This window comes from Neovison vison, chromosome 9 (genome assembly GCF_020171115.1).
Source record: "Neovison vison isolate M4711 chromosome 9, ASM_NN_V1, whole genome shotgun sequence".
NCBI lineage: Eukaryota > Metazoa > Chordata > Mammalia > Carnivora > Mustelidae > Neogale > Neogale vison.
The window spans coordinates 71757339-71822281 of record NC_058099.1 but is presented as its reverse complement, the minus strand read 5'-3'; the positions used below and the strand labels follow the sequence as shown (position 1 = coordinate 71822281).

The window sequence follows — 64943 nt, the reverse complement described above, 5'->3', positions numbered from 1 at the left end:
GCATTCATCTGTGGATCTTGCCTGATTCAGTTATTACTCTGGTATTCTAACGGTGATTTTTAATTTCCCTCATTAGTTTGAGAAAGCATAAAGCAGCCTGTGATGTGTGGGAGCTGGCCTGACACTTAGAGAGAGCTTGGCTGTGAGTAAAAGCTGTCCTAGTGCTCATAGCTAAACAGTGGTGTTTTCTTGCTGCAGGTAAATGATCTCACTGAACACAAGCGGACAAGGTCATTTTGTGACCATTATGATGTAACACAAACAAGATCATTATTTTGCATGAGTAATGACAAAAGCTCTGCGACTCTCAAAATACCAAACATGCCCCTCTCAGCTGATACAAGTGACTGTTGCTTTTTTTTTTTTTTTTTTAAACAATACCCAATCCTGAACAAATTCAGCAGCTTTGGAACCAAGGCAAAATGAACTAACTAAAGCTCAAATCCTATAATTTCTTTCTAACATTCTTTTACTGAAACCCTTTATCATTTCCATGTAATCTGTGCTCTATCTCTTAAAATGACTATTAAAATCTTAATTGTTCAATTTACATGTGTGTTCTTTTTTTTTTTTTAAAAAAGATTTTATTTATTTATTTGTCAGACAGACACAGCGAGAGACGGAACACAAGCAGGGGGTGTTGGGAGGACAGAAACAGAGTTCCCGCCAAGCAGGGAGCCTGATGCAGGGCTGGATCCCAGGACCCTGGAATCAGGACCTGAGCTGAAGGCAGATGCTTAATGACTGAGCCACCCAGGTGTCCCTGCATGTGTGTTCCGATAGTATTTGGCTGAATTACAATGACATCTTCTATAGTTATTGTTTGGAATTCTGCAAGGAAGATTTGTCCCTTCTCTGCTATGTACTTTTTAATTCAATCATTTGTTTTTATCTATATGGACAAGTGGAGATTTATTTCACTCTTTGCACTACAATCCATTACTGTATTTTTTATTTTGCTGATTATGTGCCATCTTTGGCCATTGGGAGCTCGTTCAGACTGGTTCTGTATTCTATTTTTTTTTCTTTAAATAGGCTTTATCTTGTAAAACAGGTTCACAGCAAAATTCTGTGGAAAATATAGAGTTCTTATATACTTCCTGCCTCCAAACATGTATAGCCTTCCCCACTAGAAATATCCTGCACCAGAGTGTGGTACATTTATTACACTTGATGAACCTGTGCTGATAAATCACTATCATCCCAAATCCATTGGTTACATTAGAATTCACTCTTGATATTATATATTCTATAGGTTTTGACAAATGTATCCACCATGAAAGCATCATACAGAATAGTTTCATTGCCTTAGAAATCCTCTGTGCTCCTTCTGGTCATCCTTGCCTCCCTTCCAAGTCGTGGTAACCACTGATTTTTTTCTGTCTCTGTAGTTTTGCCTTTCTCAGAATGTCATTGTATTTGAAATCTTATAGTATGAAGCTTTTTCAGATGGGCTTCTTGACTTAGTAAGGTCCATTTAAAGTTCCTCCATGTCTTTCCGTGGTTTGACAGCTCATTTCTTTTTACCACTGAACAAATCTATTGTTTAACATAGCACAGTTTATTTATTCATTCACCTACTGAAGGACATCATGCTTATTTCCAAGTATGAAAATTGTGAATAAAGCAGTTATAAACAACCATGTGCAAGCTTCTGCATGAAATTAAGTTTTTAACTCATTTGGGTGAATACCAAGGAGCATGATTGCTGGATCAAATGGTATGATTGTGTATGGTTTGTAAGAAATTGCCAAATTGTCTCCCAAAGTGGTTGAACCATTTGGCATTTCACCAACAATCAATTAGAGTTCCTGTTGCTATACATCCTCACCAGAGTTTGGTGTTGTCAGTGTTTTGGATTAGGCCATTCTAATAGTTATGTGGGTGGTGTTTATTGTTGTTTTAATTTGCAACTCCCTAATAACATAAGATGTTGAGCATCTTTGTTTCTTTAAGATTTATTTATTTATTTATTTGAGAGAAAGAGAGAGAGAGAGAGAGCATGAGCCTGTGAGCAGGGGGAGGGGGGGAGGGGCAGAGGGATAGGGAGGGAGAATTTCAAGTAGACTCCCTGCTGATTGTTGAGACCCACATGGGGCTCAACCCCAGGACCCTGAGGTTGTGACCTGAGCTAAAATGAAGTGTTGGCTGCTTACCTGACTGAGCCATCCAGGTATCTCTTGAGTATCTTTTCTTATACTTGTCATCTCTATATTTTCTTTGGTGAGGTGTCTATTCAGATATTTTGCCCATTGTTTCATCAAGTTGTTGGTTTTCTTACTGTTAAATTTTAACAGTTGTTTGTATATTTAATTTTTTACATATTTATTTATTTTATTTTATTATTATGTTCAATTAGCCAACATTTAGTAAGTACATTGTTAGAATTTGATGTAGTGTCCAATGATTTATTAGTTGCATATAACACCCACTGCTCATCACCACACATACCCCACTTAATACCCACCACCCCGTTACCCTTTCCCCCAAACCCTCCTTTCTATAACACTCAGTTTTGTTCCTGGAGCCCAGAGTCTCTCATAGTTGGTCTTCCTCTCTGATTTTTTTCCCCACTCTGTTTCCCCTCTTTTCCTCTGTGGTCCTCTATGCTATTCCTTATGTTCTGCATATGAGGGAAACATATGATAATTGTCTTTCTCTGCCTGACTTTTTTCACTTAGCGTAATCCCCCCAGTTCCATCTATGTTGATGCAAATGGTGGGTATCCATCCTTTCTGATGGCTAGTATTCCACTGTATATATGAACCACAGATAAACGATCAGTGTCTTTCATGTGTTGAAGGACAGCTTGTCTCCTTCCACCATTTGGTTATTATGGACACGGCTGCTATGAACATTGGGGTGCTGGTGCCCCTCTTTTCAGTACATCTGTATCTTCAGGGTAAGTACCTACTAGTGCAATTGCTGGGTCATAGGGCAGCTCTATTTTTAATGTCTTGAGGAACATCCATACTGTTTTCCAGAATGTCTTTACCAGCTTGCATTTCCACCAACAGTGTAAGAGGGTTCCCCTTTCTCCACATCCCCACCAACACTTGTTGTTCCCTGTCTTGTTAATTTTTGCCATTCTAACTGGTGCAAGGTGGTATCTCATTGTGGTTTTGATTTGTATTTCCCTAATGGTTGGTAATGTTGAACATTTATTCATGTGTCTGTTAGCCATTTCTATGTCTTCTTTGGAGAAATGTCTGTTTATGTCTTCTGCCCATTTCTTGACTGGATTCTTTGTTTTTTGGGTGTTGCATTTGAGAAGTTTTGTTTTGTTTTTGTTTTTGTTTTGTTATTTAGTTGACAGAGAGAAACACAGGTACGGAGGGAACATAAGCAGGGAGAGTGGGAGAGGGAGAAGCAAGCTTCCTGCTGAGCAAGGAGCCTGATGGGGGGCTCGATCTCAGGACCCCAGGATAATGACCTGAACTGAAAGCAAACACTTCTTAACGACTGAGCCACCCAGGCACCCGAGAAGTTCTTTATAGATCTTGGACACCAGCCCTTTATCTGTAAGTCATTTGCAAATATCTTCTCCCATTTCGTGGGTTTCCTCTTCATTTTGTTAACTATTTTCTTTCCTGTGCAGAACCTTTTTATCTTGATGCAGTCCCTAAAGTTCATTTTTGCTTTGTTTCCCCTTATCTTTAGAGACATGTCTTGAAAGAAGTTGCTATAGTCAATGTCAAAGAGGTTATGACCTATGTTCTCCTCAGGATTTTGGTGGATTCCTGTCTCACATTTAGGTCTTTCATCCATTTTGAGTTTATCTTTGTGTCTGGTATAAGAGAATGGTCCAGTCTTATTCTTCTGTATGTGGCTGTCCACTTTTCCCAGCATCATTTATTGAAAAGGCCGTCTTTTTTCCATTGGATATTCTTTTCTGCTTTGTTGAAGATAAGTTAACCATACAGTTGAGGGTCCACTTCTGGGGTCTCTATTCTGTTCCATTGATCTATATGTCTATTTTACATACCATGCTGCCTCGATGATCACATCTTTGTCATATAGCTTCAAGTCAGGCATTGTGATGCTCCCAGCATTAGTTTTCTTTTTCAACAATCCCCTGGAAATTCAGGGTCTTTTCTGGTTCCATACAAATTTTAGGATTGTTTGTTTCAGCTCTGTGAAAAATGTTTATGATATTTTGATAAGGATTGAATTGAATGTGTAGATTGCTCTGGGAAGCATGAACATTTTCACAATGTTTATTCTTCCAGTCCAAGGACATGAAATGTTTTTCCATCTCTCTGGGTCTTCCTCAGTTTCTTTCATAAGTGTTCTGTAGTTTCTAGAGTACAGATCCTTTACGTCTTCGGCTAGGTTTATTCCTAGGTATCTTAGGGTTTTTGGTGCTATTGTCAATGGAATTGATTCCTTAATTTCTCTCTTCAGTTACATCGTTAGTGTATGGGAATGAAACTGATTACTGTTCATTGATTTTGGGTCCTGTCACATTCCTGAATTGCTGTGAGTCCTAGCAATTTGGTGGTGCTTTGTATATTTTAGATAGCAGTCCTTTATCAGTTATGTCTCTTGTAAATTTTTTCTCCTAGTATGACTTGTTGTCTCATCCTTTTGACAGTGTCTTTTGCAAAGCAGGAAGTTTTTTTTTTTAAGATTTTATTTATTTATTTGAGAGACAGTGAGAGAAAGCACGAGAGGCAAGAAGGTCAGAGGGAGAAGCAGACTTCCCATGGAGCTGGGAGCCTGATGCAGGACTCGATCTTGGGACTCCAGGACCGTGACCAGAGCTGAAGGCAGTCGCTTAGTCAACTGAGCCACCCAGGCGTCCGCAAAGCAGGAAGTTTTAATTTTAATGAAGTCCAGTTTATTGATTATTTCTTGAATCATGATGTCTTTGGTATTATACCTAAAAAGTCATTGCCAAACCCAAGATCATCTAGATTTTCTCTTATGTTATCTTTGCACGTTACATTTAGGTTGATGATCCATTTCAAGTTAATATTTGTAAAGGCTGATACTTCTTTTTTGCATGTGGATATCCAATTGTTTCAACACCATTTATTGAAAAATCTGTCATTTTCCATTGTGTTACTTTTGTTTTTTTTTTTCAAAGATCTCTTGACTATTTTGTGTGGATCTATTTCTGGGCTTTCTATTCTGTTCCACTGATCTGTTATCCTTCTCTTTCACCATTCTTTCTGTCATATTATCTTGATTACTGTAGCTTTATAGTAAGTCTTGAAGTTGGTAGTGTCAGTCCTCTGACTTTGTTTTTCTCTTTCAATATTATGTTGGCTAGTCTGGGTCTTTTTCCTCTCTATATTGAAGTTTAGAGTCAGTTTGCTTGTATCCATAAAATATTTCTGGTATTTTGATTGGGATTACATTTAATCCATTGAATTTATACATCAAATTGGGAAGAGCTGACATCCTGGCAATACTGAGTCTTCCTATTCATAAACATGAAATACCTCTCCATTTGTCTAGTTATTCTTTTATTTCTTTCATCTGAGTTTTGTAGTTTTCCTAATATAGATCTTGTACATTTTTTTTTTGTTAGAATATTTAAAGTTTTTCATTTTGGGGCAGTGCTGATGTAAATAGTGTTATGTTTTTAATTTCAAACTCCATTTGTTTTTTGCTGGCATATAGGAAAATGATTGACATTTGTATATATCCTTGTAACCTGCAACGTTGTTGTAAATTGCTTATTAGTTCCAGGAGTTTTGTTGTTCATTCTTTCATATTTTCTACATAGGCAATCACATTATTTGTGAACAAAGATGGCTTTCTTCTTTTTTTTCTCCAGTCAGTAAGTTTTATTTCCTTTTCTTGTCTTATTGTATTAGTAAGACTTCTAGTATTATGTTGATTTAATTTCTTTATTGAATTTCTTTAATAGACACAGCTGTATTCAGATCTTTTCTTTTTTAAAAATTTTTATTTTTTTTAAAAGATTTTATTTATTTGACAGGAAGAGAGAGATCACAAGTAGGCAGAGAGGCAGGCAGAGAGAAAGGAGGAAGCAGGCTCCCTGCTGAGCAGAGAGCCCGATGTGGGCCTTGATCCCAGGACCCTGGGATCATGATCCAAGCTGAAAACAGAGGCTTAACCCACTGAGCCACCCAGGAGCCCTTCTTTTCTTTTTAAAAAAAGATTTTATTTGTTTGAAAAAGAAATAATGTGCAGGGAAGAGGGGCAGAGAAAGAGAGAGATGCGCACTCCCTGCTGAGCAGGAAGCCCAATGTGGGACTTGATCCCCAGACTTTGAGATCATAACCTGAGCTGAGACAGATGCTTAACTGACTGAGTCATGCAGGTGCCTCATATTGTCTATTTTCTCTTGTGTGAGTTTTGGTACATTCCGTCTTTTGAGGAATTAGTTCATTTCACCTAGGTTATCACATCTGTGGCCACAGAGTTGTTTATAGTATTCCTTTATTATCTTTTTTTTTTTTTAAAGATTTTATTTATTTATTTGACAGAGATCACAAGTAGGCAGACAGGCTGGCAGAGAGAGAGAGAGGGGGAAGCAGGCTCCCTGCTGAGCAGAGAACCCGATGTGGGGCTTGATCACAGGACCCTGGGATCATAACCCGAGCCGAAGGCAGAGGCTTTAACCCACTGAGCCACCCCGGTGCCCCTCCTTTATTATCTTTTTAATGTCCACAGATCTGTAGTGATGTCCTTTCATTTCTGATATTAGTAGCTTGTTTTCTGTTTTTTCCTTTGGATGGAGTGGAGGTTAATCAGTTTTATCTTTTAAAAGAATCAGCTTTTGGTTTCATTGTTTTTCTCTATTGGCTTCTGTTTTCAGTTCCATTGATTTCTGCCCTAGTTAATACTTTTCTTTTGTTTACTTTGGATTTGTTCTTTCTTTTCTGGTTTTCTAGCATGGAATCTTAGATGATTGATTTTGGAACTTTCTTCTACAAGGCTACAAAGTTCCTTCTAAACAGTGTTTTCACTGCATCCCCCAAAATGGATAAGTTGTACTTTTTTAGTTCAAAATATTTTAAAATTTCTTTTGAGAGTTCTTTGATTCACATGTTATTTAGAAATGTATTGCTTAATCTCCAAGTATTTGGGAATTTCCCAGCTATCTTTCTATATTTATTTCTAGTTTAATTCCATTGTGGTTTCAGAGCATATATTGTGTACTTTTTATTCTTTTAAATTTTTTAAAAAAATTTTATTTATTTGACAGAGAGAGAGATCACAAGTAAGCAGAGAGGTAGGTGGGTGGGGGGGGATACATGGTGGGGGGAGCAGGTACCTGCTGAGTAGGGAGCCCAATCTCAGGACTGAGACCATGACCTGAGCTGAAGGCAGAGTCTTAACCCACTGAGCCACCTAGGGGGCCCTATTCTTTTAAATTTGTTAATATGTGTTTTAGATATAGAATGTGGTCTATCTTACTGAATGTTCTATATGAGCTTGAGAAGAATGTGTATTCTGCTATTGTTAGATGAAAGAGTCTCTAGTTGTTAATTATATCAGTTAATTTATGGTGCTGTTGTGTTCAACTATTTCTACACTTGTTTTTTGCCTGCTGGATCTATCCATTTCTGATAGAGGGCTCCAACTATAACTATCAGTTTTGCCTCACGTATTTTAATTCCCTGTTGTTAGGCACATACACATTAAAGATTGTTGTGTCTTCTTGGAGCTAAGATCCCTCCTGTGCTTGCTGACCATAACCAGTTTTCCTGCTCCACTACTTGGGCACTCTATTAGTTCAGGCACTCCCATTTGTTCTGTCTCCTGGGATTCTAAGACTGCAATGACCCACCTAGAATTCTGCCCTTTTCATCCCCTGAGCCCCTTTCAGAAAGAGATATCTCTCACTGGAGCACATTTCTAAGGGTTTCCATTTTTGCACGCCAGTGTTATATTACTTTCCAGTAGCTAGTTTATGGAGGCTCCCTCCCCCCTCTGTTTATCTTCTGTTACTTCCCCTCAGATTCACTTTTCCACACATCTTACCTTGCAAAAAGCAGTCACTTTTCTGCTTGTAGAGTTCCAGATATATTTTCTAACATCTTCAGCTGATTTTGTGGGTGTTCAGAATGGTTTGATAGATATCCAGCTAAATTCAAGGACCAGATGAAACAAGGTCCCCTACTCTTCTACCATGAGACTTACTTTTAGATCCAAAGACAAACTGGTTGATATTGAAAGGATAGATAAAATATTCTATGCAAACAGTAACCAAAAGAGTGTAGGGGTACTTGTATTATCAGACAGTATAGTCTTTGAATAAAAACAGTTATTATGCTAAGTGAAATAAGTCAATCAGAGAAAGAAAATTATCCTATGATTTCACTCATGTGGAATTAAAAAAAAAACAGAGGATGATAGGGGGAGGGAGGGAAAAGTAAAATAAGATGAAATCAGAGATGGAGACAGACAAACCATAAAAGACCCTGAACTATAGGAAAAAAAGTGGAGGGGAGGCACGTGGGGGGATGGGGTAATTGGGTGATGGGGATTAAGGAGGGCACAAGATGCACTGGGTGTTATATGCAACTGATGAAAAACTGAACTCTACCTCTAAGACTAATGATACACCATATGTTAATTAATTGAATTTAAATAAAAATTTAAAAAGTTATTAAAAATTTACATATTAATAAAAGGTTTAATACCGTAAGAAGCCTTAACAATTATAAACAATTGCACATATAATAAGATCAAAATAAGAAGCAAAAATAGGCAGAATCAAGGGAGAAACAGATATTACTATAATAACAAGGAGATTTCAATCTCACTATTGATAGTGATTGTACAACCAGACAGAAGATATGTACAACAAAATAAACCAACTAGATCTAACAAACATTTATAGAACACTGCACTAAAGAACAGAATACACATTTGTGTCAAGTGCATATGGGGCATTCTTTGGGAGAGACCAAACATTTGGGCACAAATTAAGTCTCAATAGATTGAAAAAGAAAGGTATTACACAAAGTCTCTTCTGTGACCACAGCAGGATGAAGTTAAACATCAGTAACAGAAGGAAAACTGGAAAATTCGTTTGTGGAAATTAAGCAACACTCTTTAACAATAGGTCAAAGAAGAAATCACAAGGGAAATTAGAAAATACTTAGAGAAAATGAAAATGAAAAGACAATATATCAAAATCACTGGATTAAAAAAATAACAGTGCTGGGGGGGTAATACATAGCTAAATAATATAAAAAACATTGGAAAAAATGCCAAGGAGCAGGCTAAGCCACACTTAATTAAAAAAATTATATTCTTTCCATAACAATATAGCATAATATGAAAACAAATTACTTGTGTGTTCGATTGTTAGAAGCACTATTCAAGCACTCTTTTCTTTGGTAAACCTGTAAGGAGGGTTCTGATGAGAATAAGTTTCTCTTAGGAATATGGAAGGGCCGCTGAAAATTGAGCTCAAGGTTTCAAGTCCTTGTCAAAATTTTCTATCAACACAGAAGATGGGTTCTCAAACTGTGACCCGAGTCATGCCCCCATGAACTCTGCACACGGGTAGAGGATCCTCTACTACTTGAAATGGTGTTTTTTTTTTTAAGTTTTGACACACCTGTGACAAATAATGTGAAACCTCATGGCTTTTGCCCATGATTAGAGCCAAGTTGGCTGCAGAGCTGAGTCTTCTTTTTTTTATGGCAGGCACCATGTGATTCAATTATGCAAAAGAACTCAGGATATAGTTCTTGTATTAAAAGGCATTATTAGTCACACATGAAATCACTTTCAATACAACAGGGAAACAACTTAGGGCAGCTGTGGTATCATATGCTGAAAGCATTTAGAGAATGTGTATGTGTGTTTGTGTTATTAGTACTATGCTCAAGTATGACTTCATTCTAGAATGTTCATACATCTTGTGTGTATGCCTACTAATCTGGACTGTAGCAGAGAACCCAAGTGACAATACTTCAGCTTAGTTTTGGCTTCTAAAAGCTTCTATCAGAGAGAATCTTAGGGAGATGGTGGGGGGGGGGATGTAGGGCCATTGAGGGAGAGGCTTTTTATGTCTCTGTTCAGAAGCAATTGCCTGGGGAACTAGACACTTAATGTTTTGGATGAAGTCATGTCAGCAACTTAGCAGACCCCAAGGTTTCAAGCACTTCAGGAATGGTGTCATCAGATAGGGTTAGAAAAATTGATGCCATAATAATGTGAGGAACTCCCATCCAATCAAGGTTAAGCCTCCTTTAGGTCTAAATTATCCCACTGTTTTATTATGAATTATAATTAAATCTTTTTTAAAGAACACATTCATTTTGATTTTTAGCATTAGTAAAATAATGGTAGTTATTATTTATTGCCCATTTGCTCTGTGCCAGGTTGGTTTAAGTGATTGACATAGATTCAGAAAATGCTCCTCAAATGGATTGTAGGTAATTACTATCATTGTGCACCTTCCACGAATGAGGAAACCGAGGAACATAAAGAACTGACTTGCTCCAGGTCACAAAGCCAAACAGGAGGGGGAGGGGAGTAAATAACCAATTAGTAAAGTCAATAAGCCACTTGGCACATGCTGGGTCTCCTAATATACATAATAAAGTTCAATTTTATGATTTTTAAAGTCAACTGTACTGACATGTAATTTATGTAATATAAAGTGTATGCATTTTTGTACATTTTGATGAGTTGCAAACATTTATTCAGCTTTGTAAACACTATCACAATCTAAATATAGAAACTTCAATCACACTAAAACATTCCGTTGTTCCTCTATCTAGTGAATTCCAAACCCCACCCTAGGCAACCAATGATGTGTTTCCTATCCATCTATATTAGAGGTCTTTTCTAGAATTTCATAGAAAAGAGATGATACAGATTTTTTTTTTTAAAAGATTTATTTATCTGACAGAGAGATCACAAGTAGGCAGAGAGAGAGGAGGAAGCAGGCTCCCTGCTGAGCAGAGAGCCTGATGCGGGGCTCGATCCCAGGACCCTGAGATCATGACCTGAGCTGAAGGCAGAGGCTTAACCCACTGAGCCACTCGAGCGCCCCAATACAGATTCTTTTGGTTGGCTTCTTTTCCCAGCCTAATCTTATTGAGATTTATCAATGTTGATACATCCATTAGCAGTTTTTTCTATTACTGAGTGCTAGTCCATTCTAATATCACTGTTTATACAATTTATCTGTTGATGGACATTTTGGTTCTTTCTAATTTGGAGCTACTGTGAATAAAAGTTCCTTGAACATCTTAATAAAATTCTTAAGAAAAACTTAAAAAATTTTCTGGGTACAGTGTTTCCTTGGAGGCAAATATCTAGAACTCAAATTGTTAGTTGTAGTTATGATGTTGTTAACTTTATAAGGAACTATCAAAGGGATTTGCAATACTACCACATTATAATTTTAGTTTGCATTTCCTTGATGACTAAAGCTTGGGACATCTCTTTTAGTATTTATTGGGATCTATATATCTTCTTTTCTAAAATGCCTGTTTTAATCTTCTCCTGTTTTGCCCATTTTAACTAGGTTGTTTGTATTATTATTATTGCATTATAATTTTTCCCATTATTAATATTCTTTATATATTGTGGATGCAAGTACTTTTTTTTTCCAATTTATTTATTTTCAGAGAAACAGTATTCATTATTTTTTCACCACACCCAGTGCTCCATGCAAGCCGTGCCATCTATAATACCCACCACCTGGTACCCCAACCTCCCACCCCCCCGCCACTTCAAACCCCTCAGACTGTTTTTCAGAGTCCATAGTCTCTCATGGTTCACCTCCCCTTCCAATTTACCCAAATTCCCTACTCCTCTCTAACGCCCCTTGTCCTCCATGCTATTTGTTATGCTCCACAAATAAGTGAAACCATATGATAATTGACTCTCTCTGCTTGACTTATTACACTCAGCATAATCTCTTCCAGTCCCGTCCATGTTGCTACAAAAGTTGGGTATTCATCCTTTCTTTTTTTTTTTTTTTCCAATTTATTTATTTTCAGAAAAACAGTATTCATTATTTTTTCACCACACCCAGTGCTCCATGCAAGCTGTGCCCTCTATAATACCCACCACCTGGTACCCCAACCTCCCACCCCCCCGCCACTTCAAACCCCTCAGATTGTTTTTCAGAGTCCATAGTCTCTCATGGTTCATCTCCCCTTCCAATTTACCCAAAAGCACATACCCTCCCCAATGTCCATAACCCTACCCCCCTTCTCCCAACCCCCCTCCCCCCAGCAACCCACAGTTTGTTTCGTGAGATTAAGAGTCACTTATGGTTTGTCTCCCTCCCTATCCCATCTTGTTTCATGGATTCTTCTCCTACCCACTTAAGCCCCCATGTTGCATCACCACTTCCTCATATCAGGGAGATCATATGATATTTGTCTTTCTCCGCTTGACTTATTTCGCTAAGCAGGGTATTCATCCTTTCTGATGGAGGCATAGTACTCCATAGTGTATATGGACCACATCTTCCTTATCCATTCATCCGTTGAAGGGCATCTTGGTTCTTTCCATAGTTTGGCGACTGTGGCCATTGCTGCTATAAACATTGGGGTACAGATGGCCCTTCTTTTCACGACATCTGTATCTTTGGGGTAAATAATCAGGAGTGCAATTGCAGGGTCATAGGGAAGCTCTATTTTTAATTTCTTGAGGAATCTCCACACTGTTCTCCAAAGAGGCTGCACCAACTTGCATTCCCACCAACAGTGGAAGAGGTTTCCCCTTTCTCCACATCCTCTCCAACACATGTTGTTTCCTGTTTTGTTAATTTTGGCCATTCTAACTGGTGTAAGGTGATATCTCAATGTGGTTTTAATTTGAATCTCCCTGAGGGCTAATGATGATGAGCATTTTTTCATGTGTCTGATAGCCATTTGTATGTCTTGATTGGAGAAGTGTCTGTTCATATCTTCTGCCCATTTTTTGATGTGTTTGTCTGTTTCGTGTGGGTTGAGTTTGAGGAGTTCATTATAGATCCTGGATATCAACCTTTTGTCTGTACTGTCATTTGCAAATATCTTCTCCCATTCCGTGGGTTGCCTCTTTGTTTTGTTGACTGTTTCCTTTGCTGTGCAGAAGCTTTTGATTTTGATGAAGTCCCAGAAGTTTATTTTTGCTTTTGTTTCCTTTGCCTTTGGAGACGTATCTTGAAAGAAGTTGCTGTGGCTGATATCAAAGAGATTACTGCCTATGTTCTCCTCTAAGATTCTGATGGATTCCTGTCTCACGTTGAGGTCTTTTATCCATTTTGAGTTGATCTTTGTGTACGGTGTAAGAGAATGGTCGAGTTTCATTCTTCTACATATAGCTGTCCAGTTTTCCCAGCACCATTTATTGAAGAGACTGTCTTTTTTCCACTGTATATTTTTTCCTGTTTTGTCAAAGATTAATTGACCATAGAGTTGAGGGTCCATATCAGGGCTCTCTACTCTGTTCCACTGGTCTATGTGTCTGTTTTTATGCCAGTACCATGCTGTCTTGGTGATCACAGCTTTGTAATAAAGCTTGAAATCAGGTAAGATGATGCCGCCAGCTTTATTTTTGTTTTTCAACATTTCCTTAGCGATTCGGGGTCTCTTCTGATTCCATACAAATTTTAGGATTATTTGCTCCAGCTCTTTGAAGAATGCCGGTGGAATTTTGATCGGAATGGCATTAAAAGTATAGATTGCTCTAGGCAGTATAGACATTTTAACAATGTTTATTCTTCCGATCCAAGAGCATGGAATGGTCTTCCATCTTTTTGTGTCTTCTTCAATTTCTTTCATGAGTGTTCTATAGTTCCTCAAGTACAGATCCTTTACCTCTTTAGTTAGGTTTATTCCCAGGTATCTTATGGTTCTTGGTGCTATAGTAAATGGAATCGATTCTCTAATTTCCCTTTCTGTATTTTCATTGTTAGTGTATAAGAAAGCCACTGATTTCTGCACATTGACTTTGTATCCTGCCACGTTGCTGAATTGCTGTATGAGTTCTAGTAGTTTGGGGGTGGAGTCTTTTGGGTTTTCCATATAAAGAATCATGTCATCTGCGAAGAGAGAGAGTTTGACTTCTTCATTACCAATTTGGATACCTTTTATTTCTCTCTGTTGTCTGATTGCTGTTGCTAGGACTTCTAATACTATGTTGAACAAGAGTGGTGAAAGTGGGCATCCTTGTCTTGTTCCTGATCTCAACGGGAAGGCTGCAAGCTTTTTCCCATTGAGGATGATATTTGCTGTGGGTCTTTCATAGATAGATTTGATGAGGTTCAGGAATGTTCCCTCTATCCCTATACTTTGAAGCGTTTTAATCAGGAACGGATGTTGGATTTTGTCAAATGCTTTTTCTGCATCGAGAGGACCATGTGGTTCTTCTCTCTTCTCATATTAATTTGTTGTATCACATTGATTGATTTGCGAATGTTGAACCATCCTTGTAGCCCAGGGATGAATCCCACCTGATCATGGTGGATAATCTTTTTAATGTGCTGTTGGATCCTGTTGGCTAGGATCTTGTTGAGAATCTTAGCATCCATATTCATCAGTGATATTGGTCTGAAATTCTCCTTTTTGGTAGGGTCCTTGCCTGGTTTGGGGATCAGGGTAATGCTGGCTTCATAGAAAGAGTCTGGAAGTTTTCCTTCTGCTTCAATTATTGGAAACAGCTTCAGGAGAATAGGTGTTATTTCTTCTTGGAAGGTTTGGTAGAATTCCCCAGGGAATCCGTCAGGTCCTGGGCTCTTGTTTTTTGGAAGGTTTTTGATCACTGATTCAATCTCGTTATTAGATATCGGTCTATTCAGGTTGTCGATTTCTTCCTGGTTCAATTTTGGTAGTTTATATTTTTCCAGGAATGCATCCATTTCATCTAGGTTGCTAAGCTTATTGGCATATAACTGTTCGTAATAACTTCTGATGATTGTTTCTACTTCCTTGGCGTTAGTTGTGATCTCTCCCTTTTCATTCATAATTTTATGAATTTGGGATTTCTCTCTTTTCTTTCGGATTAGTGTAGCCAGTGGCTTATCGATCTTATTGATTCTTTCAAAAAACCAGCTTCTAGTTTCATTGATACGTTCTACTGTATCTCTGGTTTCTCCCTCATTGATCTCAGCTCTAATCTTGATGATTTCCCTTCTTATGTGTGGGGTTGGTTTGATTTGTTGTTGATCCTCCAGTTCTTTAAGGTGTAGAGACAGCTGGTGTGTTCTGGATTTTTCAATTTTTTTGAGCAAGGCTTGGATGGCTATATATTTTCCCCTTAGGACCGCCTTTGCTGTATCCCATAGGTTTTGGACCGAAGTGTCTTCATTCTCATTGGTTTACATGAATTGTTTCAGTTCTTCTTTGATCTCCTGGTTGATCCAAGCATTCTTAAGCAAGATGGTCTTTAGCTTCCAGGTGTTTGAGTTCCTTCGGAACTTTTCCTTGTGATTGAGCTCCAGTTTCAAAGCATTGTGATCTGAGAATATGCAGGGAATAATCTCAGTCTTTTGGTATCGGTTGAGTCCTGATTTGTGACCCAGTATGTGGTCTATTCTGGAGAAGGTTCCGTGTGCACTTGAGAAGAATGAGTATTCTGCTGTTTTAGGGTGGAATGTTCTGTATATATCTATGAGGTCCATCTGGTCCAATGTGTCATTCAATGCTCTTGTTTCTTTATTGATTTTCTGCTTTGATGATCTGTCTAATTCTGAAAGAGGCATGTTAAGATCTCCTACGATTAGTGTATTCATATCAATATAACTCTTTATCTTGATTAACAGTTTTCTTAAGTAATTGGCTGCTCCCATATTGGGAGCATAGATATTTACAATTGTTAGATCATCTTGGTGGATAGTCCCTTTAAGGATTGTGTAGTGTCCTTCTGTATCTCTGACTACAGTCTTTAGTTTGAAGTCTAATTTATCTGATATGAGAATCGCTACCCCAGCCTTCTTTTGAGTCCCATTGGCATGAAAGATGCTTCTCCACCCCTTCACTTTCAGTCTGCGTGTATCTTTAGGTTCAAAATGGGTCTCTTGTAGACAGCATATGGATGGGTCCTGTCGTTTTATCCAATCTGCAACCCTGTGCCGTTTTATGGGTGCATTTAGGCCATTCACATTGAGAGTGATTATTGATAGATACGTTTTTATTGACATCGAGTTACCTTTGAAGTCTTTCTTTCTGTAGACTGTCTCTATATTTCTGTTCAATGCTATTCTTAGGATTTTTCCTCTTTTATAGAACCCCCCTTAATATTTCCTGCAGTGTCGGCTTGGTGGTTGCATAGTCTTTTAAGCCTTGCCGGTCTTGGAAACTCTTTATCTCTCCATCCATTTTGAATGTCAGTCTTGCTGGATAAAGTATTCTTGGCTGCATGTTCTTCTCATTTAGTGCCCTGAATATATCTTGCCAGCCTCTTCTGGCTTGCCAGGTCTCTGTGGACAGAGAGATGGGCTTCCCTCTGTAAGTAAGGAGCCTCTTTGCCCTGGCGGCTTTCAAGAGATTATACCTACAATTATAATTTCTCAATTTGACTATCAGGTGTCGTGATGTTTTTTTGGAGTGTATAATCTTGGGTGGAGACCGTTCAGCCTCTAGTACATGAACGCTGGTTTCATTCGCGAGATTCGGAAAATTTTCATGAAGGACTTGTTCCATGATATCTTCTAGACTTCTTTCTTTCTCCTCCCCTTCAGGAATTCCAATAATTCTGACGTTGGAACGCTTCATGGCATCATTTATTTCCCTGATTCTGCTTTCGTGGGATCTAAGCTGTTTGTTCCAGGCTTCCTCCTGATCCTTTCTCTCTATCTGTTTGTCTTCCAGATCACTAATTCTATCTTCTGTCTCAGTTACCCTAGCTTTGAGAGAGTTTAGATTAGATTGGAACTCATTGAGAGCATTGTGGACCTCCTCCCTGGTAGCTTTAAGCTCCGCCCTAACATTGTGAACATCCTGTCTGGTCGTTTTCAGTTCGGCCCTAATCAATTCTGTTTGGTCATCCATGGCTTTCTCCAACCTAGCTATTGCCTGGATAATTGTTAGCCTGAATTCTCTTTCCGACATATTGTCTATGTTGATAGCCGTTAGCTCTGTTGCAGAAGGTCCATCCTCTGTATTTTTCTTCTGTTGGGCATTCCTCCTCCTAGTCATTTTGGTGGGAGAAGACTGAACAGATGTAGCTGGATGTATCAACTCTGGTGCAGTCAAGGTGCACCCTGGAACACTTCTGAGCAATCAGGATTCCCCACCCAAATGAGAGACAAAAGAAAAGAAAAAGAAAAAGAATAAAAGGAAAAGAAGAAAAAGAAGAAGAAAAAAAGATAAAAGAGAGAGAGAGACAGGAAAGAAAGGGAAGATGAAAGAGAAGGTTCAGCCCAGGTGGGCCCCAAGGTAAGATTTATGAAGTAGACAAACAAAAAGAGATAGAAAGACTGATACAATTATATGGCAAGAGAAAGAAGAAAAGAATATATGCATTGTTAGATTGTTAGAATATATATATATATATTCTTTTCTTCTTATATATATATATATATATATATCTTTTCTTCATATATATATATAAATAAAGAAAGAACCTCATCAAAAAGAACCACAAGTGTAAAATTTATATGCTATCAGGACAAACTCAAAAAACACAGAAACACTGGTGGAAGAAGATGGGAGAGTTCTTATAAATTCTCAGTGTGTGCGAGGAAGGTTGTTTTGATTCTTCCTGGATATATCTTGATATCTTTGTTAAAGGACTCAACTTTCCTAAGATAAAGGGGATTAAAAATTGGTTTACCTATAGGGGTAGTATTGATTGGGGAAAGGGGATTACTTTGAAGTTAACTCTATATGAATATTAGAGGATAAAAATAAAAAGGAATATACTAGACTAAACTAAAATTTTAAAAAAAGGAATTCAAAAAATAAAAATGCAAAAGAAAAACATAGGTGTATGTATCAAAAAGTTCAGGTTAGAAAGGTATTATGGAATTTGATGTACTGTGCAGCTCGCTGTGGTGGTAAATAGGTTAAAAAATTACCTATGTGTAAAATATATATATATATGTATATATATATATATATATATATATATGAACCGGAATAGAGGAAACGAGTGAATAATACAAGTTTTCTTATGAAGTAGTGGTGGTTCTCTTGTAGTCCTTTTTTTTTTTTTTTCTTTCTTGGTTTGTTTTCTGGGGGAGGGGCCTGCCACGTGGGTTGTCAGTCAATGATGTTTCCTGAGTTGAGTCCCCCCGCCCTCCTCAAGGGGGTGGGCTCTGGGGAAACTAGTTTTTTTCAGGCTTTTGTTCTCTGGCGGTTTTTTTTTTTTTGCTTGTTCACTTTTTTTCTTCTCACCTTGACCGCCTTTGATGGTTTTTGTAGTATTAAAAGAAATCAAACCGCACCCTGATCTCCGTCTCAGAGAGAAGCCTCAGTCTGGGTGCAGAAGCTGAATAAATTCCTCCTTGGATGCTGGCGGTGCAGGTTCCAAGTTGCAGACCCTGGGGGCACAGGATCTTTTGCTAGTCCCCAAAGCCAAGGCAGTGGTGGCTGTCTGGGAGCTCCTGACCGCCAGAGAGGTTCCAAGCAGCGATCGCACACTTTGCCGCCGGCCCGCGTGCACCTCTTTTCAGAGGCGGCTGTGGGTCGGGCGCGCGTCTGGGGCACTGAGAACGGGGTGCTGGTCCGTAAGCCGCAGGCTGGGCTTTTGCGCGCCTCTGTCCGGGGAAGAGTTCCGCGCGCCCGCAGCTTAGACTTTGAAACAATGGCGCAGGTCAAGAAGCGACCCCGGGCCTTAGTAACCCGGAAGAGCTCGAGGGACGTGCACGCGCATCTCAAGCTTTGTGGAGGGCTAATGCGCGTTCTGCAGACCGGTGCAGCTCCCATCCCCTCACAGGAGCCGGAACCCTCGCGCTCTGGGGCGCGCTGGCGGCTTAGGGACCAGGAGCTGGTTTCTCCGCCGCACTCTCTCTGCCTCCGCGCCGGGGAGGCCGTCTGGGACCGGGGACTTAAGCCCCTGTCCCTAGCCTCCCCGATTCCCACAATTTCCCCCTGCAATCCTTTGCTGTTTTGGAGTGCTTTCAACCAGTCTCCAAGTTAATGCTGGTCCCCAGATGCAGGGCACTCTCGCTCGTATTGGGGTATTACTTTTCCACCGGTCGCCTCTGGTGGCTCCCTCCCCCTTTTGTTTATCTTCTGATATCAGTCCGCCGTTCCCATTCTGCTTTACCTGCTCACTGGCGTCTTCTGCCCCTGTAGAGATCCAGACGTGTATAATTCTGATCTCAGGCTGATTTCATGGGTGATCAGAGTTCTTTGGTAGGTAATCAGCTCACTTTGGGGTACCAGCTGAAAAGATGCCTCTTCCTAGTACCCCACCATCTTGTCCCCCCCTGGATACAAGTACTTTATCAGATATAATTGTCAGATCTATTAGGGACATTTTCTCCTAATCTGTGTTTTTTTCCAATTTCATAATAAAATCTTGAAAAGCACTTTAAAAATTCATAAACTTCAACTTATCTTTTTGCTTTACTATTGGGTCTCAAAGTAAAATTACACTTTTGTCTGTTTTCTAACAAATATTGTACTGTTAGCTATTTTGTTTAGGTCTATATTTCATTTTGAATTAAGTATTTAATTATGATGTAAACATAAAGGTATATTTAAAATACACAATTATCCAATTATTTTATCACCATTTTTGGAAATAGTTATCCTTTCCCATCAAATTACACTGGAACATTTATCAAAAATCCATTTAAAATTTTCAGTTTTAGCTCAGATAAGTAGAGAACATCCAATAAGAATACAGCCAGGCAGACTTTAAGTTAGTACGTTTTCTTGAATGCATCAGCTGAGATGGCAGGGTAAAAACTAACCCAGACTCTGGAGAGCTAGGTGGCTGCAGGGAGAAGCAAGGGCCCAAGCAGTTGCTTCGTTGAGCCAGAGAAGGACAGATATCATATAAAATGACTCTAATGGAAAAGCTAGACAACATGCATGATTAGATAGGTTATTTCAGCAGAGAGATAGAAATTTTAATAAAATTTTAATGCTAGAAATAAAAAACACAGTATCATAAGTGAAGAATGCCTTCAAAGGGCTCCTCAGTATACTTGATACTGCTGAGAAAATAATCGGTGACATTGAAGATGTGTGTATGTGTGTGTATGCTGAAATTTTTTTTTCATTTTATGTATTTTAATGTTCACAAGCTTATTTTACCAGTTTAGTCCTTGAAACATCTTCACATGAAATATCCCCCTACCTGCTTAACTGACTGTATAATCATTTACTGTTTTATTTAAATTCAATTTAATTAACAAATCTGTATTATTAGTTTCAGAGGTAGATTTTAGAGATTCATCAGTTCCATACAACACCCAGTGTACACTACTTCAAGTATCCTCCTCAATACGCATCACCCAGTTGCCTCATCCCTCCACCCACTCCCTTCTAGCAACCCTGTTTGTTTCCTATAGTTGAGTCTCTTATGGTTTGCCTCCCTCTTTCTTGTTTTATTTTTGCTTCCCTTCCCCAAGTTCATCTTTTTCATTTCTTAAATTCCACATAAGTGAAATCACATGGTATTTGTCTTTCTCTGATTCTTTCACTTAGCATAATATCCTCTAGTTCCATCCATATTGCTGCAAATGGCAAGATTTCTTTCTGTTTGATGGCTGAATAATATTCCATTGGGTATATATGTGCATGTGTGTACATGTGTGTGTGTAAACCACATCTTTATCCATTCATCTCTTGAAGGACATCTAGGCTCTTTCCATATTTTAGCATGGCGACCCTGAGATAATACGAAAGTACACAGAAAACACTGTTTGGCTTCTTTGAAAACTGTTTAGTAGCAATATCCTTCCCTAGATGTACATGGGAGAAAGCAGCAGGAGAAATGAAATGTAGTATGGGATTCTGTCCATTCAGAGATTTCCTGTAAAAGACTTATTAATCTACATGTGGTAAAATGTAGCTGATGTCAGAACAGTTACTGAGCATGGGGTACGTAATTCTATTATAATGATGTTGGGTTTCAGTACACTTATAAATACCTGGTAAGTGGCATAGTGGCATGCACATATACAAACACACATAGATAAAAAATAGAGGAATCAGAAAATATTCACATATATTCAACGCTGTTCAGTTTATGCAACTTATTTTTTATTTCTTTTTAAAGCTTCTTATTCTAGTGAATATCTACATTATCAATACTGTTATGTTTAACTGTTTTCATAATACATATGAAACAATTTTTTATGAAACAATTTCTAAGTAGATGCTATTACTTACCTTTCTCAAATTGATAGATTCTCCCCCTGTAACACATTCTGAGAAAGATTAAAATTTGACAACCTGTTGGAAAACTTTCATATGTTTACAATTCAATTATCAGATATTTGATGAGATATTATTTTTTGGTAAAGGATTTCCCACATATATTGAAATGTTGAGTTTCTTCCACTGGTATTTACCTGACTGATGAGGAGGAGTTGTGGATAAAAACTATGGTCATTCAGGATATTGTCAGGGGTTTCTCCTTTGTCAGGTTTCTGATATATGTTGAGTTTAGATATCCACAGAAATCATATTCCTAGGCTTTATTAGTTGAGGGTTTGGTGAGTATATGTCAGTATAGAGTGTACTCAAGCCTGTAGAAACTCAGTAACAAATTTATATCCTTGCTGCAAAAAGACTGGTTCCATGGAGGGAAAAAACCGTTCCAATCACTCTTTTACCCTGTTTCCTTCCATCTTGTACTCTCCCATCTTCAGTGCATGAGCCCCATGATTTCACTGGGAGAAATCTCTACTCCATTCTAATAAGGGACAGTAGAAAACATTAATTCGAGGAATGTATTAAATGAGACTGATCATTGACACCCACATCCTACTAGCCAGAGGTTATTAATATGACACCATTTGCATGACACTGGTTGAGAAATTTAGACATAAGGCATATGGGGATTTAGACATATTTAGACATATGGCATATGGCATATGGGGATTACTTCTGTGTAAGTCAAACTGAGGGCTGATTTATAATAGAAAAATTCCCCACATCCATTACCTTGTTTTTTGTGTTGAAATAGTGTGAGGTCTATAACCTCTACGTATTTTCTGTTGTACTAAGGAAGGTGGCTTTTGGCTAAAAGTTATCAAACACTTATTACACTCTCAGTTTTCTTATTGTATCATTTATCTGATGATGAGTATATTTTGATAATTGACGCAGAGTTTTCACATTTTATTACATTCCCAGACCTTTTCTGCAGTGTGAGTGTTCTGAGGACTGAGTACAGAGTATTTCTTACATTCATTCTTTCTGTGATTTCATTTCTTTGGTGGGTGAGTTCTCTGATCCATAATGAGGACTGCACTTTGTATGACAGACTGCCCATATAAAATATATTCCAAGAATTTCTCTCCTGTGTACGTTCTCTGATGTTTGTGAAGATTGGTATCTTGCAGAGGAACTTGCAATAGTTTATTCTATTCACAGGGTTCTCTTTCTCTTTTATATTGTGAGATTTGATTTCTGGCTCAAAGTTTTTCCATATTCTTTACATTCAGATGATCAACTCCCTGTGTGGGCTTTCTGATGTTCTCTAAGGCTGGATTTCTGGCTGAAAGTTTTCCCACATTTATCACATTTATAGGGTTTCTCCCCTGTGTGAGTTCTCTGATGTACTCTGAGGTTTGATTTCTGGCTGAAAGCTTCTCCACAGTGATTACAATTATAGGGTTTCTCTCCAGTGTGAGTTCTCTGATGTTTTCTTAGGACTGACTTTTCACTGAAAGCTTTTCCACATTCATTACATTCATAGGGTTTCTCCCCTGTGTGAGTTCTCTGATGTCCTCTGAGATTTGATTTTTGCCTGAAAGTTTTTCCACACTCATCACATTTATAGGGTTTCTCCCCAGTGTGAGTTCTGTGATGCACTCTGAGGTTTGATTTCTGGCTGAAAGCTTCCCCACAATGATTACATTTATAGGGTTTCTCCCCTGTGTGAATTCTATGATGTCCTCTGAGTTGTGATTTCTGACCAAAAGCTTTCCCACATTGATTGCATTTATAGGGCTTCTCCCCTGTGTGAGTTCTATGATGTTTTCTCAGACCTGACTTCAGTTTGAAAGCCTTCCCACATTCATCACATTTATACGGTCTTTCCCCTGTGTGCGTTCTCCGATGATTTCTTAGGCCTGACATGTGGCTGAAAGCTTTCCCACATTCATTACATTCAAAGGGTTTCTCCCCTGTGTGAGTTCTCTGATGTACTATGAGGATTGACTTATAGTTGAAAGACTTCCCACACTCATTACACTCATAGGGTTTCTCCCCTGTGTGAGTTCTCTGATGTATTCTTAGACCTGACTTTGCACTGAAAGACTTCTCACAACCATCACATTTATAAGGTTTCTCTCCTGTGTGAGTTCTTTGATGTTTTCTTAGGCGTGATTTCTCACTGAAAGCTTTCCCACATGCATGACATTCATAGGTTTTATCCCCTGTGTGACTTTCCAGAGGCTGAATCAGGAATGAATTCATAGTACAGGGTTTTCCACATTCATTACATTCATAGGGTTTCAGTGTTATGTGAGTTCTCTGATGTATGTTGAAAGCTGACTGGCAACCTAATGCCCCTGTACATGTGTCATAATCAGAGGATTTGTCTGTTGTGTGAGTTCTCTGATGCACTGGGGGGCCTGGATTAGGGATGAAATTCTTTCCATATTCAAAGGGTTTCACTCCTATATGAATTTTCTGATGTTCTCTGTGTGATTTTTGGCTGAAAGGTTTCCCTTCTGTGTCAGTTCTTTGCATGATCCTACTGAAATTATTTCTGTTTTTGGCACATTCATATTCATTAAATTCACAATGACTCTTCTCTTCTGGATTATTGCTATGAGAGACTATCAAAGTTGATTTATCACATTGTTTTACCCCAAATTTACTGAATTTATAAGATTTCACTTTTGGGTGAATACTTTCAGATGCAATGAGAGCAGTCTGTTCAAGGAAAGCTTTTCCACATTCGTTGTACTCAGAAGCTTGCTGCAAAGTCTGAATTGCTTGATGCTGAATAACTTTCTCTTTATGACTGAAGGATTTCACATTTTTACTATAGACAAGTGATTTCTCGCTAGTATTAGTTCTGCCCTCCTTAATACTAAGAAGCCATTTCTCAGTAAGCTTATGAGCCTTCTTTCTTGAATATTGATAGTGTGGGGCCAATGAGCTGAGACGCAGGTAGGTAGGCCCTGTAGTATCAAATTTATAGGGCATTGTTCTTGCAGGTAAAATGTTTATGTCCAGATTACATGGTTCTGCTGTAGTCAATGATTTGTTGGTGAACAAAACTTGCCACAAATATTTGCCTTGGTTTTCTAGGCTCTTCTCTGAATGTTGATTAGGTTGGGAGTCTTCTAAAAAATGAGAAAATTAAAAATACTTTAAGATATTTAACATACTTCTTATGGAATGGGACTTATAGATGTATGCCCTATCATGTATTTGATGCCTCAGTTTCTGGCTCAGGTTAATAAAGTAATTTCAAGTGTATATTCTTTTTTTGCAAAAAAAAAAAAAAAAACCCAAAAAACAAAACCCACCCCCCAAAACCCCCCAAAACCCCCAAAACCAAAAAAATGAAAAAAGTTTTTTAGTGGGAAGAAACTAGAAATAAATATACATATGATTTGGCATCTTAAGGTATAGTTTTCAAAGCTGGTTAAAGAAGAAGATATAAAGGAACGGAACAATGAAGAATGTAGAATATATTTGAGAGAATTGGTTCTTGGGAACAGAAAAGACAGGAAAAAAGTAGTAAATGGGATGAATTCAACAAAGATTATGAAACTAAGTAGATTAAAAGGCTTTCAATGGATTTACTGGAGATAGAATTTGCATTAAGGAAAAATATGAGTCTAGATTCTTAGTCAAATATAGATTAAAACGGTAGCATAATCATTAGAATATATGATTACATTTGGAGCTCCATTTTTGCTAGTCTACATAACAACACTAAGTTTATAATGGGACCAACTTCCTCATGGTGAAAAAACAATTACTTGCCATGCTTTAATTCTCTCTGTGGTATTATTCACAGAAAAAGTGTATCAGTAGAAGTGAAAACAAAATGATGGGACTTAAAGTAATTTTTCCACCTATAATGGAGTCACTGGTCTATCCTGGTTCTGGTACCTTGGTATTATTATTAAATAGTGAATATCTCTTGGTCATCAAACCTCAACCAACTTTTCTCTTTTCAATTTGCTCATTATTTTCCCCAAACTAGTCCTGCTTGCCCAATCTTTGGTATTTTTTTTCCAACATAGCTAGGTTTTTTTTTTGACTGAGAACCTTAAGTAAAGATCATGCTTCAAACTGGCCCTAAAAAACTACAAGTATCCTTTGTATTTATTCACCATAAGTTTCTTATGCATATTTGACTGTTATTGCCCTTTTACTACCCACACTCCTAGCAAAAACATCAGGCCTACCCTAAAAATATTAGAAAGCCTTGAATATATTATCCTAGGCACCAAAAGATGAAAGATTTAAGTGATTCAGGGAAAATGTCACATTAACTACATGTTCATTGTGTGTTTTAGCTACCATTCCACCCGTCCATAGTATTTTCCTGCTCTAATCTTATTATCGGTCCCCATTAAAGGTTCTTTTCCAGCAGTAACTTTATATGCACACTCTTTCCCTGAACTGACTTCCAATTTAGTATTAGAACTATACAGAATCTAGATGCCTTTCAGGTACAGCAAAGCTATCTTCATTAAACTTAATAACAGAAAGACTTCTAATATCTTCTTACAAATTTAAGCAATATTTACTTTAAAATCTGAAAGAAGTACCATTCTGCCTATATCATTATTTTAACAAGGGATATACAGAGAGGGCCCATATTTGTGACTCATGATTTTTTTTTAAGATTTTATTAATTTATTTGACAGAGAGAAATCACAAGTAGGTAGAGAGGCAGGCAGAGAGAGAGGGAGAAGCAGGCACCCCGCTGAGCAGAGAGCCCGATATGGGGTCAATCCCAGGACCCTGAGATCATGACCTGAGCCAAAGGCTGAGGCTTAACCAACTGAGCCACCCAAGTGCCCTGTGACTCATGACTTTTAAAGTAAATTATCACAACCCAAATCAGGAGTCTTTTTTTTTTTCTTTAGGAGTCATTTTTAAAATTAATGGCATGTCCATAGTTAAATAAGCAGCAATTTTCTCTTTCTTGGTTGTATTTAAAATACTGGTTCATCTTTTAATCAACAGTACCTTATATGATATGAAATATATTTTATGCAGCTTTGCTCACTTTTCCAAAATGAAACCCTCACTATGATATTCTTTGCATCCTTCTGTAATATATCAGTGGTCCATAAAAAGCAGTGTGCTCAGAATTACTTAGGGAGCTTATAGAAAGGCTCAGATCGATTGTTGACCTAGCCTGAGGATTCAAAAAATCCTAGAAATTTGACTTGGGCATTGCATTTATGAATAGTGTCTTCTGAATGAATCAGTATGAAATAGTTATCTCCATCTCATTTTGGAATCAATCTACAATGTTATTAAAAATATTTATCATATAATGATACATATCAAAGTAGAAGAATGAAACAGACAGTTCTTTTGGAGGGGAATCATAATCCAGGTGAGAAAAGGAGCTCATCTCATTCAATAACTTGACACATCCATCACATGATTTAAGAGTTTACAAAAGAAATGAAGTAGAGGCTAAAATATTCCAAGATTTTATTACACAAGTAAGAATCTGTCCCCTTCTGATTTCTTTCCTTTTTCTGGCTGAGGTTAGCTATTTAATTTACTTTTATTCCAAGGATTACCTTTGCTATATAATTGATACCATTATACTTTGTATTACATTTTTTTACTTTACTTAAGCTTTCTTTTACAACTTTCTTTCTTGTTAAAAAAAAGTACACTTGAGGGGCATCTGGGTGGCTCAATAGGTTGAAGCCTTTGCCTTCGGCTCAGGTCATGGTCTCAGGGTCCTGGAATTGAGCCCCGCATCAGACTCTCTGCTCAGCGGGGAACCTGCTTCCTCCTCTCTCTCTGTCTGCCTCTCTGCCTACTTGTGAACTCTGTCTATCAAATACATAAATAATAAAAATCTTAAAAAAAAAAGTACACTTGACCCATGTGTTTCAAGGGTCAACTGGCCAAGGGGTGCTGACCACTCCCCATGCAGTTGGAAATCTGTGTATAACTTCTGATTCCCCCAAAACTTAACTACTAACAGCTTACTGTTGACCAGAAGCCTTACCAATAAGATAAACACAGTTAACACATATTTTGTAATTTACATGTATTATATATGCTGTATTTTTACAATAAAGTAAGCTAGAGAAAAGAAAATATTATTAAGAAAATAAAAGAAAATACGTCTACAGTACTTTATTGCATTTATTGAAAAAAATCCATGTATAGGTAGATCTGTATAGTTCAAACCTGTGCTGTTCAAGTGTCAACTGTATATGAGATGAAAAATTTTGCACTGCTTTATGCTTTACCTACAGTTCAAAGGTTCTAATAAGACATTTTTTTTAAAGATTTTATTTATTTGACAGAGAGAGATCACAAGTAGGCAGAGAGGCAAGCAGAGAGAGAGAGAGAGAGAGAGAGGAGGAAGCAGGCTCCCTCCCAGCAGAGAGCCCGATGTGGGACTCAATCCCAGGACCCTGAGATCATAACCTGAGCTAAAGGCAGAGGCTTAACCCACTGGGCCACCCAGGCAGCCCAAGACATGTTTTTTTAGTAAAAACTTCAGGATATTGTATAATTTTGATTTACCTTTTGATAAAATAGGGTTTTGAAAGATATATATTCATCACTGATTTTAAGATAGAGGGATTTTAACTTTTCTCATATGGTTTGCAATTAGTGTTACTGAACAATAGTATATCTGCTTTTTGGAATTTATTGACGTTTATCTAAAATACTTTACATTTTCTCAATGTTCCAAGGCCATTTAAAAGGAGGTTTATTTTTTGTTTTCAAAATAGAGTTTTGAAAGACACTTAATAGATTTTTTTTTTTTTTTATCAAATATGCTAGATAATGTCTAGACCAGAGATTGGGAAACTTTCTTTGTAAAAGGCCAGAGAGTAAATGTTTTGGGCTTTGCTGGTCATGCAGTCTCTATTGCAATTATAGTTGACCCTTGAACAATGTGGAGATTAGGGGTGCCAACCCCCAAAGCAATTAAAAATATGCATTTTTTTAACTCACCAAAAACTTAACTATTAATAGCCTGCTGTTGACTAGAAATTATACCAATGACATAAAGTTGATGAACACATTTTATGTATTACATGTATTATATACTGTATTGTTACAATAAAGTAAGCTACATAAAAGAAAATTATAAGAAAGAGAAAATATATTTACATGTGCTGTATTGAAAAAAATCTACATAGAAGGGAACCTGAGCAGTTAAAGCCTATGTTGTTTCTGTAGTTCAAACTGAAGTTACTCAACTCTGCCTTGTAGTGCGAATACATGAACAAATGGACATGGCTGTGTGTTCCAATAAATGTTTCCTTACCAAAAAAAGCAGCAGGCAGGATTTGACCTAGGGATAGTTTTCCGAGCCGTATTCTAGACCCCACTGAGTCTGGTATGAAAGAGGGGCATATTAAGCTTTATTATATCTAATGTATGCCTACTTCTCCTTATAACTCTTGCCAGCTTTTATTTTATGAATCCTGATCATTTGGTACATAATATTGAAAACTTCAATGTCCTTTAAAACTTTTTTAGCTTTTTTAGCTTTATCAAAATATCCCTTTTCTTATCTGTTTTTGACATGAACTGATTCTTAAGTATTACGTAAATAAATATTGAGTTTTAAAATGCTTTTGGCTTAACAATTCATGGCTATATTTCAAACTATATATATATATTGTATCCCATCAAATTGTATCAAAGATATATATATATATAAATTATATCAAATATATATATATCTTTGATACAATTTGATGGGATATTATCTTAATAGGTGAATTTAATTCATTTTCATTAGTTGATATGGCAGGTATGTTTACCTTACTGTATATTATGTAGTGTGTTTGCATAGCTTTTGTGCAAAATGTTTAACACAGCAGGCCTGAGACTGTTACCCTTAGATAGTTGGCTTGGAAGATTAGCCCTTGCCTGGCATCTACAAACTTAAGATTTTGAGATGGTTCTCAAGCACCTAGTCTCTATGAACTTTCCAGGTAGACAACATTCACTGTTGGGGATCTTAGAAGCTTGCACTTGGTTTCCTCTGGACTTCGTCCCTTTTCATTTTGCTGATTTTGCTTTGTACCAATCATTTCATGTTATAAATCTTAGCTGTTAACTATGACTATATGAGTAGCAAAAAGAACCAATGAATGTGGTATGTGGTAGTTGTCTTGAGGACTTGCTCTCTCTTTCTTTTTTTTTTTAATTTGAAGTATAGTTGACACATAATATTATTGGGGACTCTGTATAGCTTTTAAAGAAACTTTTCTATTAATAGGTCTGTTATCTTTGCTCTATTAAACATATTTAACTTCTAATAATTAGGAAGGCTGCGGTTTGTTCCAGTAGTTATCCTTTCCAATTATATTATATAATTTCTTAATTATCTATATATTTAGATGACAACTAGTAACACATTATCATATGGTGAAAAATTATGGTTCCTTTCTCTTTTCTAATCTGCTGATTCTCGATTTTAGTAGTTTTATTAATTTTTCTTAGTTTTTATGTTTTTACTGTTAAGAGTATGGAATTCATTATTTAACTTTTCAGCTTCCCATCTTTTAAGATGAGAACATCAACATGCTTACAATCCACTCCTTGTGTTAACTGGCCCCCCCCCTCACATTTTATTAGATCTATTATTTTTGTAATTTAAGAAGACTCTAAAAGGACAGCGCTGAAAAACATTTTAAACAGCTCACTTCCAGCTGATTGCTTTGGTTTTATTATTTTTTTTAGCTGATCACTTTGGATCTAATTTTCTTGGATGTGTTCTGCCAGTATTCAATAACTCACCTGGGGAGCTTTTTCTTAGACATTCTTTCTTTAATAACCATGGATCCTCTCCTTGTTCCAATGTGAAGATCAGTTCTGGTTTTGCAAAGCAGTACCCTATAAATGGGAAATAATTTAGCACTTCAGTTTAGTTGCATAGGTTTCACTGTTTCTGAATGTGAAGTAAGGTATAGTTTCAAAAGTGGCATATTTAGGGTGCTCACTACAACTTTTCTGGGAGGGGAATGATCACAAAAAATATCTTCTAATGCTTATAAAGCACCAATCTTCTTAACCCCTTAAATCACAAGCCTAAGTAATGTTAAATTCCAAAATGCTCAGTGTCTATCTTTTAAAGAAGAGCGTTTAGAAGGACTTTCCAAACTGGCCATAACAGAGTAAAAGGAACTGATTTACTTCTCCATACCACACATCTAAAAAAGTGTACAAACTATATAAAATGGTTTTTAGACTTTAGATACCAGGCAGTGCAGACAGAAATACCTGAAATAGGAAAACAAATGATGTGAGTCCTAGGATTATCACGTGTTGACACAAAACGAACATAAACCTTAAAAAATTTTAAAGAGCGGTGCCTGGGTGGCTCAGTGGGTTAAGCCTCTGTCTTCGGCTCAGGTCATGATCTCAGGGTCCTGAGATCGAGTCCTGCATTGGGCTCTCTGTTTATCAGGGAGCCTACTTCCCTCTCTCTCTCTCTGCCTGCCTCTTTGCCTACTTGTGATCTCTCTCTGTCAAATAAATAAATAAAATCTTAAAAAAAATTAAAAAAAATTTTAAAGAGAAAGGAAGAGTTTTATTTGATACTCAAGGATGGGGAAAGACCAGTGAAAAAGAATAGGCTGAAAAAATTATCAAAGCATACATAGTACCGCAATTGCTGAGTCAGTGTAGTTCTATTTTTAACTTTCTGAGGACCCTCCATACTGTTTTCCAGATTGGCTGGACCAGTTTGTATTCCCATCAACAGTGCAAGAGGGTTTCCCTTTCTCCATATCCTTGCCAGCATCCATTCTTTCCTGAGTTATTAATTTTATCCATTCTGACTGGTGAGATGCTATCCCATTGTGGTTTTGATTTGTATTTGAACATCTTTTTCATGTGTCTTTTAGCCATTTGTATGTATTCTTGGAGAATGTCTTTTCATGTATTCTTTTTTGGGTGTTGAGTTTGGTAAGTTCTTTTTAGATTTTGGATACTAGCCCTTTATCTGATATGTCATTTGCAAACACCTTCTTCCATTCCATAGGATGCCTTTTAGTTTCTTTGCTTTGTTGTGCAGAAGATTTTTGTCTTGATGAACTCCCAATAGTTCATTTTTGCTTTTGTTTTCCTTGCCTCTGGAGACATGTCTAGCAAGAACTTGCTGTGGCGGAGGTCAAAGACCTTGATACCTGTATTCTTTTCTAGGATTTTGATGGATTCCTGTTTCACATTTAGGTCTTTTGTCCACTTTGAATTTATTTTTGTGTATGGTGTAAGAAAGTGGTCCAGTTTCATTCTTCTGCATCTATTTTCCCAATACCATTTGTTGACAAGACTTTTCCCCCTTTGTTGAACATTAACATTGTTTGGCCATGTAGTTGCAGACTCATTTCTGGGTTTGCTGTCTGTTCTACTGATCCATGTGTCTATTTTTTTTTTTTCCTGCCTGTACCATACTATTTTGATTACTATAGTTTTGTGTAGTATAACATGAAATCTGGAATTGTGATACCTCCAGTTTTGTTCTGCTTTTTCAACACTGTGTTGGCTATCTGGTGGTTTTTGTGGTTCCATATAAATTTCAGAATTGTTTCTTCTGGATCTGTGAAAAATACTGGTGTTATTTTGGTAGGGATTGCAATGAATGTGTATACTGCTTTAGGTAGTATAGACATTTTAAAAATATTAGGTCTTCCAATCCATTAGCATGGAATGTTTTTCCATTTCTTTGTGTATTCCTCAATTTTTTTCATAAATATTCTGTAGTTTTCACAGCACAATTCTTTTTTTTTTTTTTTAGGAGGTTTTTTTACTTAGAGTGGAAAAATTATGCCAGGGATAAAGTCAACACAAAGGAACAAACAACAGAAAGTAGCAGGAAAGAGACCCAGTTAAGTGCAGCTCTGTGAGTCCACCAGTTCTTTCAGTCATGGTTAACATGCGGCCCAGCGGGGGCGTCCGTCTGTCTAGCCTGTCTGTCCATCCTTCCTAGATGCAGCCGGCACTTGCTCTACCACGGAAAAACCCGCAGACGTCATCCTGCGGCTCCGGCTGAACTGTAACAGGACAGAAAAAAGGAAATCATTCCATAGGCTGAAAACAAACAACAAAAACAAAACTACATGTTTCTTTTCCCCAAAGAAATCGACACGGAAGGTCCTGTGTGATTCCAAAGTTTCCGGAGTAGAAATGGAGCGATGGGAAATGTCAAAGACCCCGTTATTTTGTAAAGAAAGGACACCTCAAAATATTCTAATTCCACATGTGAACAACAAAATACTGTCTCATCTACCAGTGCCGGCCCCAAGGGTCCTGGGAGGGTGGTAGGGACGGTCTCCGCCCTGTGCCGGCAGCTCCGCTGTGGAGGGACAAGCTGAGCTTGGGGTGGGGAGACGCCGCCGGAAGCAGGTTTTGTTGCATGTGGTTTTGTTCAGGTGTGACTTCTGTCTTCTAGGAGTTTTAAGGCCACCTGGGTTTCGTGTTTTCAATGCTGAGGTGAAGTCCAACCGCAGGGCCCTCTACCCACGGAGACGGCGCGCTCCAAGTGTCGGTGAGAGGCAGTGTCTCCTTTTGGCACCACAGAGTTGATATTAAAGTAAGAAAAACTGTCCCAGCCGCTAGTTTTGGACACTTTTCTCCCTGCCGGCGGCCGGCGGCGCGTCCACGCTCAGGGTGAGGACGATGCTCTCGCCGTCTTCTGTCTTGACCCGCTTCAGCTCCGGCTGCTCCCGCTGGTCGCCATTCTGGCGCTTGGTGGGCAGGGACGCCGACGCCGACGCATGCGTGGCCAGCATGTGCAGGGGACTTGCCACCGCATTGTTCACCTGGCCGTGAACGGCGGGCGGCAGGGACTGGCACCACGTGAGTCCCATTTTGTGTTACAGTTTTTATTGGCAGCTGGTGCTGCCCCAGAGACGCCTGCTGCACTATGGTGACCGTCTGGACAGGCGTGATCTGTGGCGTCTGAATGATCCGGCCGGCAGCACCCAGCGTGGCGTGGCTAATCGCAGGAATAGGTTCCACTTTCACTCTGACCTCCTTGTGATCGCCGTTCTCTTGTGGCTCTGCTTTAGCAGGGGCCAGCACGGCTGCCTGAGCGACCACGGCCTGGCCAGCGACCATGTACGTGCTCGCCGGGGCCAGGCCGGCCACGCCAGTGACGGACGCCGCAGGGATCTGGTGGACAACGCGCACGGTCTGCACGATGGGCTGCTGGGCGGCCGAGGCGGTCACGGGGGCGGCGACCGTGTAGGCGACGGGCTTGATCGGCGGTGGCAGCGGCCGCTGCACGGCGATCAGAACAGGCTGACTAGACAGAGGTGAGCCTGGTACACTCTGGGCAAACCGTGCCTCCTGGATGACGGCTAGTTTGGGCTGTGAGGCGCTGGGCTCAGGCTCCAGGGGGGCCGGTGAACCTTCCCTCGAGGCTCTCGGGGGTCTGGGCACCACTGGAGTGGGCAGACAGCACTCCAGCGTGATTGGGAGAGGCTGGTCCCAGAGGGGTTCTAAAGCAAGGCACACCCCTAGGCCATTTTTTCCTAAAAGCCTGCTCTATTAATTTGCTTTCAGAAGCAGGATCTATCCTCCAGAATGAGCCTTTGCCTGGTTCTTCCTGGGAACGTGGTACTTTGATGAAATAACGATTCAGAGAGAGATTGTGGCGAATTGAATTCTGCCAGCCCTTGTCCGCTGTCCTGTAGTATGGATAATTTTTAGTGATGTAAGTATAAATTCCATTTAGAGTAAGTTGCTTATCAGGAGCCATTGTAATTGCTTGTACGGTCAATTGTGCATAGGAATAAGGTGGCTTTGAATCATCCTTTGGGCTGTCTCCACCAGAAGCTTCTTTTTCATTTTCTGGCTGCGAGTTGTCGGCCATTAAATTGAGGTCAGCTGGTATCACACGGCCCATTTTGTACCCAGAAGACCCTGCTCCCCGGGGGCTCGATGGGCAGGAGTTTGCAGCACTGATGGATCCCGTTGGGGAGGGAAGGGGACTGATGAGGTGGGCCATGGTGTCTGGAATGTTGATGGTCAGGGGCGAGATGTGGGCCTGCACAGGCTTCACCGGGGACTCAGGAGCCTCCTGCTTCTCCCTCTTCTCACTGGACAGGGCAGTGAACGTGATCTTGATGTTCGTGCTCGGGAACCAAAGCGTGCACACGCGCGGCAGCTGCAGCGGCGGCGCCCCGCGCCTCTGGAACACGCCGTCCACGAACATGCCGTTCTTGCCGAGGCAGCGCAGGTAGAAGTCGCCGCCCGCGTCGGGCGGGCTGCGCGGACGGCTCCGGGGCCGCCCCGCCATGGCCGCCGCCACCCGGGGGCGTGAAGATCTCGAGGTGGCGCCGCGAGATGAAGCTGGAGTGGCCCATGCTCACGTCCACCGAGCCCTGTGACGAGTTGCGCCCGATGGTCACCGAGCGCTTCTTCATCAGGTACTCGAACTCGCGGCCCTCGAGGCGCGCCATGGCCCAGCCGCCCGCAGGAGGCCCGCCCGCGCCCGGGAGCGCCGCGGCCGCCGCCATGGGCCTGCGAGGGCCCGGGCCGCCTTCCGCCACCGCCGCCGCCGCTGCCACGGAGCTGAGGGCGGCGCGAGGCCGCCGGCCCGCGAGCGACCAGCGGCGGCGAGGCTCATAGCACAATTCTTTTACCACTTTGGTTAGATAGGTACCTTTGAGTTTTTGGTACCACTATAAATGGAATTGACTCCTTTCTGCTGCTTCATTGTTGATGTATAGAAATGCAACAGACTTCTGTGTGTTGACTTTATAGACTGTGACCTTGCTGAATTCCTGTGTACGTTTTAGCAATTTTTTGGTGGAGTCCTTTGGGATTTTTACATAGAGAATCACAATGTCTGCAAAGAGTGAAAGTTTGACTTCTGCGCTCATCTGAATGCCTCTTATTTCTTTTTGTTTTCTGATTGCTGAAGCTAGGACTTCTAGTAATATGTTGAACAACAGTAGCGAAAGTGGACATCCCAGTCATGTTCCTAACCTTAGGGTAAAAGCTCTGTTTTTCCCCTCTGAGGATGATATTAGTTTTAAGTCTTTTGTATAAGGCCTTTATGATGCTGAGGTATGTTCCTTCTTTCCCCACTTTTCTGAGTTTTTTTTTTTTTTTAAATCAAAAAGGATGCGGTATTTTGTCAAATGCCTTTCTGCACTGAGAGGATCCTTTGTTTTGTTAATGTATTGTATCATATTAATCGACTTGTGGCTGTTGAACCACCCTTGTAGCCCAGGAATAAATCCCACTTGATCTTGGTGAATACTCCTATTAATATACAGTTGGATCCTATTGGCTGGTATCTTTTGGAGAATTTTGGCATCTACGATCATCAGGGATAATATTGGTCTATAATTCTCTTTTTTAGTGAGGTATTTGTTTTGGGGATTTGGCCTCATAGAATGAGTTTGGAAGTTTTCCTTTCACTTCTATTTTTTTGTTAAAGTTTCAAAAGAATGGGTATTAATTTTTCTTTAAATGTTTGATAGAATTCCCCAGGTAGCTGTCCAGCCCTGGACATTGTTTGTTGGGAGTCTTTTGATTACTGCTTTAATTTCATTGCCAGTTATGTGTCTGTTCAGGTTTTCTATTTCTTCCTGTTTCAGTTTTGGTATTTTATATGTTTTTAGTAATGCATTAGTTTCTTCCAGATTGCCTAATTTGTTGGCATATAATTGCTCATAATATTCTCTTATAAGCATTTTTCTTTGGTGTTTGTTGTGATCTCTCCTCTTTCATTCATGATTTCATCTATTTGGGTCTCTCATTTTGATAAATCTGGCTAAGGGTTTATCGATTTTTGTTAATTCTTTCAAAGAAACAGCTGTTTCATTGATCTGTTCTACAGGTTTTTTTTTAAATTTCTGTATCATTGATTTCTGCTCTAATCTTTATTATTTCCCTTCTCCTGCTGGATTTAGGCTTTATTTCCTCTTATTTTTCCAGCACCTTTGGGTGTAAGGTTAGGTCTTGTGTTTGAGACTTTTCTGGTATCTTGAGGAAGGCCTATATTGGTATATACTTCCCTCTATGAAATGCCTTTGCTGCATCCCAGTGGGTTTAGAATGTGTATTTTCATTTTCATTTCCTTCCATGTATTTTTATAAAATTCTCCTTTAATTTCCTGGTTGACCCATTCATTCTTTAGTAGAATGTTCTTTAATCTCCACGTATTTGTGTTCCTTCCAAGTTTTTTCTTGTGGTTGACCTCAAGTTTCATAGCATTGTGGCCCAAAAATATGCATGGTATGCTCTCAATCTTTTTGTACTGGTTGAATCCTGATTTGTGACCCAGTATGTGCTGATTGTCTTGGAAACTCTTTATCTTTCCTTCTATTCTGAATGACAGCCCTAATGGATAAAGTATATTTGGCTGCCTATTTTCCCCATTTATCTGCTCTAAACTTTATTATTTCCTGTCTTTTGGCCTCAGGTCTTGTTTTTCTAGTTCCCTGAGACTTAAAGGTGTTTATTTGATGTTTTTCTATTTCCTAATATAGGCATTATTGCTACAAACTTCCCTCTTACTACAGCTTTTGCTGCATCTTATACCTTTTAGCAAGTTGTATTTGCTTTTGCTGGATTCAAGATAGTTTTTACATTATTTTTCCATTTTTTTTCTGACCCAATATTTAGCTGTGTTGTTTAGTTTCCACATTTTTTGAATTTTCCTATTTTCTTGTTGTTGTTGGTTTATAGTTCAGAATGATTTCAATCTTCTTAAAATTTGTTAAGATTTGCTTTTTTTTTTTTTAAACCTAACATGTTTTCTCCTGGAGAATAATGTATGTACTTGAGAAAATTATGTTTGCTTCTAATGGATGGAAGGTTCTATATTTGTCTGTTACATCCAATTGGTCTATCAGGTTCAAATCAGCTGTTTCTTTATTAATTTTTATGTCTAGACTTTCTTTCCATCATTGTAAGTGGAATATTGAAATCACCTACTTTTTATTGCTGTTAGCTTCTCTGTTTAGGCCTATTTATGTATAACTCAGAGATATTTCAAGTACAGCTCCAGGCCATCACAATAAAATGAATACTGCGTTACAGCAAATTACATGAATTTTTTGGTTACACAATGCATGTATGCTTACACTATACTGTAGTCTATTAAGTGTGTAATAGCATTATGCTGAAGAAACATATACTTATAAAAGAACTTCACAGCTAGAATATTCTAACCATCATCTGAGCTTTCAGGAAATTGTAATCACAGATAACAGTTTGCCTTTAGCAAATACTATACTAATGAAAAAGTTTTTAAACTTTTAATTCCTGTATAGTAAATATACAATGTTATATTAGTCTCAGGAGCACAAAATGCTTCACCAATCTGTCCACTGCTCAATGCTCATCAAGAGAAGTGTACTCTTAATCCCCTTCACCTATTTCACCCATGGCCTCACCCACCACCCCTCTCTTAACCATCAGTTGAGAGTATGTTTTTTGGTTTCTCTTTATTTTGTTGTTCATTTATTTTTTTCTTCAATTCCACATAGTAGTGATATCTGTATTTGTCCTTTTCTGACTTATTTCACTTATTAGCATTATGCTCTAGTTCCATCTGTGTGTTGCAAATGGCAAGATTTCATTTTCATGGCATATATTTTCGTTTGTCTCCATGTATTGTTTGTTGTCTTCCTTGATTTCTTGGTTGACATACTCATCGTTTAGTAGCATGTCACTTAACTTCCATGTAGTTTTGCTCTTTCCAGACTCTTTCTTCTGTTTGATTTTCAAAGTACCGTGATCAGAAAAGACATGGTATTACTTTAGACTTTTTTAATTTGTTGAGGTTTGTTTTATGTCCTAATATGTGATCTATTCTGGGAGAATGTTTCATGTGCACTTGAAAAGAATGTGTATTCTGCTGTTTTAGGGTGGAATGTTCTGACTATATATCAGATCCATCTGGCTGATGTGTCATTTAAAGCCACTTGTTGATCTTCTGTTTGATCTATTCATTGATGTAACTGGAGTATTAAAGTCCCCTAATATTATTGTATTACTACACCAATTACTTTATGTTTATTATTATGAGCTTTATGTATTTGGGTGCTTCTGTGTTGGTGCATATTGTTATAAATTCTTATTGGGTTGTTCCCTTTTAAATTATATTACGTTCTTACAAAAAACAGTTTTTTGTTTTAAAATCTTTTTTCTTTCTTTCTAGGTGGCTCAGTCAGTTAAGCATCTGCCTTTGGCTCAGGTCATGGTCCCACAGTCCTGGGAATGAGTACCACACTGGGTTCCTTGCTTGGTGGGAAGCCTACTTCCCCCCTGCTTGTTCCCCCTGCTTGTTCTCTTTCTCTCTCTGACACATAAATAAAATCTTAAAAAAAAACTCTTTTCAAAAAAAAGAACAATCTCTTTTCTTACTGGTTACCAGAATGGATGTGGGTGGAGAGATCGGTTAAATAGGTGATGGAGCCTAGGAAGTGCATTTGTTGTGATGAGTATCAGGTGTTGTATGGAAATGGTAAATCACTATATCATACACATGAAACTAATATTCTGTATATTAACTAACTATAATTTAAATATAAGCTAAAAAGACAAATACAATAATATATACTGACTATCCATGTATTAAGTAAATAGTCTATTTTGTCCAAATAAGTATTTCTACCTCAGCTTTCTTTTCATATCCATTTGTGTGATAAATACTTCTCTATCCCTTCACTTTCTTTAGTTCTTTTTTTCTTAAAGATTTTATTCACTTATTTGACAGACAGGGAGAGAGACCACATGTGAGGGAGCATAAGTGCACAAGCAGGGGGACTGGCAGGCAGAGGGAGATGGAGAAGTGGGCTCAGAGTCTGATGCAAGGGTGAATTCCAGGACTCTGGGATCGTGACCTGAGCTGAAGTTAGAAGCCTGAGTTACCCAGGTGCCCGTGTCTTTAGTTCTGAAATCAGTCTCTTATAGGAGTATACTCTTATAGAGTATATATACTTTATAGAGGTATAGAGTATCCATGTAACAGGAGTGTTAATATGCTTCAAGGTGTTGCCAAGTTCTCTAAATCTATTTTCATTTTATATTAGTTTTTTCTCTCTCACCTGTTCAGCTTGATTGCTTTCCTCCAGGTCGCTCATCCATTGTTCTGCCTCCTTTAATCTACTTCATTCCTTCTAGTGATTTTTAATTTCATTTATTGAGTTCTTCTTTGATTGGTTCTTTTGTATGTTTTCTACCTGTTTGTTAAGGTAGCTCTTAGGTCCTCCACTCTTTTATCAAATCCTTTAAGTAATTTTATGACCATTATTTTAATTTCTCTCTCAGGCATATTAATTATCTTCATTTTGTTTATGTCTCTTGCTGCGATTTTGTCCTGTCTTCTCATTTAAGACCTATGCTTCTGTGTCCTCATTTTGACTAACTTTCTGTGTAGTTTCTATGTGTTAGGAAAGTTAGCTGCATTTCCTGCCCTTAAAAGTAGTTGCCTTATGAAAAAGGGATTCTGTAGTGCCCTGCAGTGGAGTGTCCCTTGGTCACGAGAGCCTAGTACTCCAGAGGTGTCTCCTATGTGTGTTGCTTGTGTTTTCTTTTGTGGCTGAGGCACTTTTTCCTTGGACAGTTGTCTTCAACGTCTCTCTACTTGTTGTAGGCAGGGTTTAGTTGCTGTGGTGATAGTGATCACTTTGGGGCTGCCTTAGGCTTGATAAGAGTCAGACCAGTTATTTGCCAGAGATGCAATAGTATTGAAGTGCAGGACACTTTCCCTGTTTTGTCCCCTGAGAAGTTTTCCTTGGTAGGTGGGACCTGTAGTAGACCAGGTATCTTCCCCCAGTATGTGGTTGTCTTTCTCCCTGTTGCTGTGGTTGCTTACATTCTGCCAGCACTGTCACAGTACTTTGGATGGGCTCTGGCCAGGAGTGTATTGGAGGGGGGTGGATCTGCAGAAGCACAGACTGTAGAGTTTGAAGGCAGGATGCACAATGTTAACAAAAGATTTGGGAGGGTCCTCTGTGTGAAAAGAGCTGGTGCTGAGGCCTTGCTGGAAGTCACATGTCCATAGGGGAATGGGAGTGAACTGGGCACTGTTAGCAAGTTAGGTAGTGAGTATTGGCACTGTGCTGGTTCCCACAGGTTGCTATGCTGGGGGTGGGATGGGGGAGGGAAATGGTGCCTGCCAACTCCTTTATTCCTGGAGAAGTCACTGAATGATTCCTGTCCCACCAGCACAGGCTCTGAGATTAGTAAATAAATCTTCCATCTGATATACCCCACGCTATTTTCAAACCACTACTCCTACGCTATATCACTGCAGGGCTATTTGGGTGGGGACTCAGTTTCCTCTCATCCCCCTGTTCTCCCAGATGTTAGGCCACTGATTTTTAATGTTTCAGATGTTACGTTCCATTGATTGTAAGAACTCAGGAAATCTGGCCTCTTTGATTTTCAAAGTCAAATGTTACCTGATGCCTCTAGCTTTGTTCTTTCTCAAGACTGCTTTGGCGATTTGGGGTCTTTTGTGGTTCCATACAAATTTTAGAATTGTTTCTTCTAGTTCTGTGAAAAAGGTCATTGGAATTTTGATAGTGAGTGCACTGAATCTGCAGACTACTTTGGGTAGTGTGGACTATTTAACAATATCGATTCTTCCATTCCATAAGCACAGAATATCTTTCCATTTATTTCTCTTTCATTTTTGCATCAATGTCTTATTGTTGTCAGTGTACAATGTCTTTTTGTTGTCCGTGTATGGTGTGTCTTTCACCTCCTTGGTTAAATTTATTCCTAGGTATTTGATTCTTTTTTAAAAATTTTATTGTAACTGTGATTTTCCCCCCTTCTAATAGATTTGTGTACAGAAACACAACAGATTTCTACATAGTGATTTTTTATATTCTGCAGTTTTTCCCGAGTCTTTAGTCTTTTTTATGTATAGTTTCATGTCATCTGCAAATAGTGACAGTTTTACTTCTTCCTAACCAATTTGGATGCCTTTTATTTCTTCTTCTAGCCAAACTGCTGTGGCTAGGGGCTACAAGAGGATGTTAAATAAAAATGGTGAGAGTAGGCATCCTTGTTCCTAATCTTAGAGGAAAAACTTTCAGCTTTTTACCATTCACTATGATGTTAACTGTGGACTTGTTATATGCGGCCTTCATTATGTTTAGATACATTCCCTCTGTACCCATTTTGTTGAGAATTGTTATCATAAGTGCATGTTGAGTTTTGTCAGATGCTTTTTCTGCATACTAATATAATTACATGATTTTTATATCCTTCATTTTGTTCATGTGATATATCTTAATGATTGACTTGCAAATATTGAACCATTCCCATCCTTGCATCTCTGGAATAAATTCCCCTTTATCATGCTCTGTGATTTTCAGTGTATTGATGAATTTAGTTTGCTAACATTTTGTTGAGGACTCTGCATATATTTCATCAAGGATATTGGCCTCTAATTTTCCTTCTTGAGGTGTTTTTGTCTGGTTTTGGTATTAGAGTAATGCTGGTCTCTTAAAATGATTTTGGAAGTGTTCCCCTCCTTCCTTCCTTTAATTTTTTTTTTTTACTATTGAATTTTGTGAGTTTATAATGAGTTCTTTGTCAAAAATATGATTTTCACATTTTCACACTTATCAGTGACTTGTCTTCTCATCCTCTGTATAAGGTTTTTCCAAGGTCTAAATTTTTAATTTTGATGAAGTTCAATTTTTATCAGTGTTTTGCTTCACCAAGTTTTTGGTCCAAAAATTTTCTCCAAATTTTAAAAATTATGTCATTTTACATTTACATTTAAATTTACAGTACATTTTGAGTTAAATTCTGTATAGTTATGTCTAAGTTGATATATATATATATTTTTATTTTTGCCTGTGGATATCCATTTGCTCTGTACCATTATTTTTCTCCCATTGAACTGTCTTTTCCTTTCTCCAAAAACCAGTTAGCTGTATTTTCAGGGGTCAATTTCTGGGTTCTTTAATTAAGACAGTAATGCTTCCCACATTATATTTTTTGTTCAACATTGTATTATCTGTTCTGGTTACTTTGGCTTCACATATAAATTTGGGATAATGCCGTTGTGTTTTTTTAAATCTTGCTTGGCTTAACATTTACATTTACTGTATCAGTTACCCATTCTGAAGAGTTAATATCTTTACTATGTTGCAATCCCTAAACAAACTATATACACTGATTTAGAACTTTGATTTTTTTCATCAGGGTTATATAGTTTTCAGCATAAAAGCCCTGTACAAGTTTTGCTTAATTTATACTTTAGTATTTCATTATTTTGAGTGGTGGTAAATGGCATTGTATTTTACTTTGTTTTCTTATTATCAGTTGCTGGCTTATAAAATATTTTTATATGTTCTTTTATGCTGGGACCTTGGTAAACTTTCTTGGTAGTGGTGAGAACAGACATGTTTGCCTTGTTTCCAATCTTAGAAAGCATCCAGTGTTTCACCAGATGATATTACTAAGCAGGAGGTCTTTTACAGACATTTTTCATCAGCTTGAGGAAGCTCTCCTCTACTTCTAGTATTCAGAGAGTATTTCTTATGAATGGATGTTCAATTTTGTCAAAAAATATTTTTTGTATCTACTGCCATAATTCTGCAGTTTTTCTTATTTACCCACTAATGTGGTAGACCACACTGACTGATTTTTGAACATTGAATCAGTCTTGCAAACTTGGAATAACCCTTACTTGGTCATGTCACATAATCCTTTTTATTTATTGCTAAATTCCATTTGCTAATATTTTAAAAGTAGTTTTACATCTCTTTCAGACTCAGATAGATTAAAAAGTAAAAGATAAAGAAAAATCTATCATGCTAACACTTATCAAAGAAAAAAAATTGAACTGTGTTAACTTCAGAGAAAGAACACTTCAAAACATAGAAGATTACCAAACATCACACATATTACCAGGGCATTACCTACTGATAAGGGGTTGATAAGGGGTTGTATGTCTATAAGAAGACATAACAGTTCTAGGTATTTATGTACCTAAAAACAGAGCTTGAAAATATATGAGGCAAAAACTGATAAAACAGAAAAGAAATAAAACAAAACTCACTGTTAGATTTGGAGCGTTAAGCTCTACTCTGTTAACACTGATAGATTAGGAAGCCAGATTCCTAAGGATATAGATGACTTGAACATCACTAGCGACCAACTTGGACCTATTCACATATATTAAGGCTATTCCAACAACAGAAGAATACACATTCGCCTGAAGTATATATGAAACATTCACCAAAAGAGAACACATTCTAGGTCACATACCATATTTTAACAAATTTAAATGTGTACAAGTTAAAACATTATGTTCTCCCATTACACCAGAAGTAGATAGGAAATCAAGTACAGTCAGACAGCAGGAGTATTCCTAAATATTTGGAAATTAACATTAACAGCATACTTCTAAATAATGCACTAAAATAAGTCACAAGTGAAATTCTGAAAATATCTTTAAATGAAAATAAATTTGTATAATGCAGTTAAGCTGTACTCAGAGAAGAGTTTATAGCATTAAGTGCACCTAATAGAAAGAAGAAAGAAATTACTAATCTAAGATTTCCCCCTTCCCCCTTCCCCCTCCCCCTCCCTTCCCTCCCTTTTTTCTTTCATTTTTTGGGTCAGGCTTCCTTTTTTCTTTCATTTTTTTTCCCTTTCCCTTTTTCAGTCAGGCTTATAGTTTTTCTTATTATCTGCCTGGGTTTTCTTGTTGGTGTTATTATTCTATTTCCTTTTCTCTTTTTTAGGATCAGACTTTTTTTCAACAAACAAATCAAAACACACCTAGATCAACGCCCAAACACTTCCCACTACAAACAGGAGGAACTCTGCAGGGGATGGACCAGTGGGAAAGAACAGCTAACACACAACAGCAGAGTGCACACAGCACACCTCCTGAGCTGCCAGGCCCTACACGCTGTATGATCTCTTCCTAATATAGCATTACTCTGAGGTGCAGGAAACATAATAAGCTTTCATAACATGCAAAAGATAGAAACTTAGCCAAAATGACAAGATGGAGGAATTCTCCCCAAAAGAAAGGTCAGGAAGACATCACATCAAGGAACCTGCCCAAAGCAGATATAAGCAAGATATCTGAGCAAGTATTTAGATCAACAGTCATAAGACTACTAGCTGGACTTGAAAAAAGCACAGAGGACACCAGAGGAATCCCTTACTGCAGAGATAAGACCAAAAAACTAGCCAAGCAGAAATAAAAAATGCTGTAACTGAGATGCAAAACAGATTGGATAAAATCACTACCAGGACTGAAGTAGCAGAGGAGGAAATAGGTGATAAAGAAGATAAAATTATGGAAATAATGAAGCTGAAGAGGGAAAGAAAACTACTAGATCATGAATGTAGACAAGACTCAGGGACTCCATAAAGCAAAATAGTATCTGTATCATAGGAGTCCCAGAGGAAGAATAGCAGGGAGGAAGGGGTGGATGGTTTATTTGAACAAATTACAGCTGAGAAGTTCCTTCCTCTGGGGAAGGAAAGAGGCATTCAAGTCCAAGAGGCACAGGGAACTCCCCTCCAAATCAACAAAAACAGGTCAACACCATGACATAACATAGTGAAATTTGCAAAATACAAGGATAAAGAGAGAATTCTGAAAGAAGCTCAGGAAAAAAGGTCCTTAACCTACAAGGGCAGACACAAAGGCTGGCATCAGACCAATCCACAGAGACCTGGCAGGACAGAAAGTAGTGGCATAATGTATTCAACATGTTAAATGGGAACAATATGCAGCCAAGAATACTTTATCCAGTAAGACTGTCATTTAGAATAGAAGGAGAGATAAAGTTTCCAGGACAAACAAAAACTAAAGGAGTTCATCAACACTAAACCAGTCCTGCAAGAAATATTAAAGGGAACCCTTTGAGCAGAAAGAGATCAAAAGTAAAAAATACTAGAAAGGAACAGAAATAATCTATAGGAAGTGACTTTACAGGTAATATAATGGCATTATACTCATATCTTTCAATAATTACTCTGAATGTAAAATGGACTAAATGCTCTAATCAAAAGAAAAAGGGTATCAGAATGGATTAAAAAAACAAAACAAAACAAAACAAAACCAAAACCAAAAATCCAAGAGCCATCAATATACTGTCTATAAGAGACTCATTTTAGGATGCAAGGACATCTGCAGATTGAAAGTGAGCAGGTGGAGAATCATTTATTATGCTAATGGACATGGAAACAATGCTAGAGTAGCCATCCTTTTATCAGACAAACTAAATTTTAAATCAAAGACTGTAATAATGGATGAAGAAGGATGCTCTATCATAATAAAAGGGTGTATCAAACAAGAAGATCTAACAATTATAAATATTTATGTCCCCAACATGGGAGCAGTCAAACATATAAATCAGTTAATAACAAACTTAAAGAAGCTCATTGAGAATAATGCAATAATACTAACATATTAATGCAAGAATACTAATATGTTAAGTTAATAACACTTAATACCCCACTCATAGCCAGGGACAGATCATCTAAGCAGAAGATCAATAGGGAAACAAAGACTCTGAATGACACACTGGACCAGATGGACTTAACAGATATATTCAGAGCATTTCCTCCTAAAGCAACAGAATACACATTCTTTTACAGTATACATGGAACATTATCCAAAATAGATCACATACTGGGTCACAAATCAGGATTCAACCAGTACAAAAAGGTTGAGAGCATACCACGCATATTTTTGGACCACAATGCTATGAAACTTGAGGTCAACCACAGGAAAAAACTTGGAAGGGGCATAAATACATGGAGATTAAAGAACATTCTACTAAAGAATGAATGGGGCAAACAGGAAATTAAAGGAGAATTTTTAAAAAAATTTTTTTCAATTTATTTATTTTCAGAAAAACAGTATTCATTATTCTTTCACCACACCCAGTGCTCCATGCAATCCGTGCCCTCTATAATACCCACCACCTGGTACCCCAACCTCCCACACCTCCGCCACTTCAAAGGAGAATTTTAAAAATACATGAAAGGAAATGAAAATGAAAATACACAGTCTAAATCCATTGGGATGCAGCAAAGGCAGTCCGAAGAGGGAAGTACATACCAATACAGGCCTTCATCAAGAACCAAGAAAAGTCTCAAATACATGACCTAACCTTACACCCAAAGGTGCTGGAAAAATAAGAGGAAATAAAGCTTAAATCCAGCACAAGAAGGGAAATAATAAAGATTAGAGCAGAAATCAATGATACAGAAATAAAGAAAAAAACAGTAGAACAGATCAATGAAACAAGGAGTTGGTTCTTTGTAAGAATTAACAAAAATTTACAAACTCTTAGCTAGACTTACCAAAAGAAAAGAGAGAGGATCCAAACAGATAAAATCATGAATTAAAGAGGAGAGAAAAAAATAAATAAATAAAGAGGAGAAATCACAACAAACACCAAAGAAATATTATAAGAGAGTATTATGAGTAACAATATGCCAACAAATTAGGTAACCTGGAAGAAATGGATACATTCCTAGAAATGTATAAACTAACAAAACTGAAACAGGAAGAAACAGAAAACCTAAACAGACACCTAACCAGCAAGGAAATTGAAGTAGTAATCAAAAATCTCCCAATAAACAAGTGTCCAGTGCCACACGGCTACCCAGGGAATACCAAACACTTAAAAAAGAATTAATACCTATTCTTCTGAAACTTTTCCAAAAAATAGAAATGGAAGGAAAAGGTCCAAATTCCCTTTATGAGGACAGTATTAATTAAACTGATCCCCAAACCAGGCAGAGACCCACAAAAAAACAAGAATTACAGACTGATATCCCTGGTGAATGCAAAAATTCTCCACAAGATACTAGCTAATCAGATCTAACAGTATATTAAAAGGATTATTCACCAGCACCAAGTAGGATTTATTCCTGGGCTATAAGAGTGGCTCAACATCTGCAAATCAATCAACATGATACACCAAATTAATGAAAGAAAGGATAAGAACCAAATGATCCTCTCAACAGATGCAGAAAAAGCCATTTGACAAAAAACTGCATCCTTTCTTGATAAAAACTCTCAACAAAGCAGGGATAGAAGGAACATATGTCAACATCATAAAGGCCATCATTCAGAATGGTGAAAAAACTAAGAACTTTTCTCCTAAGGTCAGGAACATGGAAGGGATGTCCACTCTTGCCACTGTTGTTCAACATAATACTGGAAGTCCTAGCCTCAGCAACCAGACAACAAAAAGAAATAAAAGGCATCCAAATAGACAAAGAAGAAGTCAAATTTTCACCCTTCACAGATGACATGACACTTTATGTAGAAAAGCCAAAAGACTTCGCTAAAAAGTTGCTAGAACTAATAGAGGACTTCAACAAATTTGCAGGCTATAAAATCAATGTACATAAGTCTGTTGTTATTCCTGTACATCAATAATGAAGCAGTAGAAAGAGAAATCAAGGAATTGATGCCACTTACAATTGCACCAAAAACCATAAGATACCTGGGAATAAACCTAACCAAAGACATAAAAGATCTGTACTCTGAAAACTACAGAGCACTTATGATAGACATTGAGGAAGGCACAAATGGAAAAACATTCCATGCTCATGGATTAGAAGACCAAATGTTGTTAAGATGTCTATGCTACCCAAAGCAATCTACACATTCAATGCAATCCCTAACAAAAGAACACAAGCATTTTTCATAGAGCTAGAACAAACAATTCTGAAATTTATATGGAACCAAAAAAGATACTAGAAAGCCCAAACAATGTTGAAAAAGCAGAACAAAACAGGAGGCATCACAATTCCAAACTTCAACCTGTATTATAAAACTGTAATCATCAAGACAACATGGTACTACAGAAAAACAGACATATAGATCAATGGAACAGAATGGAGAACCCAGAAATGGACCCTCAACTCTATGGAAGTTGACAAAGCAAGAAGGAATATCCAATGGAAAAAAAAGTCTCTTCAACAAATGGTGTTGGAAAAACTGGACAACAACATGCTGAATGAAACTGGACAACTTTCTTAAACCATACACAAAAATAAATTCATAATGGATCAAAGACTTAAATGTGAGATAGGAATCCATCAAAATCCTAGAGGCAGCAACCTCTTTGATCTCAGCCCCAGATACTGCTTGCAAGACATATTTCCAAAGAAGAAGGGAAACAAAAGCAAAAGTGAACTATTGGGAACTCATCAAGACAAAAAGCTTCTGCACAGCAAAGAAAACAGTTGACAAAACTGAAAGGCAACCCATGGAATGGAAGAAGATATATGTAAATGTCTTGTGAGATAAAGGGCTAGTATCCAAAACCTATAAAGAACTTATCGAACTCAACACCCAAAACCCAAAATATCCCATCAAGAAATGGGCAGAAGACATGAACAGACATTTCTCTAGAGAAGACATATAAATGGTAACAGACACATGAAAAAATGCTCACCATCACTCAGCATCAGGGAAATACAAATCAAGACCACAATGAGATACTTCCTCACACCAGTCAGAATGGCTAAAATTAACAACTTAGGAAATAGATGTTTGAGGAAGTAGAGAAAAGGGAGCCCTCTTACACTGTTGGTGGAAATGAAAACTGGTGCAGTCACTCTGGAAAACAGTATGCAGGTTCCTCAAAAAGTTAAAAATAGAGCTATCCTATCACCTAGCAATTTCACTACTAGGTGTTTATCATAATATCATGTTTATCATGATACAAAAATAGTGATTTGAAGGGGGCACATGCACCCCAATGTTTATAGCAGCAATGTTCACAATAGCCAAAATATGGAAAGAACCCAAATGGATAAAGAACTGATGAATGGATAAAGATGATGTGGTATATATATACAGTGGAATGTTATTCGGTCATCAAAAAGAGAAATCTTGCCATCTGCAATGATGTGGATGGCACCAGAGTGTATTTTGCTAAGTGAAATAAGTTCGTCAGAAAAAGACAAATATCATATGATTTCACTCATATTTGGAATTTAAGAAACAGCATGAACATTAAGAGAAGGAATGGAAAAATAAAATAAGACAAAAACAGAGGAAGACAAACCACAAGAACTCTTAACTCTAGGGAACAAACTGAGGGTACTGGAGGGGAGTGAACTGGGTATTGGGGAAACTGGGTAATGGGCATTAAGGAGGGCACTTGATATAATGAGCACTCGTTGATGAATCACTAACTAAACTAAACTAAGGTAAAGTAAAATAAAATAATATTTTTATAATAAAAATTAAAGGTTAGAGCAGAAATAAATGTCATGGAGAACAGAATAGAAAAATCAGGAAAACTAACAGTTGGTATTTTGAAAAAAGTAAACAAAATGAACAAACCCTTAGACTAGACTAAAAAAAGAGACAACTCAAGTAAAAAGAAAATGGAAAGAGGAGATATTATAAGAGATTCCTTTGAAATAAAAAGGATCATGAGGGACTAATATGAACAACTATGCAAACAAATTGATTAATGTAGAAGAAATGGATAGATTCCTACAAATACACAACCTATACTCCTGAATCAAAATAAAAGACAAAGCCTAAACAGACCTATGATAAATAAAACAGACTGAATTATTAATAAAAAATCTCCTGACAAAGAAAAGCTCAGGGTCAGAAGGCTAAACTGCAGAATTCTGTCAGACATTTAAATACCGATCTTTCTTCAAGCCTTTCAAATAATGGAACAAAGAACATTTCCAGACTCATTTTATGAGGTCACCATTTCCTTGATTCTAAAATCAGAGGACTACATCGTAAGAAAACTATAAGCTAATATCCCTGATGAGCAAAGATTCAAAAGTTTTCAGAAGACTAGCAAAGTGAATTTAACAGCACATTTAAAGGGATCATTATATCATGAATAAATAGGATTTATCCCTGGATGCAAGGTTGTTTACATGCAAATCAATCTGTGTGATACACCACATAAAGAAATGAGAGAAATAAAAATATGTGATCATATCAAAAGACTGAGAAAAATCATTTCACAAAGCTCAACATTCATTCATAATTAAAATTCTCCACAAAACAGATCTAGAAGTACATGTTCTCAATACAATAAAGGCATATATGAAAAGCCCACAGTAAAGATCATAATCAATGGGGAGAATACCGAAGGCTATAAGATCCAGTACAAGGATGTCCAGGATGTCCACGCTCACCAATTCTATTCAACATAGTATTGGAAATTCTACCCAGTGCAATTAGACAAGAAAAAGAAATAAAATGCATCCAAACCTGAAGGGAAGAAGTAAAATTATCTGTTTGCAGATGACACTATTCTCTATGTAGAAAACCCTAGACAATAAAAAAATCTGTTAAAACTATTAAATTTGGTAAAGTTGGAGGATACAAAATCAACATGGTGTCTATATACTAACAATGAATAAAATTTAAAACCACTTAGGAATAAACAACCAAGAAGCTAAAAGACTAAAAAAAGTACACTAAATACTATGAAACACTGACAAAAAAAAAAAAATTAAAGATACAGATGAATGGAAAAACATTCTATGTTCATGGATTGAAGAATTAATACTATTCAAAATGTCCATACTACCTAAAGTGATCTACACATTTAGTGCAATTCCTATCCAAATCCCAATGGTATTCTTTACAGAGAAAAAAAAAATGAAAAGAAGAAAAAATTGCTAAAATTCATGTAACCGCAAAAGGCCCTAGATAGCCAAAGCAATCTTGCGAAAGAACAATGTTAGAGGCATCACACTTCTGGACTTCAAAATATATTACACAAAGCTATAGTATATATAACATTAGGGAAATGCACATGAAAACCAGTGAGGTATCACTTCACACATGTTAGAAAATGAGGTATCACTTCACACCTGTTAGAAAACAATGATTATCAAAAAGACAAAAGACAACACATGTTGGATGTGGAGAAAACATAACCCTTGGGCACTATTGGTGGGGATGTAAACTCGGGCAGACATTATAGAAAACAGTATGGTGGTTCCTCAAAAAGCTAAAAATAGAACTACCCTGGGGTGTCTGGCTGGCTCAGCTGGTACAGCTTGATCTTGCAGTTATAATTTCAAGCCCTACACTAGGTGTACAGATTACTTAAAAAATAAAATCTTAAAAAAATTTTGATCTACCCTATAATTCAGGAATTCCATTTCTGGGTATATGTCCAAAGGAAATGAAATCAGGATCTCAAAGAGATATCTGCACTCCCATGTTCTTTGCCGCTTTATTCACAATAGCTAAGACACAATCTAACTGTTGATGGATAAATGATTAAAGATGTGTACACACACACACACACACACACACAGAGGAACATTATGCAGCCAAAAAAGGGAAAGGAAATCCTGACATTTGCCCCAACATGGATAAATCTTGAAGGCATTATGCTAAATGAAATAAACCAGACAGAGAAAGACAAATATGGATGTTGGTGGATCTAAAAGAGTCAAACTCATAGAGAGAAAGTAGAATGGTGGTTGCCAGGGGCTAGGGAGATGGGGAATGGGGAGATGTTGGTGAATGGTTATAAAGTTCAGTTATGCAAGAGGAGTAAGTTATGAAGATCTATACATACAGCAATCTGAGGATAGTTAAAAATACTGTATTGTTTACTAGAAATTTGCCAAGATGGCAGATTTTAAGTGTTCTCACCACTAAGAAAACAAAGGTAACTAGGCCAGGTCATGGATATGTTATTTAGCTTGATTGTGGCAACTGACTCAGAATGTGTACATATATCAAAATATCAAGTTGTACAGCTAAAATATATAATTTTTGTCATTATCTAGCAGTAAAGATGGAAAAAATGCATATAAGCCATAAACAGACACTTTCCTAAGGATACATAGATGGCATAGGAGTATTAGAAATATTTAACATCCTTAGCCATCAAGGAGATGCAAATTAAGACCATGTTGAGCTACACTATATACCCATTACAACCACTATTTAAAAAAACAGTTATCACACCAAATACTAGGAAAAATAGGGAGTAACTAGATTTCTCATATATTGCTGGTGGAAATGCAAAATGGTGCAGCCATTCTGAAAAATAGTTTGGCAGTTTTTAAAAAGCGAAATATACTTACCATATAACCCCAATCATACTCCTAGGCGTTTATTCCAGAGAATAATAATTTATGTTCACACAAAAACTTGAACATGAATGTTCACAGCAGCTTTATTTATAATAAAATGTCTTCCAACAGATGAATGGCTAAATAAATGTTATATTCATATAGTGAAATATTAACCTAGTACTAACTAATACTATCCTAGTATTCAGATGAAGAGTGGATTAGTAGTTGGTAGAGATTAGAGATAATGTGGGAGAGGAGATGGGTATGATTATAAATAAGTAGCATGAAAGAACTCTTTGGGGCGATAAGACAGTTCTATATCTTGATTGTTATGGTGTTTACACAAATCTCCAAATGAGATAAAATGGCATAGAGCTATTTATACACACTGTATCAATGCCTATTTACTAGCATTGTTATATTACAGTTATGTAAGATATAAGCACTAGGGGAAATTTTTGAAGAATAAAATTGTGCCAATTATCATCATTAAAAAGCTTCTTCAAAGTTTGTATAAAATAGTAATAACTGGAAAACATTTTCTTCTTAAAAAGGCGAGACAAAGATAGAGCGAAAAAGTTTGTAAAACATGTATTTAGACAGAAGTCTGAACTTCTGAGATGAAAAAGCCCAAAAAACTAAACTAAAAAAATGGAGCTGAAAATGTGATCCCTCCAATAAAGGAGATTATTATTGGTTAAAAAGCAAAAAAAAAAAAAAAAAGCACATAAAAAGAGGTTCCATATAGTTAATCATCAGGGAAATACAAATTAAAACACTGTAAGATATAACTAGATCTTAAGTAGAATGGTTAAAAATAGTAAGACTTTGCATGGAGCACTGGGTGTTGTGAAAAAATAATGAATACTGTTTTTCTGAAAATAAATAAATTGGAAAAAAAAAAAAAAAGTAAAACAAAAATAGTAAGACTTACCAAACCAAATGTTGGTAACCAAAGAGCAATGAGAACCCTCAGACATTGCTCATGGGCATGAAAAACAGTAGAGCCAACTTGGAAACATTTGGCAGTTTTTTACAAAGTTACATATAAACTTAGTAGAAGACCCAGCTAACCCACTCCTAGGTATTTACACAAGGGAAATTAAAACATGTTGATACAAAGACTTGTATAAATGTTCATAGCAGCTTTATTCATAATAGCCCCAGACTGGAAGAAAGACTCTGGATCTATCAACTGAAAGGAAGACACACATCCATGAGGCTCAAAAGCATTTATGCTAAGTGAAAGAAGCCAGACAATAGAGAGTACATACTTTATGATTCTATTTATACAAAATCTGAGAAGAGGCAAAGTGCTTGCATTATAAAGTGTGTTAAGTGAGATAAGAGAGTTAGGGATGGGTGCAGGGGACTCACTGCAAAGGGGTACAAGAATCTTTTAGGGGTGATGGAAACATTCCAAATTATGAGTTTGATGATAAAAATCTATTATATAGTTTTTCAAAACTCACTGACTTAAACACTGAAAAGTCCCAAGTTTTATTTTCTGTTAAACACACCTCAACAAGAGTGATTGACATTTTAAAAAGAAAAAAGAAAACTAGAACATGCAGTCAAAAGGGTGGTAAGGTCTGCTCACCCACTGAGACGAGGTGGCTATAGTTCTCCAGCATCACATCTCTGTACAGGGTCCTCTGAGCAGAGTCCATCTGTCGCCACTCTTCCTGCGTAAACTCCACAGTCACGTCCTTGAATGACACTGTTGCCTGCAACAGCACATTTCTGATCAATCTGAGGGCCAGAATCAGGCACATGGAAAAAAAAATTTTTGGAAACTAAGTCTTACTGTGTTTACTGTTTAGAGTTTAAAACAAAATGCTATAAAGGATGACTATCATGGCTCAACTCTGTCTTACATTTTAGGGATATACTCATGATAAGTTAAAAAAAATTCTCATGCTCTGATTTATTTATATTTATTTTTAATTTATATACATATATTGCCACTTAATATCATGAGAAAACTAGTGCCTTATTTTTTAAGGTAAAATTATTATAAATAGGATTCCTGTCTGCATTTCCCATACACCAACAGATATGCTGAGCACCTGGTAGAGTCTACACATACCAGTCTGGAGATCTCTGCTGGGGTAATAGAGAACTAAAGAAGAGAATACATGTGAGACTGGGGAAGTATTGACACACCACCAGATTCATATTTCAGGAGCAATGCTTTAGAATAGGATTTCTTTGTTTATGTACAATATGTATTTAGGCAATACACTGGGTGTTGTATATAAACGATGACTCTTAGAACACTGCATCAAAAACTAACAATGTAAACCATGAGAGACTGTGGACTCTGAGAAACAAACTGAGGATTTTGGAGGGGGAGGGGTAGGAGGTTGGGTAAGCCTGGTGGTGGGAATTAAGGAAGGCATGTAATGCATGGAGCACTGCGTGTGATGTATAAACAATGAAACTTGGAACACTGAAAAAATAAAGTTTAAAAATCAAAAAAACCAAACTAATGATGTATTTCATGGTGGCTAAAATAACAATTAAAAAAAAAAAAAGAACAGGATTTCTTCATCTTGGCACGGTAACACCGTGGACCAGACAATGCTATTTTTGTGGAAGACTGTCCTGTGTATTTTAGTGTATTTATCAATATCTCTGTCTTCTACTGATTAGATGTCATCAACACCCCAGTTCTGACAATCAAAAATATCTCCAAACACTGCCAAACATCTCCTGGGGTGCAAATCACCTCCAGTTAGGAACCACTGCTCTATATGAAAGGTGGATAATGTCTTAAGCAGCAAAACAAAATAACTAATTTGAAAGATGACTTACATTAAAGCAAAGATGAAGAATGGGAAATTAATCCTTACAGGAAACAAAAATCTGCTCATTATTTTCCTGTGCACCTATCTACAGAGATGCTGCACAAACAACTGGGTAAATATGGATGCCATTTGCAGAGACTGGAAGAATTAAGCAGAGTCAGAGATTGGGTCATTGTGAGACAGATGTTCTTCGTTTGCACTCAAAATACCTATTGAAAATATAGGTGGAATTATTTATTTCATTGTTGGTTGCATGATTTTGGAACAGACAGAGGTCTAAAATGAAAATAAGGAATTAGGAGATAGCAGTCATTAAGATGGCTAACTGAAGTCATCGGAAAAAAGAGATGACTCAAAAAGGACGGAAAAACAGGAGCAAAAAAGACTAAGTAGAGAATTCAAGGAAATAGCAAAATTTAAGAGGCAGGTAGAAAAAGAAAAGCCATGAAGGCTGAGAAAGAATTCTGAAATGTTAGAAAGAAAAACTGGAAATATTAGAGTAATGGAAATTAAAAGAAAAAAGAATTAAAAGCATGATTCATCTAGTTCAAGGGAATAGACTGAGCATACACATTTACCTCTCTGCCTTTAAAAACAAAGGGAAATACGAAGCAAGTATATAAAAGTATGACAAAAGAGGAATAGAGAGAAATATCCCAGCAGAAACCCCCAAAATTTGAACAAATTCTGGAAGATAGAGGATAGGAAAGTATTAGATAAGCAAAACAGGATAATGTTGGCCACAACTTAATATAAACACAGGGCCCGAGCAGGGAAGTGATGAGAGCCTAAAAAGACATCCAAACTTAAACTGAACAGGACCTAGAACCAAGTATGTAATAGGAAGAATGATTAGCAGAGTAAATTTCCTATTTGAATACAAGTGACATCATTCAAATGCATGAGGAAAAGTCTGGACACTAAAATGTCACAGGGTAACTAGTTGTCCGTCTGGGAAAAGACTACTATCTTGTACCACTGAGCAGGATAAATATCAAAATGTATTCAGGACCTACTGTAAAAAATAAAATAAAATTCCAGAAGGCTACACAGAACAATTATTTTACATTAGAGTGGGAAATGCCCAATTATGACTGAAAATCCAGGAACATTAATGAAAAAACTCCTAGATTTGACATAAAAGTCAACTGCCTTGTGGTATGTGGGTGGCTCAGTTGGTTGTATCTGCCTTTGGTTTAGGTCATGATCCCAGGACCCTGGGATCGAGCCCACAGCGGTTCCCTGTTCAATGGGGAGCCTGCTTTTCCCTCTCCCTCTACCCCTCACCCTTGTTCGTGTGCACTCTCTCACTCTCTCTTGCACGTGCTGTCTCTCTCTTTCTCAAATAAATACAATCTTTAAAAAAAAATCAAATGCTTTTATGACAAAAAAAAATCATGAGTAAGGCAAAATTACAAAAAACTTTAGGGAAATTGTGCAATTTATATCACAGAGAAAGGGCTATAATGATATAGTGGATACAGTAATTAAAATCAATATATCAATAGAAAAACAGGTAAGGGATAACAACAAAAAAAGAAATATAGATTCATTACAAAACAAGAAAAGATGTTCCACACCTCATTCATGAGAAAAGCTTATAAAACCAAATGGAGATTATTTTAATCACATTGGTAAAAGTTGAAAATTTAACAGCACGAACTATTTAGAAGGCTGTAGAAAAGAAAGACACACTCTCAGATTGTTGGCTTTACCTTAAATTACATCCAGAGTTTGACAAAGTAACTAACACCGTTATGATCATCATTTCATGCTAGAATTATAGAAACAGGCTCCTATATTGTTCCTGCTTCTAGTCTAGTATCTTCAGACAGTAGACAGTGTTCTTCCTGAAAACTATCCTTTTCAGGAAAGTAGTCAAAACTATCCTTTTATATCAAACCCCAAACCCTCAACACCTTCCATATCACCTAAGTGAGGGAGATACTGTACCCATGAATTGGAAGATTTATTATGATCAAGATATTAATTCTTCCCAAGTTGTTCTCTACACTACAGATTCTATGGATTCAGTGCAATCAAAATCTCAGCAAGTGTCTTTGAGACAGACAAGATTTTAAAACTTTCTATAAAGAAGCGAAGGACCCAGACTATCCAAAACAATTTTAAAAAAGAAGAAAGTTGATGGGGCGCCTGGGTGGCTCAGTGGGTTAAGCCTCTGCCTTCGGCTCAGGTCATGATCTCAGGATCCTGGGATCGAGTCCCGCATCGGGCTCTCTGCTCAGCAGGGAGCCTGCTTCCTCCTCTCTCTCTCTGCCTGCCTCTCTGCCTACTTGTGATCTCTCTCTGTCAAATAAATAAATAAAATCTTTAAAAAAAAAAAAAAAGAAGAAAGTTGAAAGACTTACATTATCTGACTTCAAGAGTTACTGTAAAGAGACACTCATCAGGATAGTCTGGTATTAGCAAATGGATTACACTGATCATCAGAGGTGAACAGAGAATAGAAAGAGACCCTACATGCATTGTGGATTGGTTTCCCACAGAGATGCCAACACTATTCAATGGACGAAGTATATTTTTGTCAACAAATGGTGCTGACAGGTAGGTAGGCAAAGGTAGAGAGCACAAATAGGACCAGTATATGTCCCTCAATTCCAATATTTAGAGTTCACTGCCTAAATAGAATATTTAGAATCTCAGACCCTGAAATTCCAGGTTTCAGACTGGGCCAAGTAGAACATATTTTATCCTTTTCTGATTAGCAGCCTTTAGGCTAAAATAAAATTTAAAAGCTGATTGAAAAAAGGGATTACTGATATAATAGATAAAGACTTTGAAACTAATAGAATGCTATCAACAAGCTCATGAAAATACATTAAAAATGTAAATAAAACGAACAATTTTCTATGAAAATGTAATATAAAAAATTATATTAAGAAAAAACACAGGGGTGCTTGGGTGGCTCAGTCAGTTAAGCATCCGACTCCTGATTTCAGCTCTGGTTATGACCTCAGTGTCATGGGATCGAGCCCTGTGTTGGGCTCTGTGCTGAGCAAGTACTCCTCTTGAGATTCTTTCTCTCCCTCTCTTTCTGCCCCTCCCCCATGTTTTCTCTCTCTCTCAAATAAATAAATCTGAAAATAAAAGAAAAAAATACAAATGCAATACAGACTTATGCCTGATAAGTCAACACCAGAGTCTTTATGCTAAAGTCTTCTAAAGGTCTAAATCTGTATATAAAAATTTCACAAAAACCCTCATGTAGTACAACTTTCTCATCTAAATTGCTAGAAAAGAAAAGGAGCAGAAAAGTTCTCCATTTACTTTCATAAGACTATGACCATGATACCATAATTGGACAGAAAACCAAAAAAGTATAGTCTAATCCAACTTGTGGATACAGAAACATAAACCCTGAATACAGTATTAGCAAAAGGCCCAAGGAAAATATGTAAGAAGCAACTTACCACACTTTTAGCAACTAGGCTCCCTACAGGAATTTAAGTTAATATAGAAAATATGTTATACTGTTTACAGTACTCACAGATGAAAGGAAATAAGCTTTAGTTTTATTCCAATCCATACAGAAGAGACAATAGATAATTCAATGCATATTCATGACTAACATGAAATCTTAGCAACCTGGTACATGGATGGAACGTAACCCTACTCTAACAAAGGTTACCTACCAAAAGCTGAAAGAAAACATCACAGCTGATAGTCAAACAGCGTATATTTTGGTTCAAGACATATTTCTAGATCTCCTTTTTCATTTAATACATGGATCCGTCTAAACCTCAAAAATCCATTACAATACTAAGTAGGGAAGGGAATAAATGAAAAGCTCACCTGAGGTGTGTTCATTTTCTGTGGATCTTGGGAGAGTGCAGAGAACTGTGGTTCAGCTGAGGGGACAGAGAGAAGATAGAGGTCACGAGATCTAGCCTGTTTTACACCTCCCCACATCTCAGCAACCCAGTTGGAGGATCATCCTCCCCATAGGCCTGGGACCCTCTGGACCTTGAAAAGGAATGAGAAAGATCATGTACCACTTGTCTTTGTGTGACTCTGAAATTACTGTGGGCTTAATTCTGCAATTTTTTACTGAGCGAACATAAAATTTGCTTGATTGATTTAACAGTAATGCATGTTTCCTCGTGACTAACACAAAGCAACAGATTAGTTGAATCAGCGTACGCCAAAGGATGAGACAACATAATTGGGACCTAAGAACTCATTTTAGGGGCAAAACCAAGAGTCCTGGAATTCATTATAATATCAGACTTAAAGGACAGCCTGAAAATACTGAACAGGCTAGGAACCTCTCTCTGACCCAAGGGACCTGAAGAGACACTAAAAATACCATAATATATCTGACATATGATCAAAGTTCATCTACATTCACCTTCCCTTATATCCTTGGGAATTTGGGGACAGGCTACTTTGCTTAGTGCTATGAACGCTGCGATGCTGGTTTCAGGCAGGTGTGAGTGATATTTAGACAATGCCTAAGACTGGAAGTAAAGCACACCTGCCCTTGAATCCAAACTCCCTCACTGCTAGCTTGTGACCTGGGCACACCGTTTCACCAAGCTGAGCCTGTGTTGCTTTCTAATTTTTGTCCGTTTGTTTATTTTAAGTAGTTGTGAGGTTATGATAAACCGTCCAATGAAAACAACAGTATCTTCTAACTGTGAAAGCAGTTGTCATTTACGCAGTGCGTAGTGCCCGGTACTTGTCTAAATACTTTAAAAGTGATGACTTAGATCCAAGTTTCAAAACAACTCCCTAGAACAGTCGTATTAATACAATTTTGAGATGAGAAACCCGAATCTTATCCAGGTTCCTTCTATCGCCTCTGCTGGAAATTCACCCGGGCCTTTTTTGGCTCCCGTGCTCCGGCTCTCACCGCACTCAGGGTCACCATCAGCGTTACAGACGCACTTTTCCTCGCACCGACACTAAGTCGGGCTGCATGCGTGCCCAGCCACACTGTCCCTACACATCCAGGACCGTACGGAGCCCCTACTCAAGACTGGGCTCAGACCCACTTGCGCGACGGGAGCCGGAGGGCCGGGGATCTCCCCCTAGATCCCCCAGCACTCCCACCGGCCTAATGTTGGTAGAGGGCTGGTCGAGGCGTCTACCAGGGGTATCCCAAAGACTTCTTGCTCCTAGACACAAGGGCGCCCCTCCCATAGAGAGCTCCCTGCACTCTCACCGCACGCTCGCATCCTTTACTTTCCGAGTAGACCCGGGGTTTCTCTCAAAGCGCTTTTCTGCAGTCCAAGATTAGACGAATGAGGAGGCGGAGCTACGGCTGCCCTTGCGCAGAAGGAGCCCCGAATTCCTTCCCAGAGTGCCATGCGGGAAAGCTAAGAAGTCAGGACTACATTTCCCATAGACCTCCGCGGCCACTGTTAAAGTCACTCTTTTTTGGCATTTCCTCTTTTTAGAAAATTAGAGACTGCTGTTCTTAAAATTCTCTCACTCAGGTTCTGTCAGAGCCCGAAGAGAATAAGGGTGAAATGTGAATTCTACCAAATGTAAAGGGTGCTCCTCTACTGAATCCCTATTGAAATAACATTTCCCCCCTCAGGTTACTTGGAGGCAATGAAAAAACTTGAATATGGTTCGGATATTGAAAATATTAAAATTACGGTTACTTAGGTGAAGTGTGAAAAAAAAAAACCTCGAAGTTATGTAGGAAAAATTATTTTTTTTAAAAAAAAGGCAGGACGACGAGGTGTTTAGGATTGAAATAACGCTGTAAAATTATAATCTTTACAGTTTTTCAACCCGGGACTTCTACCTTGTCCCTTTACAGTCACCGGCCTGTGAGCTCTGACTTGGTGCCCTTGGAGCCCAGTGTGGAGCTTCTACTGGGGGTCAAGACAGATGCTGCAGGTGTAGATGTATGTAGGATGTATGATGAATTCTTTCAACAAATTTTTTGTTATCTCGGACTTCCATGTACATAACAAGTTTGCTGGTTTTTTGCTGACATAATTCTTTGTCATTCCTTAAGGAATTACAAATAAAAGCACAAAAATGTTGTTCAAACTATATTAAATCATTAATGATTGACTTTAACATAAAGATTAGTAATGGAGGGAAAGTAGTCACTACATATGTTCATTTAAGAAACATTTATTGAAAACCTGTGGTGCAAGAGACATTCTATATGGTGGGATAGCAACCTCAGATAAAAGATTAAATTCCCTATCCCCATGGACTTTATGATCTAAGTTGTTTTGGGGACCTAATAGTCAGGGTCCCCTTAAGAAACAGATGTCTGTTGTCGACAAACAGTAGGATCTTGAGGACAGTCTAATAAACAGGGCTCTAAAAACATGGGTAGGGTTGGTAAATCATCCTGTAACTAATGATGATAAGGAGGCATTATGGCCACAGGGCTCACAGTGAATATAGGTAATGTTACCAGAACCTGGAAGGAGAAAGGTTATCCTTATGAGAGCAGTGGCTTTAGGAAAGCATCATTATGGCCATTGATTACATGGCTCAGCATGAAGAACCAAAGGAATAAATACCCAAACATCCCTTGTACTCTTTCTTCTCATGGCCTATTTTCAGTTAAGAATTTATAAACCTCATTCAATACCTATTCTTGGAATTCCTTCCACATGTATCTCCTCTAGACTTTTTTGTCATCAAATTTCCAGTCTTATTCTTGTCTAGCCCCCTACTACTCAACAACTCATTGAGCTACTGGACATGAATCAATATAAAACTCAAGACATGTCTCTTCTTCACAAAATGAACAAGTAAATAAAACTCCTCAAACCTCTGCCTACTGGGAAGATTTCTTTTCCAAACATTTCAGAACCAGCCTTAAGTGAGACTGCAACTGCAGCAGTCATAGCTTCCCATGATGACACTATGCACTGTAGATTTGAGCTGAAGGAGATTTGACTGGCCTTCTTGGGGACTTTTGGGGAATGATTAATTATATAACTAAGTTGTGAGGACTTTTGTCAAAGGGACCCAGTCTGCCCTTCAGTCAAAGCCTTCTACCTTTAAAGTAGGTTATATCAATGACTAGAAAGAGGATCTGAAGCCCTGATATAATGGTTTGTGTTAACTTTCTGCCCATGAGACCCAAAATTTCATATATAGATATGTATCTTAAGAATTATTTTAAGTGGGTGTTCATCTACTTCATTTTGATGGACTTCACTATCAAAGACCTACCAGTGCAGATCCCTTCGGGTCACTAAAAAAGATAACTGCATATGAGAATGACTTAGAAGAGTTTTAAAAAAATATTTGTCAGGATCCCATTAGAAAAACACAGGCATATCTCGAATATATAGTGGGTTGGGTTTAAGGTTACCACAATAAAGTGAATATTGCAATAAAGTGAACCAAATGAAATTTTTTGGTTTCCCAAGGTATGTAATTATGCTTATACTATACTGTTGTTTACTAAGTTTGCAATAGCATCATGTCTTAAAAACAATGTACACATGTTAATTAAAAATATTTTATTGATAAAAGATTTGTCCTCTGAGCTTTCAGCAACTCATAATCACTGATCACAGATCACTATAACAAATACAATAATAGAGTTTGAAATATTGTGAGAATTACCAAAATGTGACCCAGAAACATGAAGTGAGCAGGTGATGTTGGAAAAATTGTGTTAATAGACTTGCTTGACTGTGCTTTGCAGCTATTGCACTTTTTACAATTTGAAACCCTTCAACTTGTAAACTGATTTACAAATTAAAACTTTCAGTTTGTAAAAAAGAAAAAGCCAGCACAATATCTGCAAAGCAAAATAAAATGAAATTACAATACAATGAGTTGCCTCTATATATTTCATTGGTGTGAAATGCATCTTGGGCTGCTCCTGATTCCACAGTGTGTATACTTGTGTTGGTAAATTTGGCCCTGTCCAAACAGAATTCATCCTTCTTGGCCTAATATTCTAAGGCTCGACCTACATATATGTGATCTAGTTTCTGCTTGTACTATTGAGCAAGATCTTGAGTTCGTGAGTGTGTGTGTGTGTTTTAATTTCTGGATTAGCCCTTGTGATTTCCCTTCTGAGCATAGCTGGTTCTTTATTCTCATAATGGACCTCAAGTCAGGAACAGAAGCTGACTCAGGCTCAGGGAAAACCTGAGGACAGTGTGCATTCTTTTTGTTGGATAAATTGTATTAGGATCATCCCTTAGGATTTAGAGAGAAATAGAGGATAGCAACTGTCAGAAATAAGTTAAGCAGGACTTCTTTTTCTCAGCTTCTCACAAACGGTGGTTATTAGTACACCTTAAAAGTCTTGGGGCACTTGGGTGGCTCAGTGTGTTAAGCCTCTACCTTCAGCTCAGGTCATGATCTCAGGGTCCTGGGATCGAGTCCCGTATTGGGCTTTTTGCTTGGCAGGGAGCCTGCTTCCTCCTCTCTCTCTCTCTGCCTGCCTCTCTGCCTGCTTGTGCTCTCTATATGTTAAATAAATAAATAAAATCTTAAAAAACAAAAAAGTCTTACAGTTTCAGAGTATGCCAAGTGCAATGAAACCTGAAGTGCTTTGTAAGCTTCAAAGACCTAGTATACCTTTAATGCCTAGTTGTACACCAAAGGCAAAGTGCACAGAAGAGAGAATAGCTATTCTGACTAACTGCTAGTAGATATTTGACCATATTCTTTTCTTTGATAATAATTTTGGGCTTCTTGGATGCTTGGTAAATCCACCTAAGTGAAGGAATATAATTTCCTCACCTTGGTCTTGACCTCACCCAAAGTCCATTCTAGCAGGAACTGGGCGAGAAGGTGTACTTACTTCACATCCATCCTCATATAGGTAGTGATAATTTTAAAAAGATTTTGGACTGCACTGTCTCTCTTGAAGGTATTCTTGTATTCAGACCTTATCTGAATGAGTACTTGACATAAATTCCATCTATTGAGTGCCCAAGTATAGTAGATCATTTTTTAAACTGTTCAGACACCTCTGTCTGGGAACTCTCTCTCTTGATTTCATAACCATACATTTGTTTTGTCTTCTCTAGAGTTTCATGCAAAAGGAATCACATAGTGATACTCTTCTGTGGTGGCTTCTTAAAAATTCAGGGTAATAATTTAGAACTTCATCTTCCAGTTGAATTCTAGCAATGCAGAAAGAGAGACACACAGGGAGAAACAACTAATAATCAGACAAGGGGTACCCAAGGTGCCCAAAGTTTCAGGCTATATCAGAATCCAAGGACATGTACTCATTCCAATTTTCTGGTTCCTAGACTTTCCCAATAAATGTCTCACATTTCATCTGTATATACTTCCTCAAATTGTGGGTCCAATAGTTATCATAATTATTTTAAGAAATCATGGCCGCAAGTTAAAAAAAAGTTAATTTATACATCTAAGAAGCTTAATGAATGACAAATAGGATAAATTTAGAGATTTATAGTTAGACATATCATAGTCAAAGTATTAAAAGCCCCACACAAAGAGAAAAAAACAAAAGAAAAACAGTTTTTAAAAGATTTTATTTATTTATTTGAAAGAAAGAGAGAGAGCATGAGCAGGGCAAGGGGCAGAGGGAGAGTGAGAAACATGCTCTCCTCTCCTGAGTGGGGAGCTAGATATGGGGCTCAATCCCAGGAGCCTGAAATCATGACCTGAGCAAAAAGCAGATGCGTGACTGACTGAGCAAACCAGGCACTTGAGAAATAACAATTTAATGTGTTAAAGAGAGCATAAATATAAATAATATCTAACTTCCCATCAGAGAGAATGGACTCTAGAAGGCAGTGAAATAATATATTCAAAATACTGAAAGAAAAAACTGCTAATGAAGAATTTTTTATGTGGTGAAACTATCTACCAGTTATAAAGGTAAAATAAGGACACTCCAAAATTTAAA

At 37.7% G+C, this 64943-nt stretch overlaps 2 protein-coding genes across 2 annotated transcripts; both read right to left on the bottom strand.

Annotated features, from left to right (window-relative positions):
• Positions 1 to 21082: 21082 nt before the first annotated feature.
• ZNF782 (zinc finger protein 782) lies at positions 21083 to 60352 on the bottom strand. The gene is made up of 5 exons (XM_044265715.1): positions 60276 to 60352; positions 58904 to 58959; positions 53881 to 54007; positions 30009 to 30104; positions 21083 to 24367 (listed from the first exon to the last, which is right to left on the bottom strand). The coding sequence occupies exons 1-5, from the start codon at positions 60286 to 60288 to the stop codon at positions 22518 to 22520; spliced, it is 2142 nt and encodes a 713-aa protein (XP_044121650.1). The 5' UTR covers positions 60289 to 60352; the 3' UTR covers positions 21083 to 22517.
• LOC122917622 (forkhead box protein K2-like) lies at positions 32828 to 34456 on the bottom strand. Its single transcript, XM_044265726.1, is given in 3 exon segments — positions 32828 to 33052; positions 33054 to 33636; positions 33638 to 34456. Coding segments are annotated over 3 exon segments (1602 nt in total). The 5' UTR covers positions 34432 to 34456.
• Positions 60353 to 64943: the final 4591 nt, after the last annotated feature.

Excerpts from the sequence above, each read along its gene's own strand:
- ZNF782 (XM_044265715.1), bottom strand. Across the intron at positions 54,008-58,903 it reads AGAAAATGAACACACCTCAG|GCAACAGTGTCATTCAAGGA; the intron begins GTGAGCTTTTCA and ends GTGCTGTTGCAG. Across the intron at positions 30,105-53,880 it reads TAGCCACCTCGTCTCAGTGG|GGTACTGCTTTGCAAAACCA; the intron begins GTGAGCAGACCT and ends TCCCATTTATAG.